At 42.2% G+C, this 62,526-nt stretch overlaps 1 long non-coding RNA gene across 1 annotated transcript; it reads left to right on the top strand.

Moving 5' to 3' along the window:
* Positions 1-2,438: 2,438 nt before the first annotated feature.
* Positions 2,439-33,172, top strand: LOC145723696 (uncharacterized). The gene is made up of 5 exons (XR_014148952.1): positions 2,439-2,560; positions 18,453-18,535; positions 19,469-19,575; positions 30,750-30,886; positions 33,082-33,172. It is a non-coding gene; the product is annotated as an uncharacterized LOC145723696 (long non-coding RNA).
* Positions 33,173-62,526: the final 29,354 nt, after the last annotated feature.

Here is a 62,526-nt window from a genome sequence, read left to right as displayed (position 1 = left end):
CTTCTTTCTCCATTCATCTGTTGAAGGGCATCTCAGCTCTTTCCACAGTTTGGCTATTGTGGACATTGCTGCTATGAACACTGGAGTTCATCAAGATAAAAAGCTTCTGCACGGCAAAGGAAACAGTCAACAAAACAAAGAGGCAACCCACAGAATGGGAGAAGATATTTGCAAATGACACTACAGATAAAGGGCTGGTATCCAAGATCTATAAAGAACTTCTCAAACTCAACACCCAAAAAACAAATAAGTCAAAAAGTGGGCAGAAGACATGAAAAGACACTTCTCTGAAGAAGACATACAAATGGCTAACAGACACATGAAAAAATGTTCATCATCATTAGCCATCAGGGAAATTCAAATCAAAACCACATTGAGATACCATCTTACACCAGTTAGATGAAATTTGAAACCACAGTAAGGAATAGTGACAATACCAAAAACTGGGTAGGAGGCAAAGAAACTGAATCCCTCTTGTATTTCTGGTGGGAAGGTAAAATGCCACAGCTAGTGTGGGAAACAATTCACTGTTTTTTTCAAAACAAAAGACGCTACTACCATATGACTCAGCAGGTGCACTCCTGAACATTATCCCATGGGGAGCAGTGAAGGCTTATGCTCACACAAAAATTTGTACACAAATACTTATGGAAACTGTTTTCATAACAGCCCCTGAAACAACTTTGATGTCCTTCAGTGAGTGAATTGTTAAATATAATGAAATAAATATAATTGTTAAATATAATTGTTAAATATAATGTGGTACATCCATGTCATGGAATACTACTCAGCAATAAAAAGGAGCAAAATATTGATACATGCAATAACCTGGATGAATTCCAGAGATTTATATTGAAGGGAAAAAATTAAATCTCCAAAAATTGCATAATGTGTCATTCCATTTATAAAACATTCTTGAAATGACAAAATATAGATTATAGAAGCAGAGGACAAATTAGCGGTTGCCAGGAGTGAAGGAAAGGGTAAGATGAGAAAGACGAGAGTTTGCCTCCTGTAAAAGGACAACATGAGGGAGCCTTATGGTGATGCAAATGTTTTAATCTTGGTGCTCTCAGTGTCAATATCCCAGTTGTGATATTATCCAATAATTTTACAAGGTGTTACCATTAGCTAAGGAATACATGGACTCTCTTTGTATTAATTCTTACAACCACATATGAATCTACAATTATTGCAAAATTAAAGGTAGAAAACAAACAAACAAAAAAAAACCTGTGCCAAGTTTTTAACAAAGGTGACTTTAAAATTTTTAAGCCAGAATATATCTGCAGAAAAACATGAAGAAGCAATTGTAACTAATGACCCTAATCATTGACTCTCCAGGAACTCATAGGTACAGCCCCCAAGCCTTCCTTCTATATCAGTTCCCTTAAAGGATAGACAGACCACCAAGATTCTCTCCAGAACCAAAATAGCAAAATAAGAAATTGTTAATGTCACAATAATTTGTGTGGAAAACAGTAGGTCAGGTTAGTCACAGTTTGTAACTAGTCATGAATTAACCCCTTTAAACTGTTTAACTAAAATATTCTTCTCAGGATGCATAATCATGGTTTTAAAATAGAGATGATTTAATTCACCAGTTAAATAGGCTCAAAAACCACATTATTAGCTACAGGAATTGGATATCAACAGAAAATCAGAAGATCAGAGAAGAGTTGGTGGTGAATCAATACATACTTATCCATCTATTTATAATTTATACTGCACAGACTTCTAGATAGGAACTGAGGCAGCCTCAAATATTAAAACACACTCAGACCATACCTACTCATTAATATGTTCTTTGTAAATTGCAAGTCAAGCCAATATTGTTGGTTTCTCTCTAGTTCTCCTTTCCATCGTTGGCAAAAATAGAAAAACAAAAACAAAAATACAAAAACAAAGCAGAACTTCAAAAAATGGAAGGTTTATTTGCAGCCTATTTTCCAGGCCATGAGTAATGTAGACATTTTCAGTAGGGATTCTGCACTTGGACAGTGTTACTTCCTACAACCTTTTTGTATCATACGGTGGATTCCGCATCTCACTCTGCAGCAACCATTTTGCTCGCTGATTGGCTCCCCCAGGGTCCTGGGATCGAGCCCCACGTCGGTCCCACACTTTCTTGTAGCCCACAGTGCTTCATAGCCACAGGAGCACGTGGGGTCTCTTGAGCTCCACAAAGGTTTGAGTTCCCAAGGGGAGCCTGCTCCCTTTGTGAAAGTGTAAGGAAGGAAGTGATATGGTGTTAATCAATACACCCAGTGATAAATGTTTGTCTTGAGCAGAAAGCAAATAAAGGCAGGTTAGCCAGCCCTTTATTGCCTGTGGAGTGGTCAGATCCACCGTCAGCAGCTGGAGCCTTTTCTAGGTCATGTGGCTTAAAAGTTTATCAACCATTTTTTTTTTTTTTTACTGGAGAACAGGTAGGGAAAGATTGGCCAAGTCTAGTATTTATGCCCTCTAAAATTTTCACAAATGTTTAGTTGTTTTTTTGTGTTTTTGTTTTTTTTCCCAAAGGCACAGGACCAACACTGGAAAACCCGCTTGTGTTAAGGTAAGCCTCCAAATGCTGACTGCATATGGGATAGGTGGGGGGATTTAAGACTAGGACCAAGATTCTCAAGGAAGGCTCTCCTATCCTTTGGGTTCCTCTTGAGCAGTGATTCTCAAATTTTACAGGACTCCTGTTGAGAGCTTGTTAAAGCAGATTGTTGAATTCTGTTCTCAGAGTTTATGATTCAGTACGTTTGTACTGGGGCCGAAGAATTTACATTTTTTTTTTAAGATTTTATTTATTTATTTGAGAGAGAGAATGAGAGAGAGCACGAGAGGGAAGAGGGTCAGAGGGAGAAGCAGACCCCCCCGCTGAGCAGGGAGCCCGATGTGGGACTCGATCCCAGGACTCCGGGATCATTACCTGAGCCGAAGGCAGTCGCTTAACCAACTGAGCCACCCAGGCGCCCAAGAATTTACATTTCTGACAAGTTTCCAGCTGACGCTGATGTTCCTGGTCCACAAACCCTACTTTGACAACCACTACTCTAACCTGCTATCCTCAGGTTTTCCATATTTTACATCAGTGATTCAACTGATGTTCTGAGAATAAGTACATTAAACCTCTGTTTTATTCTGAGTGGAGTAGAATTTCTGGGCCTGGAGGAAAAGATGGGAAAATGATCCAATACTTGGAAGCAATTGGAGTAGCCACCCTAGGTCAAAAACTAAACATAGTTAGTTGGCTATTAACTAAAGAAAAAAGTTGGCCACCACAAGAAAAATCAGAACCCTCAGTGTAATGAGGCTGTTTTGAATATTCCTGAGAATATTTGAGAATTCCCTGAACTTTGCAAAGTTCAATAAGAAAGCCAAAGCCATGTCCTTGACCATTTATTTGGGAGTAAATTCTACCTTAGCCTGGGGCATACATGAAGTAGGCAGAGGGGGGTTGAAAAGCTAGCAGTTTGCCCATATTAGTTTATTTAATTCAACAACCTTTGAATCAGGGGTTGTTACCTTGATGTTAGCAAGGAGGACATTGACTCAGCCAGCATCACACTGACTGGATATGGCAGAGCCAAGGTGGAGCTCAGGTAGCCAGATGCCCATTCTCCTCCATACAGCACATTCTCCCTAAAGTTTATAATCACCAAATGGGCATCTGCCCCTCATGGAAAGTCACTGCATGGGGGACTCCTGGAAGAAAAGACATAGCCTTGGGTGAGGAGGCTCTCTGACCCTGAAGCAATAAAATGATCCATTATAGAACTGGGTTCTGCCAAAGGGACCTGGTGTTGCCACAGATTGATTTCACATGTTCCAAAAAGACTTCATTCAACATGTCAATTAAGATTTGGCCTCAGGGGTGCCTGGGTGGCTCAGTCGGTTAAGCGTCTGCCTTCGGCTCAGGTCATGATCTCAGGGTCCTGGGATCGAGCCCCACGTCGGGCTCCCTGCTCAGCGGGGAGTCTGCTTCTCCCTCTCCCTCTGCCCCTGCCTCTGCTCTCTTTGTCTCTCTCTCTCAAATAAATAAAATCTTAAAAAAAAAAAAAGAGTTGGCCTCAGATTTAGGGGGGCCTGCGTGGCTCAGTCATTAAGTGTTTGCCTTCGGCTCAGGTCATGATCCCGGGGTCCTGGGATTGAGCCCCACATCGGGCTCCCTGCTCAGCCGGAAGACTGCTTCTCCCTCTGCCTCTCCCTCTGCTAGTGTTCCCTCTCTCGCTGTGTCTCTCTCTGTCAAAAAAAAAAAAAAAAAAAAGAGTTGGCCTTAGATTTAATTCTAACTCTGGAATAAGCAAGCTGAGGGATAAAAGCAATTCCTTCTGGGCATAAACAAAGAGGAAACAGAAATAGTCCTTATTGAAATTAGCCATACTCACATCTTTAGAAATTACCATAAATGCTTATGACAGAGACTGTTTTTACTCCCTGAGATCCATTCACCCCTTGTCCACAGTAATATACTCCCAGTTCTTAGGAGGGTTCTTGGCTACTCATATAAAAGACTACATTCCCAGCCTCGCATGGGGTTAGGCATGGCCATGTGACCAGGTCAGGCCAATAAGACACAAGCAGAAGTGTGGGAGCCACTTTGTGGATCCTTCCTTCAAACACAACTGACCCAGCTTCCTGCTTGAAAAGGGAATATGGTTTGCCATCGTGGATCATGAAGTTAGAGATAGCTGATTAGTGAGCTGTAAGGAATTTATGGAGCAGATTTGGATTTTACATCTGAGAAAAATGAATTTCTTTCTTGTTTCAGTCACCATTGTGGATCTCTGTTACTTGTGGTCAAACCTAGTCCTAAGTGAAGCAAACACATAAATGTTTGACAGGTTTGAACCGTGATTTTTGTGTTTGTTTATTTTTGGGCATGAAAATGACTTGTTCCAAACATACTTATAGTGCGCTCACAAGCACGTGCACACACACACACACAGAAAATTACAAGAGGTTGATGATCTTTAATCATCATTTGGATGACCTATTTCTTCTTTCAGACTTTTGATGCCTATATTAAATACTTCTTTTTTTTTGCTATGTCTAGCACAAATTTTGGAAACAACAATCTATCATCATTTATATGTTAATTTCATTTAAATAAATGATACTATGAACAAAGTACATCTCTGCAGTGCCTGGAAAACATATGGGTGTTAGTCTACAAGGGGTTATTAACTTTACACTTCCCATCTGGAGCCCATAAAGGATCTGTTCTCCGAGATAGTAAAGAGCCAAGGTCACACTATAACATCACATTTGCAGTGAATAAGAAGGCCTTCTGATGTTTGAAATTAGGAGTTACCACTCCTATAACAATTCCGAAAAGACACAATACTGCCTCCTAGGCTCCCATTTACACAAAGGCACTGGTGTAGCTACAGCCTGTGTGTATAAGAAAATTCTAACATGGGTTCTGATGCCTGAGAGCAATGTGAAAAAGCACTGAGATCCAGAGTTGTATTTAATCTTCATAATCTTATCAGTGATATGCTAATTAATTATCTGTTATTAGCAAGTCAAGTGTCAGAAGGAAACTGTAGTAAATTACCTATGGGTCACGCTGCTACGCCGACAGCTGATTTTGAATGGCAGCACACTTGGAGTTTTAATATTTTTGGCAACAATCCTGGTGAATAGAAGTATTCCTGCAAAAGAAAAAAATCTGAAAAAAAAACCCCCATAGATCTTAGGTTTTAAGAAAATTCATAAGAATGTGAAAGTAGATGGATTGGAAGAGAAGCTTAGCAACCTTGCTCTGGAACTTCACATTCTGCTTTACCACTTACTAGCTGAAGAGATGTGGATACTGCTGATACTCCACGCAGAACACCTTGGCTACCTTTTCTGTTTCTGTGTCCTCTCTCCCAGCCTTGGTGTGCTTCTGTTTTCAACAGCCCCAAGTATGTGACTCTTGTTTGGTGGCCAGTTCCTGAGCAGAAGCTGCTTTGCCCATATGGCAGAGAAAGCCAGAAATGCCTGGTAGTTTTACATGCTCCCAGAATGGTCCATAGCCAGCCACCTCAGGGTGTGGGAGAATGAACCCCACTTCCTTTTGGGAGAAACTGAGGGGTAACTTACACCTTGGAGTCCCCTTACCAGATCAAGAGAAAGCACCCTCTCTGGAATTTTCCCTAAATCTTGCTAGCTACTCATTTCTCCTGGGAGCATTTCCTTAATAAACTGCTTGCTCGTGATTCCTTGTGTCAGGGTCTGTTTCTGGGGAACCTGACCTAAAACAGTTTTGTGATGTTTGGACCAGTTATTTCTCTTGGTTTATTTCCTCTGCAAGCTGTAGGCAATAACCATCCTCACCGCATGGGGCTTTTGTGAGCTTTAAAGATCACGTGTATAGCACTTAGCCTGCTTCTGGCATGGGTTTGGGTACAATCAATGTCATCCAAAAGGGGTCCTCGCACAGGAAGCCTTGCCACCGGTTTTGTTCATTTCTATCTCACCCTTCCCTTTCCCCTTTAAAGCACATATGGTCACTGGGGAAGTATGCTCAATGGCATTTTGTTCCCGTCCTGCACTGGGTTATAAACTCTTCAGGGCAGAGACTGCACCTAGAGTGTGCCATGATTTCAGTTTGCCTGGGACTCTCTCAGTTTTAGCACCGAAGATCCTGTGTCCCCAGAAACCTTTGTCGTGGATAAATCAGGATAGTTGTCACCCTATACCTCTTTTGTTTCTAACTGTGTCTTACCATCTAAGCACACTGATGGGTGTAGAGTAAATGCTCAATAGATACTAATGAATGAAGTATCAGTCAAGTATTGATGTATGAGTACCCATCACATTTCATGATGTGTCTTTTGGTCTGTTTTCTCTAGGGTTTGGGGGCGCTCAATATAATCACAAGAGTCCTTTAAAGTGGAAGAGGAAGGCAGAAATGGGGAGTTCAGAAGATGTGACTATAGAGGACAGGAACAGGGGAAGGACTCAAAACCCCACTCCTGCCTTGCTGGCTTTGAAGATGGGCAAAGAGGCTGCCTCTCAAAGCTGGAAGGGGTAAAGAAACAGATTCTCCTCAGGCAGTGGTCCCCTGGAGCCTCCAGAGGGACAGCAACTCTGCCCATATCTCGATGTTAGTCCCGTGAAACCAATGTTGGACCTCTAACTTAGCAGAAATGTCAGAAAAGAAATCTGTGTTTTAAGCCACGGTGTGGTCACTGGTTGCAGTAGCCATAGAAAATGAACACAGGGGCGCCTGGGTGGCTCAGTCGTTAAGCATCTGCCTTCGGCTCAGGTCATGGTCCCAGGGTCCTGGGATCGAGCCCCGCATCGGGCTCCCTGCTCCGTGGGCAGCCTGCTTCTCCCTCTCCCGCTCCCCCTGCTTGTGTTCCCTCTCTCGCTGTGTCTCTCTCTGTCAAGTAAATAAATAAAATCTTAAAAAAAAAAAAGAAAAGAAAAGAAAATGAACACAGACCCCCTTTCAGAATCTGCTGAAAGTGACATGTATTTCTTGCAAGGGAAAAAAAAAAATGGATTCAATTTCAGGAATTTGCAGATGATGGACTCCAGGTAAAGGATTTCAGTTCTGATGTCGAGGGCTATACTGCAGATGGAAAACAACATGCAGTGAACTCCAAGGAAGACCAAACACTGCTGGCCTTGGTACACATGGTGAATGCATAGGTACTGCAGTTTTGAAAAGAGTCTGGGGTGAATGCCATGCGCCACGTCTTGAGGTGCCATGCTCTAGCAGCAGATCACTGGTACGGGGAGAGGGACCGGCTGTATAAGCTTCAGTTTCTCTCCTGTGTGATGTGGGGGCAGGACTTTCCCGTTCGGAATTTCAAGTTTCAACTCTGAGAAGGAGCCTGTGCTGGGCACAGTGGGGCTAACAAAGATGGAGCGGGTAGGGTTTTCTCGTGGTCTGGCACTCTGATAGGGGTCAGTGCAGCATGAGCTCTACATTCTGTCCAGACTGGGTAGATTCAGACTGGAGGGGTCTGAGAAGTCTTGACCGGGAATGGGATATTCCAGACACGGGCCAGAGTTGGAGCCGAGACCCAGAATAGAAAGGAAACAAAAATCGAAATCATATCCTGTGAATATATTCTGGAATTATTGAGACCACTACTTAGAAAAAATGAATGCAACAAAATAGAGATAGAAATCCGAGTAGATGATATCCTTTTAATGCTTCTGCGTGTGGAATGATCACTGGCCCTATGCGTGGTCCTTCCATGAGACACGGATGTCCTCCCTGCACAGGCTTCAGAGCATCCAAATCAGTAGTCTTCTTGCCACATTTCAATTTTAACTATAGAAACTTTTAACCATTTCTTCTCTGCTTTACCAAACAATTGGCTCTGATTGATTTTAAATATTTAAACATATGAAGAGTCCTGTCATTTTGGTGAAAAGAAGTATCATAGGTTCTAGGGTAAATTTTACAAACAACGATTTTTTTTAAAGACTTATTTATTTATTTGAGAGAGAGAGAGTGCACAAGCAGGGCCTGGGGTGGGGAGGGGGCAGAGGGAAAGGGAGAGAGAATCTCAAGCAGACTCCCCGCTGGATGTGGAGCTCAACATGGGGCTCTATCTCATGACTCTGACATCATGACCCGAGCCTGAAACCAAAAGTCAGATGCTTAACAGACTGAGCCACCCAGGCGCCCCTCCTCAAGACTGTTTTGAGTAATATTGACCCTATTTGAGTAGAGAGTAGTCCCCTAAATTCATTGCTTTACAGAGACTAACAACCCTCTTACTGCAAAAGTTCTCCCTGTTTATTTAAGAACAGAACAAGTGATTGTACCTGTGAAATACAATAAATGAAATGATTAAAACTACTTTGTAAATTACTTAATAGCCTCACAAATGCTAACTCTGTGGTTAGCGTTGATGATTAAATGAAAACAGATTATAAAAAAGTCTACTCTAATTTTTAAGTTAAATTTGCATATGTGTACATAGAAGTCTAAAAATGTATACCAAAATGTTAATAGCAGTCATTCCTGGTGTTGATATGATTTTTATTTTGTTGTTTTTCCTTGTAATTTCTTAGTTTCTTCAGTAAATATTTTTATACACCTGAAATTTTTTCCCCAAAAAATCCCTATCAGAGATTGGTGTTCCCCTGTAGTTTCTTCTCATGCTTTCTTCTGGGAAGATTTTGGGTGATCTTTAATGGTTTTGTGTCACCCCATGTGGTGACATTTTTTTCCAGGGCTGCCTGGCATGCAGTCCCTGCATAGCTCCTGGCATGTGGGGCAGATGATGGGTGTTCTCATCACCGCAGGAAACTTGCGCCCTGTTCTCTAGTACGGAGCCCTGGCAGGCACACGCTGTGGGAAGATGTCAAGCGGGGTCCCAGGAGCAGGTCTGGCCTACCTTAGAGTGACAAAACACGGGGAGGGTTTGCTGTGTCCCAGAGGACAGTTCATGTGCAAGTGATAATGTATTAAACAAGTATTCCCGGGGATGGTGAGCAGGTGGAAGAAGTAGGGCAGAAAGGAGGAAGTCACGCAGGTGTGTGATCTCAAAATTATGCAAAAGGTAGCTTTAGCCCGAGCCCATGGGGAATCTGGTGCATAATGTGTGCCTCAGAATTTTCCTGCCCCAAGGCAAGGTGGCTATTTTAACACTGTCGGTCGCTGGCCTGCCCCCGGTGAGGGGGCATAAACTCCGAGGCATTTCTACTGTGTGCATGAGGGGAGGGGGCAAAGGGTTTCTGGTAGCTGAAGGTGGAGCCCCAAAGAGAGTCTTGATGCTGCCATTCCTCCTTGGAAATGAACACACAGATCCTCCTTAATTCCATGCACCGTCTAGTCTAGACATCACCTGGGGCCTGTGCACACACAGTATCAGCTCTGGGGAATTAAAATCAATGCAGACTGTGAGGCTCTTGTCTACTTAACTTGATTGTAAACAACAATGCAGAGTAAAATAACACATAAGTGTTATTTTATGATGTTCAAAAAGATGGTGCCCTCATAACATCGTGGCCAATCATTCTCCTTGTTCTAATGGAGTGTCATAGACTTGAAATAGGGACACCCTGAACCTCTTGCAAACAGAAGCATCAGGAAGTTTAAAGTCAACTCCGACTGCTTGACTGGATGGTTTTCTTGCCAAGGATTCTGAGGCCAGGTGTGAATTTGGAGGGCAAGATGGGTGTGATCGTTTAGCAATGTCTGCCAGGTATGAGTTCAGAGAAAATGGGTGTGATCAATTAGGGATGTCTGCCAGGAGCTTGAGAAAAGGAAGGGTGGGCCCTTGGACCCCTTAGATTCCAACCTTGCTTTCAGCTGGTCAAAGCTCCCCAGGGCAAATACACCTTATAGTCTGTACCTTTAGCTTAATGTGTTGGTCAAGAAGACATTTCCTTTTCCTTTAAAAAAAAAAAAAACACACAAAAACCTCTCTTTCCCGCTTACTCTCTCCCCTCCCCGTTTTATCTCATTTTGGTGCTTATAGGTTTTTATTCTATAAACACTTTGCAGTCTTTGTGACATGGACTCATTCAGGACATGTTTACAGTACTTAATGACATCTCCCTGAGAAATAATGAGAATGCCTTTAAAGGTTGTCTCCTCCCGTGCATGCAGAGGGATGGCTCGCCAGGCCTGCAAGATGAGAGCTGAGGGTCTGGCAGGGGGAAAATTGACTTAATTTCTTTTCACCACATGAAATGGAGTGTCTGGGTGATCTGACCTAAATGCATGGCCTAAAAACCAATTAATTCTGAATTGTGAATTTGTGAGCGCATCAAGCTGTGTGTGGAATTCTCGATGAGGCAGACAACGCATACCTGGCTTATTTGCAAAATGTGAAGATTTTTCCACATAAATATACCTAATGATCAGTTATTAAAGTGCAGCCTCAGTCACATTGCACCTCAGCTCCAAGTCCTGAAGCAGCTCCGCACGATCTTCTGATAGAAATCCAAGTCCCGACCTGGTTTGACCAGCCCTCAGTAGCCCCAGCCTCCCTTCCGTTTGGTTGAACATCCCCTCTGGGTCCTTCATTGCTGCCAACAGAGGGGACCTTTGAGTCACCGGCCCCACGTGCAGAGGTTCGTTTCCTGCCGTCATGGTTCCGAGGTCAGGATGTGCCTCACGGTGAGTATTCAGTGGGAAAGGTGACGAGTCCTTGCCATTGTAGACTTAAGAAAATGCCCAGCTCACCTTCCCTCCAGGGCCTGTGGAGTCCCCACCGCTGTGCATTTACTTGTTCTATGTCCTCCACTTGTTAAATTAGCTCCAATTTTATCATATTCAGTTTAATTCACCCAATATTCACCGAGGCCGCTGTGCCTGTGATGCTGATTTGTTTTGGGGAATAAAAATTAACCTGACATAGAATCTGCTTCTATGGACCAAATAAAAAAAAGCTGGGACGGGATATAAATAACCCTAACAGGAAGTCAAGTGTGGTGACCAGTAATGGAGCTGTAACTAAAACGGCACAAGAACACATGGGGCGGGGGTTGGTGGCATGCGTGTGTGTGTGTGTGTGCACATGCGTGTGTGTGCGTACTATGGTATATGTATGCATAGGTTGTGGTGGTGTGTGTGATGTGTGTGTGTTTGGTGTATATTATATTGTGTGGGGGGATGGGAGGTGTGTATATGCAGTATGTGTGTGGTGTGTGTGTTTTTGTGTGTTTTTTGGGGGTGGGAGGCAGTCTTAGAAGGCTTCATGGGAGAGGAGGAGCCTGCCAAATAGGTAGGATTTCTCAGTGACAGAGGTGGTGGGGAAAGGCTGTGCAGGACCTTTTTGCTGGAGGCCTCAAACCTGGAAGGCACCCACGGGATGCCAGGGGAGCTGGGGAGTCAGTGAGAAGAGCTGGCCCCACATGGGGAAGGGCTCCAGCTGATAGGCCAGAGTTGGGGGTCGTCCTGGGGGAAGTATGGCACTGGGCTGTCTGAGAATCTGAGCAGAGGGGCTGTTCAGGCACGGGTAAGGAGAGGGGCTGCAGGGGCAGGAAGGGAGTGTGGAGGAATGGGGGAGGCGGTCACAGCCATCCCCCAGAGATGTCCAATTTTGAACCAGGGCTGTGGGAGTGCAGTAACTACTCAGTGGGGCACTCTGTCCTGCTTTTCCTCCTTTTCTGTCTCACTCACCCCTGCACTCCAGCTTCCTGGGATCACCTCTCCAATAACTATAGGCACCAAGTCCTTGTCTCTGGCTCAGCTTTGGAGAAGTGTCCAGTCACTCCTGAATGCAGAGCCTGGAAGAGGGAGAGGTGACAGTTAACACAGGTGTGGAACAGCTCTTGGCCAACGGAGGGGAGCACCAGGGGGCGAACACCCCACTCCTGTCCCTATGTAGCACTCTGGAGGGTCCTGAGGGGACTGAGCCTCAGTTGGCCTCAGTGGAGAGTTCGAACCCAAGTTTTCTAACTCCAGGGTTCAAGTTGTTCAGTCTAGGTAAATTAGACTCCGGTGTTCTGAACGAGCCTGTGAATGCACTCACTCGTTCATTCATTCCTCCACTTATTCAGTTATTCAGTCTGTGACAACACATGTGAACATGAAGGCAGGGATTGCAGTGATGTCTCTACAAGAAAGGACAAAGGTTGCCAGCAAACCACCAGAAGCTAGGAGGGAGACATGGAGCAAATCCTTGCCCCATGGCCCTCAGAGGGAACCAACCCTGCCCGCACCTTGATTTAGACTTCTAGCCTCCAAATAGTGAGACATTAAATTTATATTGTTTAAACCACCCAGTTTGTGTCACTTGTCACAGCAGCCCTAGCAAATGAATATACCCAATTTCCAAGAGTCCTTTGGTCCACATCTTGTAGCATTACCCTTTGTAAATTCCCAGAAAAAAAAATGCAAATTCCAAGACTCCTGGGGGTTGAGATTAAGACCTCTTTCATATATTTCAAGCATTAAAATATCACCCTTCTTGTTAAAACAATCAAGCAAAACTGTCACAGATCCAGCTGCCTTCTGCAGACATTATTCTGTGCAAAATCTTTTCACGGAGCTGGAAATGCAGAACTGGGGACAGAGGCTGGGAGCAGGGATAGTAGGAGAGGGAACAGAAGTGAAACCAGAAGCAGCAGGCTTTGCTTCTTCTGACACACTCTCCTTGTCTCCCATCCAACTCACGAAGCACTTCTCACTTGCTCTCAACAGCGCACGAAGGAGAGGAGAGTTGGCTGAATCTCAGCTCATGGGCTGCCCTTGGGGGAGCTGCCAGGCTGTGATGTGGCCTTGACCAAGGCATGTAGAAAGGGCAAAAAGAAGGAAGAACCAGAGCAAGCTGCCAGAGCACAACTGTGAGTGTCAAACTATGGTGTGGGTTTGTTTGGTTTGTAGCTGCTGTTGAAATCCCAAGCACCTTCATTTGCAACAGCTAAGCTCAGTGGCAGCCCCTTTGCCCCCACCTGACCTACACCCCAGAGTCAAGCTGGCAAAAGGTCAGCCGGACTTTCATCTATTCTCTTGTGCCAGGAAAACACTTTCCTTTGTGGGGTGGGGGTTGGGGATTGGTTTTCTGGTTTGAGCCCCACTGACCCTTCTCTGCCTCCTCCCTGCTGTTTCTTTTCGGAGGAAAAACCATTTCAGAGCTTTGCTGAATTTACCCATGAAGACTCAACCAATAAATTCCTAACTCAAAAGATTAGAGACATTTATGTACAGCATACAAAAAGAAAAGTCTTCCTTACATCAGAGTCCTGGTGTTTGTATAGCTTAACCAAACAGAGAATAATGTTTGAAAGACAAGGACTGACACAGACATTTCTTGTTTTCTGAAACTAGGCTCAATTACTAAAAAAATGTTGCCTGCTTTGTTGTTTTTAAATGCTTTTATCTCTTTCTGATTTATGGTTGTTCTCTCTATAGAAATAGATCTCTCCTTAACCACCTTAGGCAGGTGTATCCCTTGAAGCACAGTCCCCAAGAGCTAAGATTCATCCATCAACTGCGCTCACTCAGAGCCAGAAGTGTTCATGATCTTTTTCCTCCGTGACCGAGTCAGTGGGTCTATTTCATCACATTCAATTCAAGGTGATGACCAAGGACAGAGAAAAAAAAGGAAATTTGGTAGAAAGTAACTGGGATCAGAATTCAGAGAAAAGGGAAAGAAGCTAATATTTTTAAAATATCTATTTGGGGACCAGCAGTGAAGGAGAAATCTCCCAATGTTTTCCTGATTCTTGAAAAAATTAAGTGTGACTTTGGGCAAATTACTGAATATCTTTTTAAAAAAATCTGTGAGGGGTGGATGCACTAAAAAAGGCCCCAAACAGCTAGTTATCTCACATAGCATTATTTTATTTTTAAAATTTGTTTATTTTTTGCATTATTTCATATTTATTAGGTGATTGTGACTTTTTGGGGGTCATATTTCCCATGATTTGCATTTTGAAATATTTGTTTGAAATTCTTCAACCCCACTACTTAGAATATACTTGGAATTTTGTTGAACAAATAAATAAATGCATGAATAAATTACAAAAAACTAAATTATGATGAGTGAGGCATTATGTTAACCCCAGGATATGAAACTGGACACATAGTCTCCTGCTTCTCGTGAAGAATGGAAATAGCTTTAAAAAAAACCTGCTATTTTTTTAATCAACAAATCATGTGCATCATTTTACATATAATTTAAATGCTTTATAAACCTGCAATAATAAAACATCACATAGATAGTGGTACATAGGCTTTGGGTTGAAAATAAAAGTAACAAAATGCTCTAAACATATTTTTTTATCATCTGATGCCAAAGAGACAACAGGGTATTCTTCAGGAATTATAAGAGAAGGTGGGTGTCCTCTTGTACTCTGCATAGTCTGTGTTAGCTATTTTCCTGGTGAGTGTTCTGAAGCAAGACTGCCTAAGGGAAGCAGCTTCTTGGCATTTTCAAGTTTGAGAAGTTTGTTTAACAGTTGACCAACACCAAAGCCCACCATCGACAGCACTGCGTTTTTGGATTGTGATTATTAACTGCTCTGGAATTTCTAAGTTTGAGGTTCTCTTCCACAGTTGGGGATCTCTCAAGAGCCTTTGAGCCTGACCCACATTATTTTAAGAAAATGATATATAGGAGTAAGCAGGAGGGGTGCTCCTACCTGCAGGGCCCAACAGTGGGGTGCATGTGGCATCTTGCCAGCACATCTTTCATCTCCAACTCATTCACCTCAAGGAATCTGAAGAGATGCAGAAGTGTCTAAGACGTATCTCCTGGCATGGTTTTGTTTCTTCATTATTTCCTGCAGAGCAGGACTGGGGACTTTCACTTGCTTTGTGTCTGCTCTCTTCGGAAGCTCCAAGCTGTATGTGGTGATCGAGAAATGCTGTGTGAGGAGATGGACCCCAAAAGAAGCATGTCCTTGGGACTTGACATGTGTCTGCCCCTCCCTGATGCAATCACTTAATCTTAGAAGTCCCTTCCTTGAAAGAGCAAGGGGCTCTTAGGAGAAGAGTTAGTAAGACTAAGTCGTTGCCCTGTGATACAGACTTGGTGGAGTCAGTGGAAGAGCTTTTGGTCAAGGGATTAAGCTTGGAGCTTGATTGACACACAGGTGTGGAAACCCTTCCAGAATTCCTGAAAGATTCCTTCAACATCTTGACTTTCTTGTAATTGAAATTGATGAATAGATCTAGGTAGACCAAAGGTTCCACCTTTCACTATAAAACTAAGTTGATGAGAACTTAGATAGAACTTCGCAAACTTTTTGGTCCTAGAGACTCATCATATTCTTAAATATTACTGAAGACCCCAAAGAGTCTTAATTTATGTGGGCTACATCTATTGATGTCAATATTCACCATATTAGAATTGAAAGAGAAAAATAAAAATATTCATTAGTGCACCTTGAAAGAACAATAGTAAAGCCATTGAATGTTAACATGGCTAATATAATTTTAATAAAAATAACTATATATTCATAAACAAAAACAGAGAGAAAAGTGGTATTTTTTTTTACATTTTTGTGGATCTCCTTAATGTCTGGGTTGATAAAGACAACTGGATTCTCATATCTGCTACTGCATTTCATCTGTTGTGTTATGTTACTTGGGTTGAAGTATATAAAAAAAGCTATCTTTATACAAATGGTTGTTGGGAAAGGAAGAGGTATTTTAATAGCCTTTTCAGATAACTGGGGATATTTATGCTTTCTTGATGCCACAGCAAAGCCCAATAAAAGGTAGTTTCTGAGAAGCTAGTTGCAATGTAACTTCCTAAACACTTGTCCTATTTTGACTTGTCCTGATTAAATAAAGGAGGGGGGCTTATTCCACTGTGATTAATTTTAAGGGGTGGGAGTTAGTTGGATTGGCACCATGTAACATGAAGACCCTGTCTACTGCCGCTTGGCTCAGTCTCTCTCTCCTTCTGCCTCACCAAAAGTGAATTCTGTTAAGTGCTTTATTGACTAAAATGTGATGTGGAATCAGATGTGAAAGAACCCAAACCTTGCCAGCCTTCTCACCTCATTTATACAACAGTTTATAAAATGTCAGGGCAAAGTCTTTCAGAGTCGACCAGAGACTGCACTGGCTTCCCTAATTCTGAAAGAGGTTACTGATGCTCGGTCGGGACAGAATGAAGAATCAACCCCTTGTTATGTCAAATAAAATGTTCACTGGGTAAAAATGGAGCATGTGAATAATGGTCAGAAGACATTAAAGGTACATGTAATTGTACAGTAAACACAGTGGTTTTAATATGAGCTTTCTTTGTGTGTGAGACAGCTGTCCTCTGAGCACCTGCCCCGGACTCTCATTTACAACAGTCTCCAGGTTTGCCTGGACACTGCTTCACACAATGGGGACTGGCACTGTCTTTCCACTCCCTTCCTTTATGTTCCCTCTCCCTCTTGTCTTTGGACTATTGTTTCCCAACCTTTGTGACTGTGTGTAGACCTGTGTACTCACTAGGGCTGTGAGCTCAATTATCGGCCACACTACTGAGATTGTCTGAAGCAGCATCATGAAGCTGAAAAGAAAAGAAATTCATGAGTGGCCCATCCATCCTTCCTCAGAACACTGGTGTCTCATTTCACGCATCCACATGTCCTAGAAAACAAGCAAACCTCAGCACACTCAGGCTCCCATTGGCTTGATCTCATGTTTTCATCTGTGTGAGAAGCCTCGTGTAGAGGCTTGGCAAATGAGTTTTCCAGTTCTTTTCCCACCTCCAGTGCCTGAACCCCCTTCGACATTTAGTAGAGCTCTTACAGTGCTTTTTCCTATGGTCTTGATCAATATGGCTTATCAGGACATCTTTCTTTTTTCAAGGACCCCAGAAGCTATACTTTGATTTTTCATTGCAGAGTATTTTTTCTTGTTCTGGTTTGTTTTCAGGGAATTCGTGTCTGTTTATCTGGTTTTAGTTCCTGGGGAACATGCTTGCACTGCTCAGTAGGTGGACCTCCTGGTGGAGAGGCCTGCTAAAAATGACTAATGAACCCCTGAAGGGCTTATCAGCTCTTTGCTACCGCTGAACTAGTACAGATTTGCAAGAGACACATTTACCTTAAAATGCAATGAACACAAGCCCATTTACTTTGGGTTCAGGCCAAGAAATTAATCTGACTTATTTGCAGGTGAAATAACTTCAAGTTCAGACAAATGAAGACCTATTTTAAGGACTTTTGTTCTTTGAACTATAGAGATGTGACTTAGTGCTGCTTTGCTTGGATACTTTAAGCTTGAGGAGGCCAGTGGAAGTCCCTGAGGGAAAGGAAAAACTCCCTGGTGGACAGGGCCAAATGGTGAATTATTTAAGAGTCTTGACTCTTAAAGGTTAGAGTTCACTGTCCATTGTATGCTGGGGTTCACCTGTCCACTGTTGTTTGGGAAATGATCCCTGTTGGTAATTAACATCCCCTCCCCAACAGATATTTACAGGAAAAACAGGTAATATTGAGCAATGGAGGCTGGCCTAAATCTGAAAGGTTGTTTTTTGCTGTACTTTTCTGAGAAGAGCCAAATGGTCAATAGAACTGTCCCCAGAGGACACTAATCAATATGTCCACCAAAGGAGGGACCGTCCTGATCAGACGTTGAGCCCAGGGCAGATCGGAGCTGGAAAGATGCTTCCACAGGGGGCTCTGGGGGAACGTAGGGAGTCTCAGGTCTCCCTCCTTGCATTTGCCTGTTATCTAGAGATGCATCATTTTAATTTGTTAATGAGCAACCTTGAGCATCTTCTATGTGTTAAGAGAGGCTGGGAAAAGACTCCTGACCCAAACTCCTGTGTTATGAGGAAGCGGTGGGGGTGAGGAGATCAAGGAAAGATTCAGGAAGAGGTAACTTCTAAGTTGAGTTCTAAAGAATGAATGTTGGATAGCACTTTCAGAGGTGCCTGGGGTTTGGTTTCCCCAAAAGCAGACTCTGAAACAATGAAATGAGGACACAGTGTTTTTATTTGGGAGGTGATCCTGGGAAGGATGATGGGGGTGGCGAGGGTGGGGAAATGAGACAGTGAAAGGAAGGGAAAGCAGCCAACAGTGTTTGTCTTCATCAGGTTTGGACGGCACCATCTTGCTGAAAGCCTCTGGGAGAGCGTGGGGAACATGCTTCAGAGTCATCCCACCTGGGGAGATGGAGGTGGGTGCTTATCTGCCCGCAGCCATTAGCCATCCTTGAGACGATTTCCGAGGCACTAATTTCCGGGGACTCAGACCTGCCCTATGGGTGGGCCTGAGCTCTGAGCACCTGAGCCTCTCAGGTTGATGGTGTTGGAAGATGTCACACAAGCACACGCAGGAATGACCACTGGCTGGTCCAGGACAGATGGGCATCTCTAGAAGGGACTCAGAGGACAAGGCCACAGACCATTCCTTGCAGAGAAAGCAGCCCAGAGACGGTGGGTTTAAGGAACTCAGATGGCTAGCTGAGCTAGCAACAGCCATGCTAGCTTGGATCCCTGCTTGGAGAGCTGAGTGCCAGCCGGCAGTCGTCCTGAACGCGGGTTTCCTGCTGCAGCTCTCCCAAGTCCCTGGGGAAATCTCTGTAACCGATTTTAGGAAAGACCTTAGCCCAGGATTTCTTCAGCACCTCCCATCAGTGTATTTGTCTCTGCCTTGGGGTTTATAGATCTATGTCAGATTCCTGGAAAAAGTGATGGGATTTTAGGAGCAGCAGGAACTTGGCTTCAAAATCAGCTGTCTCTTCTAGAGCAAAGCAGTACTCTGGCTTCAGATGAAGGGTTGGCATTCCTGACCACTGGATGCTCCTGCTCACTAGATTTTCATGGGGTAGAATTCCATAGGCAGGTCAGCCCCCTGGACTCCAACCTGCCTTTTGAATGTGCCAAGTGGTGATCCACCCCAGGGCCTTTGCCTCCTTTGTCCTTTCCTCCAGAACATCCAGCCCCAGATCATTCAGTGAGGGCTCCTGCTTTCTGCCCGTTGTAAAGGCCACCACAAAAAAAGGCCACCTCTTGCCTGATTTTGGTTTTATCTTCCTATTGATAATTGCACCCCTTCATTTAATTTCCTTCCTGAGCTTGCAACATAAAGATTTCCTTTTCTCTTGCAGTTTTCCTTTCTTTCTCTCTTCGCCTTTGTTCCGGAGTGCTCAGGGCTCCCTCCCTCCAGTAAACTGTCAAGACGAGACACACATTGGGCAGTGTTGATTGATGCCAGGTGAGCAACTCCCAGTGATTTTGTGTGCCTGTGTTTATTTAGTTGGTTGAAATTTCATTTAATCCTGAGGAAAGGTCCTGGATTTGGACTGGAGATTCACAGACCCGAAAAGGGCCTGGAGGCCTGGTTTGCTTTTGATAAGTACTGAGACGTTGGATTCTTATTTAATCTGGTCACCGCCCCCCCACCCCGTTCCTTTCTCTCTTTTTTTAATTAATTAATTAATTAATTAATTAATTAATTAATTTTTGATGTAGTGTTCAATGATTCATTGTTTGCGTATAACACCCAGTGCTCCATGCAGAACGTGCCCTCCTTAATACCCATCACCAGGCTAACCCATCCCCCCACCCCCGTCCCCTCTAGAACCCTCCATTTGTTTCTCAGAGTCCACAGTCTCTCATGGTTTGTCTCCCCCACCGATTTCCCCCCTTCCTACTATCTTCTTCTAAGATTGTTCCTTTCTCTTCTAAGAGATGTGGTAAAGCTCTCTTCCTGTCCGTTCACCTCTCGCTAGACAGGCCAGCAACTCCCTGCAAACCACCTCCTGCCCACTGGAAAACACTTGCACGTGGCAGGTCCACTGTGAGCTTCTCCCCTCGCTTCCCACCTGGGGTGTCTTATAAAGGGGTGGTATGGTCCTCTGCCCTGAGGAAGTAGATGATCAAATGGACCCCCACCCCCACAGCCTTTGTTAAGTAACTGAAATGCCCCCATGCAGGGTACCTGGGCTGTGGTGACAGACCTCACAGGAGTTTTCAAGAGAAACAGACATGTAAGCTTCATGGGCAAACTATCTTGATTGCTAAATGCAACAATTAATTCAAGTTTTAAAAGTCTTGCACAGGCTCATTGACATGTCAGCAGGCCTCTGGCCCCTGACCTTGGAAAGCCTGCCATGTGACCTCTCAATGGAGTCTTGCTTCTAGTGTAACTTACGGTTTCATTTTCTTTCTGATCAAGAAAAGTGATGTTCTCGTAGAAAATTTTCCTTGTAGAAAGTGCAGACAAAAATAAAATAAAACAAAATCTCCCATAGATCTTCTACTTAGAGGAAAACCATCTTAGAGTCAGTGGCTTCAATCTCACGTGGAAACATTGCTATGCATCCCTTGTGGATTCTCATTTGATTGCTGCAGAAGGTGTCAAGGGGGGGCAGGGACAGTCATCAGTTTTGTACATTTGCAGAACAAATCACCCTAAGCTGTGTCAAGGGTGGATGGCAAAGTGAAGGAGGGTATAGAAGGACAAGCTGGCTTCAGTGGTAAAGAGGAAGGGGCAGGTGACGAAGTCCTCTGTACATGAGGAGTAGAGGGGAGCGTGGACAGGACACACTTGAGCAGAGATGGGCCACTGTACTTCATCCTTGTCCACCTGCTTGTGGGCATTCTGTGACCATGGGTTCCATCAGGCTTCCTTTGGCCCTGGGAGTGTGGGAGTGGGTATTTGGTAATCCAAAGAGCCCCTTGCATGATAGCACAAAGGTGTGCAATTCCAACCTCCAGGTCTAGGAAAGCATCCATGGGTGCTTTTAAACACTGTCAGATATCAAATTATTTTCTCAAATGTTGATACTCTTCCATCACTGGCACTTAAACACATGCTGAATTTGCATATTACCTAACTCTGCCTGAGGGTGGTGTAGGATGGGGTATATTTCAGGGCAAGAAGAGCTTTCGAGTCAAATCGTGTGGTTATCTATGCTATATACTCATGTTATTAGAAAAATGGTCATTTCTCCCACCTTCTACCTTCTATTAAATCCATTGGATCCTTGGGAAATTCTACTGGTTCTGCTCTACTGAATTGGATGGTGTGTGCAGGTTCAGAGCTGGAAACCACTGAATTTCCTTATTCAATAGAATGGAGAGAATGTGGATTTCTGGGACAATATACAAGAGAAGAAAAAATGAACTAAGATGGCAGAAAGCTGGCTGCCACATGGGGGGACAGGACCATGAGAATCAGTGATACTAGGAGAGGAACAGTAAAAAAATACTTTCACCTTCTTAGTTTTGGGGCACAGTATGACACCCCCCAGTTTGGTGTCCAAATAGTCACTGAAGTCTAAGGCATTATGAAGTGCTTCATGTAGTGGGTTTTTAAAAAATGGACACGGACAAAGGGGATGTGTCACAGTATTGGGATGAAATTTGGAAACACGCATGAAGAATCAGAGCTGGAGCCTGGGGACAGAGTCGCCCTTGGGAACAGAAGTCCTTCAGGAATGTACAGAAATATCAGGAAGGCTTTGGATTTCCCTGAGGTCTGAGATAAAGACTTAGGGTGATTTGGCCTGTGTTCCAGAGACACTACCTGACGTTAGCCTGTGTGATAACTGCAGCTCATAGAGTAGGTAGCAGGTAATCGATGAAGAGTGAAATGTGCTCCTCCTCGGTATCAAAACCAATATCCATGCCTCATCCAAACTGGTGTTATTTGTGCAGGGAAAGCAGAGATGGGGAGAAACCCAAATGCACACAGAGTGGAGCGAAAGTCAGCTTTGATTATATCAAGCTGGTGATTTAAGACTAGCCTTGCACTTTGCAAAGCAGCGGCACTATTTGCCTCTTTTCAAAGTCCAAATCTGAGAATCACTGAGTTTGGGCATAAGTGAGTGATGAGAATTTGCATCTGGAGGAGGTCTTTGGTATGGTGGTTGTCTCAAACATTTTTTGGCCAAATCCCCATAGGTTATAAGAAGGGCACATACCCTAACACATGCAAATATATTTGTTTACCTGTTGTGTATTATTATATCACGAATAGTATAAGGCATATACAAATTTGATTTAAAAAAATGATGAAATAAACATCCTCATGTATATAAATTTAAATATTTTCTTCCCACACCTGTGGATCTGCTGCTGCTCCCTGGGGAGAGTGCACCACTTGGAATATTCCAAGGTACCCCAGGATCTGTCATTGGAACAGACACATAGGTCATCCTATGGGATATTTGGGCTGGGCCAGGAGGATGCAGGTAGGGTTGAAGGGATAGGTGAGTATCAGGGAGAGGGAGAATTCTTTTTTGTACCATTTGCATATTGTCATGAAATGCCCCAGTAAAGTGCCTTGAGGTATGTGTATCTATGCGCTGAAATATGAGGTTATTTCTTCTACAGAATCGAGTCTCCTAGTTGGGTATGTACTACTCAGCCAGGCTAGTCCTAGATGTGGGTGACTGTTTCTCTGGTGCATAGGGGACTGGTTTACTGTCTTCCATCACTTTTGTTAATAAAGAAGGACAAGGATGCTTTGCAGACTTCTAGCTCTAGATGTCTCATGATGTTCCCCTACAGCACTCTGCTGAGTTATTTAGGAAAGAAAGGTCCTCCATAGCATAACTGGACTGATTTTAACTTTGCTTTTAAGAAGATGAGAAGGAACATTGGTAACTGTTATTCTTGTTTCCTTACAACATCTATCTGGGGTAGACTCATGAGGGCTATGAGCAGCTTCCACCCCTCCTGCTCAGCCACAGGTTTTGAGGAAATTACAGCCTGTATGGGATTTGAGCATCATTATGATCAATAACGTATGAAGCTCTTCCTAGTACTGCCAGCTACCAAGCGACATATAAGAACAGTGACAGAAAGAACTGCCTATTGTTCAAGGAGCCCAGATATGGGAAAGGGCCCGTATCTGTGAGCCTGGTCTCTTTAGGAACACTCTGTAAGACTTTGGTTAAGCGCTTTCTGTTGTAATGTGCCCATAATTACTATGGAGATTCCGAGAATGGGAAGTGAGGCCTCCAGGGTCTCCTGGGCACAGAGTGCTCTCCATATGCTGTCTTATTTCACTCTCTGAAGCATTCTGAGAGGGGGTGTTCACAGGCTCATGTCACAGAAGAGAAATGGAGGCTCAGAGCATTTCCACCACATCCCTAAGGGCCAGCTCATAAGCAGCGGGGCGGGAAGAAGAAGCCACATCTCAGCCGCAGAGCCCATGCGCTGCGACAGAAGTTACCGAGACACACCACAGACAGAATATGCCGAGAAGGGGTTGTGTTTCTTTGGGTGTTGGTACATCCAAGATTGAGCTAAATTTAGTGCAGTGGTTGGTGTATGGTGTATGGTGAGGATGCGGACATCACTGCGTGACTGCTGGAAGGGGTTGGGTAAGATGGGAAAAGCAACACAAAAGGCAGAACTGACTGGACCAGAAAATATATTCAAATAAAAAAAGAATTACTGTGCAGAAGATTTTATTTTAACAGAGTCCCAATAGTTTATTTTTACTTTTGTTTCTCTTGCCTCAGGAGACATATCTAGAAAGATGTTGCTATGGCCGATGTCAGAGAAATGACTGCCTGTCCTCTCTTCCAGGATTTTTATGGTTTCAGGTCTCCCATTTAGGTCAGTATGACTAAAATAAAAAATACAAGTAACAACAGGTGTTGGTGAGGATGTGGAGGTAAAGGAACCCTTGTGCACTGTTGGTGAGAATGCAAACTGAGGCAGCCATTGTGGAAAACAGTATGGAGGTTCCTCAAAAAATTAGAAATAGATCTACCATATGATCTAGTAATCACATTACTGAGTCTTTACTCCAAGAATAGGAAAACACCAATTCAAAAGGATATATGCACCCCAAAGTTTATACAGCAGCATCATTTACAATAGCCAAGATATGGAAGCAGTCCAAGTGTCCATTGACTGATGAATGGATAAAGAAGATGTGGTATATATATACAGTGGAATATGACTCAGCAATAAAAAGAATGAAATCTTTCCATTTGCAATGACATGGACAGAACTAGAGAGTATTATGTTAAGCAAAGTAAGTTAGTCAAAGACAAATACTATATGATTTCACTCCTATGTGGAATTTAAGAAACAAAACAGTGAACAAAGAAAAAAAGAGAGAGAGAGAGAGAGGGAGAAACCAAAAAAACGGACTCTTAACTATAGAGAACAAGCTGCTGGTTACCAGAGAAGAGGAGGATGGCGGGATGGAGGAAATAGGTGAAGGGGATTAAGAGTGCACATAACTTGATGAGGACTGAGTAATGTATAGAACTGTGGAATTACTATATTGCACACTTGAAACTAATATAACACTGTATGTTAACTACACTGGAATTAATAAAATAAAATGAAATAAAATAATCATATCACAATTAAAAAAAAACCCCAAAACTAGATGATTCCCCAAAATGATAGATATCTATAACCGTATCTAAATATCAATGTTTTGTATCTCCATACTTCCAAAAGAACACTTATGGATGCTAAATGTAAAATATAAGGAATAAAATAGTTAAACACAAGTTCAAAAATATGCAGAATAAAGATGCCATGGACACTCTTTATCAATAACTAGGCTAAACTTGGAAACAGTTCTGGCTTCAGCAATCATTAGATACACACCTACAATATTAAAAGCATAAACATTTGAAAAACAACAAACTAGGCTAAAATTCCCTGTAGTTCCCTGACTCCTGGCAGCCACCATGAAAGGAAAAACTGTATAATGTATTACATACTTCTCACGTGGTAAAAAGGAATCATGACAGTTTTTCAAGAGTTCATCAGTTTATCTGATCCAATTCTTTAAAAATGTTCTATTGTGCACATCTTTGTACACAGAACAGTGAAAACATCCTAATGGACCAAGTTCTCAGCACAAGTTCTTTTCCAGAGACTCTGGGCATCTCATGGGGCAATGAAGGGGCTGGGGCGGTCAGTCAGTGCACCAGGTACTGAGATGCGGGGCTCAACTTCCCCTTCGAGTGAGGGCCCTCTGTCCAGCTAAAGACAGCTTCTGAGCCCTTTAAGGGTGGCCCAGTGGTACAAAGGCCTGGCAACTTCTGCTCACTGTGCCGTTCTTCAAACAAGCATAGACTTTGCCAGGTCCTGCTGTGGTTGGATGGCTCCCAATCTTGCTGCCTCCCCTTTCCTTATTCATGGTTATCCCCCAATAGCTGTTTTGCACCCCTGACTTCCACTGGATGTCTGCTTCCCAAAGAGCCCAACCTGCAAGAGTGACACTAATTCCTAATATTATTTACGAGGAATGGGTGGAAGGTGGTCCCTATGACCCTAAGTTTTAGGGACTCACCTATTTATAAACTGCAGTAAGCACCAGAACTTATGTCAGGTCACAGGGTGACACTTGTCACTTACAGACTCCCTAATAAGACTCAATAAAACTTTGGGGGAAAATGACTTGTATCCTTTTTACCTTGTTCCTTCTCTTGACCGAGCATTTTCCTTTGAACTCTTTCCAATTGCAGATAACATATTTGATATCCTGTCTTCTTTCCTAAATATCCCATTTTTATACGTTTTCCTATCTTGGCTTTCCCACTCATGAGTTCACTGATCCCTTGTAAGTTCGCAGGAGGAGATTCACAGAGCTCAAGAGACTTACCCAAGTCCTTGCTCATAGGTGCTTGAAGATGGGGATCTGAACGTAGCTCTTTCGATGCCAAACCCTGAACCCCAAAGTCCTTGTCCACATGAGTCCTTTGGATCTTGCTCGGAATACTGTAAAGTTAAGCTGAGGCCTGATAAGGGTGGCCTATATGCAGCCTCTGGTTAAAATGGAGCTGCACCACCTCTGGAAAATGCAACTTAGCCTCTTCATTATTATGAAGAAAAGAGGGCCTGGTGATGGCCTTGGGTTTCCCTTCTTCCTGGGGAGACTGCTCTTGGATGCCACTCAGACTGACTCCCACACCACGCGCGTGTGCTCTAATTGGCCTCATCCCAGGGCAAGAGGACCCTTCTCCATTTATTAGTGGGGCGTGCCTCCCTCCATCCTCCAGAGTAACCATTGCTTTGCCAGACGTACTTCTGCATGGAGAGAGTCAGGACAGTCTGGTTTCAAACTGAACCTCCGCAGCCCCACCCTGAGAGACACACACTCTCACACACAAAACCAAGGTTGACGTGCACTGGGACCTTGTTCCAGAATAGGAAGAGGAATGGGAATAGGCTGACTTGCTTGGCCTTTTAACTGAGACAATAAGGGGCTTGTGGGAGTCTCCGCAGGAGCCCTGAGAGAGAGGGTGCTCCTTAAGCTGACAGGCCACCACGAGGGCACTGCGTTTAATTTAACCTGACAATGTAGTCATTACAAGCCTTCTCTAACTTGCTGGCCTGCAGGAACAAAAGGAAATTCTCCCACCAAGAATGTCAAGGAGCCAGATGGAAAGATCCCCCTGTCCCTGTGCTTTCGCCACCCCCATCCTAAGCAAAAGAAATAGAGATGTGTGTTCATACCTTCATGCACAAAGACTGGGAATGACGTGGCTGGAATAAAGTGATTTTCCTTTTCCCCTGAGAAGAAAATTGCAAATGCGTCACTGTGGCTCAAACGAAAGCAAAATGCAGTGTGACTTTTAGGAGTTTTGTTCAAGTTACAGAAAATACAGTGCACAGGCACATTCATACAAATGCAGAGGGGTTCTATTTCTTATACTTATTTCTTTCTTTGCAACAATTTATCAACCCAAAAACCAGAGCCTTGTGTTAATTACTAGAAATACACTCTTACAAACACATCTTGTGCTCTGTGTTTTCCTTCTAGTATCTGATTTGGCTTTAACGAAGGATTGGGAGGGCTGCACAATGTGTGGGAATAATTGCCCCAAAGCTCCAAATATTTATTACCAGGGCAAGCTTGCAAGCCACAGTCTCCGACGCGCCCTTGGCGGTCTGGCCCCCATTCTTCTTGACAATGGGGTGGACGGAGGGAGAACTGTTGGATTGTTTACTACTTCAAGACATTTTAAAAGGTAATGAATGTACAAACAGCAAGGAAAAAAGAGCCCTCTGTAAGGTGGCTTAGAGTCGGGATAGAAAATTCAAACAATTTTAGCCTCAAAAAGTCAACATTAGACACCCTTCTACTAAGGACCTACAAACAAACAGAGTTACTCTGTACACACATTAACACACACAACTCTGTGCCGCCATGACTTTCACCTTGCAGAGCCTCGGGTTCATGCAGGCATTTGCAAAGGACTCCACAGGTTTCAGAACCCGATGCTTCAAGTCCTGAGAGCTTTTGGTGTCAGAACTTTCACGCCTGGCTTGTCGGGGCAGACGAGGGCAGGGGGAGAAACTCCCATCCAGGCTGGGGCCGCATTTGGCCCTGAGACCAAACCATACTGGGGTGTGGAGCATTCTTGCCATCTCCTTGCAGTTCAGAGGGACAGATGGCTCTTGTGCCCCGACGTCCCACATCCCACATAATTAAAAGGCAGAGGGTTACCCTTTTAAAAAGTAAATAATTAATAATGGGAAAGGAATCTACCATCTTATCCTTGCACTCACACGGGCTAGAAAAGTCAGCTATTCGCTTTCCTTCCAAGCATTGACTAATATGATTGAGAAAATAATTCTCATAGTTTCATTCCTTTCTGTTTTGTGAGAGATTTAGTCCAATGCTACTTAAAGATTGCCCTGTTTAAGCAGCCAAGTCTTTGTTTATGATAAATGAGGCTGCCCGGTTACTCAGACGTTTAGCTAGAAATAGGAGATTGAACGATTTCAGAGAATATTCTGTTTTCCACACCGACATTAGGAGTCATCCACACACTAGTGTGTCTGGTGCTCACTGTGCCTTCCAGTTCCTTCCAAATAGAACCAAACAAGGACTACACACAAGAAATACGTGCTCGAAAAAATTGTGCTCCCCTTACCTTTTTCCATGTGTTCATCCTACATACTTTATCATTCTGAAATAGCGCGAACTCTGAGTTTCCCTATTTTTGTAAAATGAAGTCATTTATTGCATCACATATCAAGAGGAGGTAAAACAAGAAATAGAAAGAAAATTCTTCAAAAATACATTGGCCACGGGGTTCTTTGTAACCCATCCCCTTAAATGTGATTATGCAAAAAGAGAAAATTTAATATTGCAATCAATAGAGTCCCGCCCTTTTATAATACAGGGTCTTAGCGCCCATTGATTTTTTGGCTAGCCGCACAAACTTAGTTATGCACATAAGAATCTTATGCCACAAAGAAGAGAAAATGACTCCTTTCCACAGTGAGCAGTAAGAGGACAACTGTGGGCTCACAAAATGGAAGACTCATTCCCCACCTTCAGAAGGCAGTGTACGTCTCTGGGATTATTTTAGCAGATTCAAAAACAGACAACTTGTAAAATGTGGAGAAAGAAAACGCAGTGCCTTAGATTTTGCAATGACAACATGTATGATCAGTGTCCCTGCAAGGGTGTTTTTCAAGGATGTTTTGTACTCTGGCACACATTTCTCCAGAAAATTATTTCTGGGGGAAAGAACTGCTTAAAAAAAAAAAAGGAATGAAAGAAAGAAAAGAAAAAGAAAGCCTCCTAATTGTGGTTGGCTTAATGCCTCTGCAGAGCAAGTCAATAGCACGCTCGCCCAGAGCAGGTGGCCTCGGGCCGCTCCCCTCTGAGGGTCTGATGAATCCAGCCTCTTCCCCGGATCAAGGTATTAAGGTATGGGTTATTTGTATTGATTTTACGTGCCGCTACGCTGTGCTGGTCATGCTCATATCTGTGGTTCACAAATTCCCCTTCAAAATGTCACCGCAGCTTCATTTCCTCTGCCATCCATCAATACTGCGGCCAGAGAGGCTGGTCGTTAACCCCGAGGGCGGTCGTCTTGTCCAGTGCATCCTGGGCACTGCAGATTCCCAAAGTTTTCACAGATACCAGCAACGGGGAGGGTGTGGGTGGGGCGCGTGGTCAGTAAGCTTCTTCACCAAAAACAAAAACAAGACAAAAACAAAAAAACTTTCAGAGATTTTTCTCTGATATTTAGAAGGATTTCTTCTCCTCGCCCAGAGAACCTTGCAAATGGATAGGCCCTCTAGTGGTTTACAAGGGTGCTCAGATGGAAGGGGAGGTCTCATCGGACATTATTTGACATCATTTGAAAGCACAGCCACACCCACAAACAGGTGTATGCATAGGAATTTCAGTACCTGAACAAAGCTATAACAGGCAACTCTCACACCTTCAATTCTAATTGAGATCAGTCTTAACGAAACTTTGTCCCATGCTGATAATTTGGGGACAATACAGATTTTCCCTGGAAATTCTACAGTCAGTCTTTCTCAGCAAAATATGTAAACTAAGCCGCGAAATAATTGTAAACAGATGCTTTTCCTTCTCAGAGTGAAATAAAACTCGCCTTCACTGGGAGCCAAACAGAAATCTACACACAGGCACAGCCACGACTGTATTTATCAGTCTACGATGATCCTTTAACAAACATGCAATGGGGTAAAAATAAAACACATGTTTTCCCTTATTTCTCTGCAAGAGCTTACTTAAGGTTTTATTATATTTGGCCATGGGACATTCAGTAAACTTACTGATGATATCAAAGAATGATTTTACAAACAGTAAAACTTACACTATTGACACCTCCAAATTCTGGAGTATTTACATTGTGTTAGGTGCACACTTGCTCAGGGAGATTAACAAACATTACTAGAAAGGCTGTGGCCAAATCCACCCTGGTTGTTTATAAAACCTTTACAACTCATCAGCCTCCACTAACACACTGGCACTGTTCAATTACCATCAGTTTTAGAGAGCCTTAGCAAAACATCCAGTGCCCATGTAAATAGACAAATCTGAAAACTAGCTGCTCTGTTGGCTTACATACTGTAGGTAATGTTTTCTTTTGCTCAAATTTGTTCTGGAAACTAATCATGCTCTGATAAAGCCATCTGCAAATATGAGAAAGATTGACACCCACATGTCAAAGTTTACACAGCCTGACCAAGTGTACATATAGTGCAGATGATGTAAGGGCTCTGCCGTGCAGAGCTTCTCCGGGGCCATGTTGGAATGGAGCTCGCTGGATCAGAATGCAGGCACCACTGTCCATGTTAAAGCAAAACTTACCTGTTTCCTTGCCAAGCTAAAACTCTTGCAGAAGTGGTGGGCACTTTGCTCAATGTTGATCAGAGAATTTTAACTTCCTTCCCCTGGTCATATCAGTCTAGGACCATAGGATGATTATCATTTAGCTAACCCCAAATACAATTGCTTTTCTACAAATCACTAAAGCTTCACTTTTACCCAGAAGATGAGAATAACTTAGTGTCCACCTGCCAGAAAGGATAGCATTAAAAATTAAGAAGAATTATGATATAATTGTCCAACAATTCACAGGTTACCACAGTTTACCAACTCTTCACTGTGCATTATCTAATTTGTAGGAAGAACTTTATATGTGGATTTCTCTACCCACACTCAAAGAAAGTCCAGGATGACAACCTGAATCCAAAGCAGATGGAGTGTCCAGTGAGGAATTCATCTTCATTTTACATCAGCAATGGACATTTCTGATTTAGAGGTATCTAGCATAATTGTCTTTTACTAATTTTTTGTCCATGTCCTCAAGAAATAAACCCAGGTGGCTCTATCGTGTGGTCCCAATCTCCCTCTTTGGTAACACAACGAGAAACAAAATCAAAGTCATATGGAAAGACGTGTTGTGGTAAACTTAGTTTGGTTCCTGATGCTCACTCCTTATGAAGAGCTCAGAAATCATGTTTAAATTTTCATTTTAGAGTTTTTCTAAGGATCAACCACAAATTCCCTTGTTTATCATGCCCAGAATACAGCCTAAAGAGTCTTTGAAAAACATAGCAACCATTGCTTCTCTCCAGACTTCTAACAATTCTCTTGGTTGGCGTTTGGGATTTTTTGTTTGTTTGTTTTGGGTCTTTTTTTTTTTTTTTTTTTTAATTACCAAGGATAGCTCTGTGATTTAATCTGCCAGTTCTTGCAGTTTCCATTTTAAAATCTGGCACTTAGCATTTCCTCAATGCTGGATTTTGATTCTCTCTTTCAAATTTTCAGTTGTAAGATCATTCTTCTTGATGGATTATTAAATCTATACCCAGTAATGGGTTCATCCCTTCCTTGTTCTTCTTGATCTAAATATAGCAAAATAAAGCCTTCTGGAGGTTCTTAGAATTTTTGTTTTTGAAAGCATCATTAGTATTAGTCTTCTGGTTTCCTTAAAACTTTTGATGGTGACACAGCTCAGTGTTTGTCTCTGTCCATCTTTTGTGTATTTTAAGGATATGAGCTCAACAGAAATCCTTTCATTCAGTCACATTCAATTGTTTAGATGTCTTTACCTTTGCAAATCTCTATATTCCAACATTTTCCAAGCTAAAGTCTTATAATCAACAATTTTTATCTCTTACCTAATTACAAAATTTTATGAATAATAGCTATACCTAATTAACTGCCCTTGTTCTTTCAAATACTTATTCTATTTGCCAAAAATGGATTTAACAAACTTGCCAAGAACTTTTGAAGGATGCATGCCTGATGTTTATGAAGGCATATCTCTTTCACTCTTACCCAACCATTTGAGCTGTCTTTGATCATATAATGACTTCCAGAATTCCATAACCTCATTTGTGCCTCACTACATGCATTGATATGAAATGTGTAACAATTTTATGATGATTCTTGTCCAACAGAAACCTTTTCTGTGTTGGCTCATAAAATTTAATTCCCAATTTCCTCCTCTCAAAGAATAAATGATCTTTGCCCCCATGGGGTAATTGGATCATGGAGGTAGGTGACGGCTTAACAGTTACCAGGTAATACCGCCTTAGAGGGGGTGGTTAAGGGCAGGCTGATAGCTCTTGCTTCTGAGGGAAAGGGGTAGAGCAGAGCAGCAAGAATTTCCATTTCTTTCTTTCTTTTTTTTTTTTAAGATTTTATTTATTTATTTGACAGAGAGAGAGATAGCTAGAGCAGGAACACAAGCAGGGGGAGTGGGAGAGGGAGAAGCAGCCTTCCTGCCAAGCAGGGAGCCTGATGTGGGACTCGATCCCAGGACCCTGGGATCATGACCTGAGCCGAAGGCAGACGCTTAACGACTGAGCCACCCAGGCGCCCAAGAATTTCCATTTCTTGACTGCCTGTGTTGCACCAGACCCTGGTCTAGGTGACTCATGCTATAATTTCTTACCTCATTCATTTTTTTCTTGCCCTTTATCTTATTTCCATGCCACTCATTCCCTTGCTTAAGGCCCTTTAATGGTTTTCCATGGCTCTTTGCACAAACTTCTCATCACAGCCTTTGAGGCCTGGTGTGCTTTGCCTCACACTAACATTCCCAGCCTCATTTTTTGTCTGTCTCTTTGTTTTTGCTGCTTCATTGCCGCTGACCTTCCTTCCATTGGCCCACCTGTGTATCCCCAAGCCTGGCCCAGCTCTGGCACAGAGTAAATGCTCAATAAATATTTCTTGGTTGAAGGAGCAGACAAGTGAATGCATTTCATCTTTTCAGTATTCCTAAGATGAAGAAACAGAAGGTTAGATGGCTACGGTCCGATGCTCAAGCCTCAGTTGATAACAAGAAGTTAGCAATGTCTTACAATGCTATTTAGGTTCCTCTTATATCTTGTGTAAAAAGTAGATGAGGACGCACACACTGATGAACTGTGTTGCCCAAATGTGATATAGAGATAAGTGGAAATATGCCCAGCAACTACATCCTGAAGCAATTTTCTTTCTCCTCAGATGGATTTGCCGCCATGGTGTTCCTTTGGAGGTTTTATTTATCTGCGGATTTTCTTTGAAAGAAGGCAGCCAGAGGATGTTTTTTAGAAGCCAAGGTGAGAATTAGTAAGATGCTTTGACATGGCACCTTTTATAACATTGAAAAATGGTCATTAGACTCACTCTCAAGGATAAGAGATTTGCATTTGGCTTGCGTTGTGCAAACAGGGCTTTTGTTGATTTATCAACAGGACTTCGCTTGGGTTTTGGATTGGATTCCAGAGGTTGGCACCTACGCTCTAAAAAATCTAAACAGAAGGAGAAAATAAATCACCAACTGGCACTTTAAAGGCAAAGATTTATACCAAATTTAATGAACTTCCTGTCTTGCTGAGCATGAGGAAAATGTCATGTTTACACCAATGCTCTCTGCTCCTGGCAGTGGATGTGCTGAGTTGGAAGGGATGCAGAAGTGGGTTGCATTCACCCAACTGGAACTTGGAAAACGCATTAGCAAGGGAGCAATCAGCAAGATGTTGGCCTTCATGGTACACCTCCACCCTTGCTTCTAACCCTTCTCAGAGCTAATCTAAGGAGGAATGTGAATCAAGTCATATTGTCTGAGTCGCATACCCCTAGAAGCAGACCAAAACCAAGGATTCAAGTGCAAGGAGTGTATTTAGGGGGTGGTCCCAGGAAACATTGGTTAAGGAGTAGGAAAGTGAGACAGGAAGGCAGTTAATAGAGGCTGGATCATCAAGCCAGTTACCTCTGTGAGCAACAGGAGCTGAATCCTCAAGGGAACCTCTGGGAGCCAGTATATAAGACTAGTCTCAGTCATCCCAACCAAGGGGCTAGGGGACTGGGGCATTTGCCTACTAACTGTCTCAGTGATTGGTCAAGGTCTGTTCCCAGGAGTATTAGTTTTCCAGAAATCTCAGCCAGTAGCACCTTCAGGAAGAACAGACTCCAGCAACCAAAGTCCTCAGCAAAGAGATGCAGGGATTGGCAGTTGGGAGTGGAGGGACATTCACTGAATTGGTAAGGATTGGCAGCAACATGGTCTTCAACTAGACACAAAGCAAGCTCTATTATAACCCTATTTTTTCTGTGACTTCTCATTTCAACCTTTATGTGGTTTATACATGTTTACTGGAAGTACAAATACCTTACCATACTTTCTTTCACACACAAAGAATTTTCTTTGAGGCAATCATCATATTCATCCAAAAATCATTTTGATCCCACCAATGGCACTGTAAACCATTCTAAAACTACAACTATAGTTCTATGTAACAAAGAGTGCATTTTCTGACTGTCTTCATATCAATAAGTGAGGAACACCTAGATGCAAATCTATGTAAATAATCTACCTGCCATTGGAATTTGGAGTCTAAAATGTACCTGATTTATTTCCAAGTCAGTAATAAATCCTTTTGCCAAAATAAATGTATAGTCAGGTACTGAAGAAAAAATGAGAAACAGGGTGCATGGTTAAATAGCCCAATCATAATGATGCGATGATCTGTACGCCTGTGGCATCATGGAGATTTAGTTGTGCATACTGGGTTCAGCTCAGGTAACTTCACCCTCCCTTCCATTTACTTGTGGCCAAATCTTATGAGCTTTATAGTCATTCATTCCCTTTTTTGCCCTCAAGACTGCCTTTGAAGTCAGGTTCACTGCTTTGTCTTGATACCAAAACCTTTGTTTTTGAACCAGGGTCACCTTTACTCAAACTACAAAGGAGGAAGGTCTTCGCGTGGGAAGAACAGTGAGCTAGACATTAGGACCCTTGGGTTCCAGTCTCAGGAATGCCACTTGCTAGTTTTGTTTGCTCTCACCCTTGGCTCCCTCATCTTTAAAGTGAGAGTTAGATGAGATTGCTAAAAAATTGCATTATTTGGGGTAATTTATTTTTTTATTATTTTTTTAAAAATTAAAGTATAATTAACATACAATGTTATATTAGTTCAGGTGTGTAATACAATAATTCAACAATTCTATATATAATTCAGTGCTCATCAAGATAAATATACTTTTAATCTGCTTCACCTCTTTCACCCATCCCGGCACCCACCTCCTCTCTGGTAACCATCTGTTTGTTTTTGTCTGTCATTTTTGTTTGTTTGTTCATTTGTTTTGTTTCTTAAAGTCCACATATGAATGAAACCATATGGTATTTGTCTTTCTCTGATGGTCTTATCTCACTTAGCATTATACCAAGTAAATCCATCCATGTTGTTGCAAGTGGCAAGATCTCATTCCTTTTTATGGCTGAGGAATATTCCATTGTGTGTATATACTGCATCTTCTTTATCCATTCATCTATCAGTGAACATATGGGTTACTTCCATATCGTGGCTATTATAAATCATGCTGCAATAAATATATGGGTGCATATATTTTTTAAAGTTAGTGTTTTTGTTTTCTTTGGGTAAATACTCAATAGTAGAATTACTGGGTCATCTAGTAATTCTATCTTTAATTTTTTGAGAAACCTCCTATACTGTTTTCCACAGAGGCCACACCAATTTGCGTTCTCACCAACAGTGCATGAGGTTTTCTCTACATCCTCACCAACACTTGCTATATCTTTTGTTTTTGATTTTAGCCATTTTGACATGTATAAGGTGATATCTCATTGTGATTTTGATTTGCATTTCCCTGATGATTAGTCATGCTGAGCATCTTTTCCTGTGTCTGTTGAGCATCTGGATGTCTTCTTAGGAGAAATGTCTGTTCATGTCCTCTGCCCATTTTTAATCAGATAAAAAATTTGTATTATTCTGGATAATTTATCTTTAATATGCTTATTCTTATTAACTTGCCCTTCCTAATATATGTCTTCATTACTGTGATAGGAAGGCAGGTTTGACTATGCTGGAGTGCTCTGGCTACTAATTTCCTTTTTTCAGAAAATGGTTCTACTTCTCTCCTTGCCTTATCTCAGGAGATATAGGCATGAGCATCAGTGAACTTCAGGGACACATTTTTTTCCTTTTTTTTTTAAAAGATTTTATTTATTTACTTATTTATTTGAGAGAGAGAATGAGATAGAGAGCATGAGAGGAGGGAGGTTCAGAGAGAGAAGCAGACTCCCTGCCGAGCAGGGAGCCCGATGCGGGACTCGATCCTGGGACTCCAGGATCATGACCTGAGCCGAAGGCAGTCGCTTAACCAACTGAGCCACCCAGGCACCCCAGGGACACATTTTTAAGAAATTTGTGTCTGTCTGTATCTTTTGATGTATCTATTGATTAATTACTGATTCTTACATTTTAGAAAGCAAAATGAGTCAAATTATAACCTTTTTAAAAGTCAGTCATGTTTAATACAGAGATAGCTATTCCTTATCTAGATCTCATTCATGTTGGTAAAAGTGTGCTTCCCAGGATGTGTCAGCTATGAGAGAAAAAAATATATACCGGTCACATGAAATTCTTGGTTAAAACATGCAACACACTTGGGAAATGCTATAACCAATAATTTTAAATATCAGAGAAGCAAAGAAACAGCACTTTTTTTAGGAGCTGGAAAGTCCTGCAGAAAACATATCAGCAATCCAGGTAATTCTGGCGTATCTTATCTTTAATAAAACATGGAGAAACACTGTTGTGTAAATCCTCTCATACCCACAAGGTGTAGAAAGTAGGAATGTAAGTTCAAGAAATAATACAACTCCTTTAAACCTCTCTAGGAATGAAAGAAAGCCACACTAGCAGTGTTTGGGCATCTGGTCAACCATCTCTCTGGGATTTTTAGGACACTCTGGATTATGCGGTATATCACTAAGAATTGTAATATCCAATTTTTAGTGTAATCAGAGTACAAATTAGAGTGGAAATAGAGTATCATATAACTAATGCTTCTTGAATACAAAGAGGGAAAGAATATTTATTAGTGGTAGATAGTAAAACACATTTCTCCAGCTGAGGTGTAAGAGAAACATGAGGTATTACAGACCAGATTAACCAGTGCTCACTATTTCCGTGTCCATCTGTACCATCACACAAATCATAATGTATAATGATCACAAGGCTGGGATTTTAATCCCTGGTTGGTATTTCCTTATCTTGCTATTGAAACACCCAAAAGTTGAAGAACAAAAGTCAATATTTAGATGCATTATGAAATCACTTCAGTTCTTGATTGGAAGTTTATTTGAAATTGTTGAATTAATAATTTTTAAAGTTGGTATTCAACATTGTGTAAGCATGACTTTTTGAAATATTTCTCAGCCATCTGTAATGAATAATTACTAGTGAGAAATGACCGTTAATCTGAGTTACATTCATCCAGTTGCTAGAGTAAAAGGAAATTAAGTAGTTCCCTAGATAATTTTGGATAAGAACTGTAAAAAAAAAAAAAAAAAAAAATCTGTCCATTGAAAATATTCTTTTAGCAATGCTGAAAAAGAAGGAAAATAAATATAAAATTGGATTCAATTCAGGAATTAGTTGAATACCTTTGTGCTTGAATATGCTCAATTCATACTCTTTGTAAATCATGTTATTTTAATGTTATTGACAAATAACTAGGCTTAATTGACTGGGACTCACCTATGGGTCTTCAAGCCAGTGCTGAGGATGGGCTGTCTGTAAAGAAGCCCTCTTTTATCTTCTGATCAAGCAACTTGCCCACTTCTCTATTCATCATCCTTCACAACCCTAAACAGTTCTTTGAAAAGTTGCCCATATTTTCATAATATTGTTTATGAATAAAAGTAAAGCAATTCTCCTGCCCTACTTATTCTCCCATCCTACACTTTGATACACAGTGTATCAAATATCTTTGTTACTGTTTCTCAAGGAGCAAGTAGCAATGTTGTAGTAAGTTAATCAAGTTTATTATCAGGGAATGATAATGAAACCAGTGGTTTCAATGTTCCTGTTGTGACCATTGTTGTTGTATTAATCTGTCCATTTCAACCCACCACCATTTGGGCCTGGGCCCAATCCTTGAGAAATGTACAGCTTTATCCAGAGAAAGACATTTGTTCTCCATTATTTTTAACCTTTTTATTTGTTGGATGATACCCTTTTCGCATCTTTACTCAGGCCAAAAATCTGGGAGTCCTCATGGTTACTTTATCTTTCTGGCTTCCTCCCCAACCATCCAACAGACTTTTATGTTCTACCTTATTCATTTCTCTGGAAACTGTCTTCTCTTTTCCACTGTTCTCATGACCTTGGTTTTGAGTCTTACTATTGAGTCCCTTAAGCTGTTGCAAGAACCCCTATATTCACTTCTTGGTAATCCCTAGGATCATTACCCTTCCCTAAATCATTCTTCAAAAATGGCCAAACTGATTATTTCCTTTTGCTGCTGATGTTTTCAGTGGTTCCTATTAGCCAGCAGTCTTGAAACTACTCCAAGGACCTCTGCTTCCTCTCATCTCCTTTTATTTTAGTCGATGGCACCAACATTCACCCAGGTGCCCAAGACAAAACCTGGAGTCATCTTTTGTTCCTCCTTTTCTCTTTTTAATTATCCAGTCTGCTGGCAAGACCTGAGACTCTACCTGCTTATTCTCTCCTCTTCAGCTCCAAACTGTTCTCCCTGCTTCCATTCTTCTATCCTCAATACTTTCTCCACCTAGTCCCAGAATAAACTTAAAAAAAAAAAAGTCAGATCACATCTCTCCTCTATCTCAAAGTTTTCAGGGATTCTCACAGCATTTTAAGTCACATCCAAACTTTTTGAAGTGGTCATTTTGATCCTTCCTTGATATTGTCTCATTCTACATTTGGAATTTCACATCTCACCCTGCTCATGACAAATGGTTATATTATGTAAATTCTGACATGATATAATAGGACACATACTACACCAGCCACAATGCTCTGGACACACTGACCTCTTATGCCTCCAAAATGGCAGACTCATTCCCATCTTTGGATATTTGCCCAGCTCTTCATTCTGGAAAGCTCTGTCCACTCCACCTCCACCCCAACACCATCCCCACCTCCAGATACTCATATGGGCAGAAACATCTCAATCACTCACCTTTTATCCTGTGAGGCTTTCCCTGTACAGCTCATCCAACCCCCGACTCCCGTCTACAAAGTGATGCTGTTCATTTATTGGTAGAGATGCAATTATATGAACTTAAGTTGTTCTTTGTTTATTTATTTATTGACTATTGCTTGTTCAGTAATGCAAGTTTCTCAAGGATAGGGCACCTACTTGGTTTTCAGCTATGCCTAGCATTAGGCCTGGCACAGGTTTGGTATGCAAAAATATTTGTTGAATAAGTGAATGAATGTTTATTTTCAAACTATTAAAATTTACCAATAAGATAAAGGCAGTATCTTAATATTTTAATTTGATCCCTAATTATTACTGTGATGGAGCCCTTTTTGTGCTTTTATTGATGATCACCTTCCTTTTCTAGGAATTCCCTGATGGCATCCTTTGCTTACTTTCCTACTAGTTGCTTTTCTTTCTTTTTAGTTGTTATTCATCAGCTGTGTTTCTTTCTTTGCAATTATTTATGTTTAGAAAATTATTTTCTTTTATAGTTTGAAAACATTTTCTGCCTGTATGTCATCTCTCTTACTTTTATTCAGGGGGATGTGTGTGCTACAAAATTTCAAAGGTTGATGTGATAAACTTCATCTTTCTTAAAATTCAAGAAATTTTCTGTCTTAAAAATACATAAAATAGAAAAGCAGCAGAGGCCTCCCATATCTCTAAACATAAACTCTCATTTGAACACACTGATCAATATTAAGATGTATGAAAGTGTCACAAGTGGATATTATATAAGTTCTACATGTTTTAATAAGAAACACACCGCACAATGTATGAAGTATTCTTGCAAAAAAAAAAAAGAGTATTATACATTTAAGGATCTGTTTGCATTCAATCTCAAGTCTATGGGCTGAATGGGTGAATGGAGGATGGGGGAGCAGGTTGAAGGACATCGGGTGGGCAAGGTCAGGTGAGCTCAGAATGGGACACGCTATAGGCCCAGTGATTTTAACAAGACAGTAATGTGAGAGAAAAGGGGACAATTTAAAATGAAAAGAAACTTAAGAGACATAACAAATACTTAAAATTAATAGACTTTTAAAAATCCTGCTGTGAAATGGCATATATGGATAATTAAGAAACTTGGAAATGTCTAGATATTAGATGTTATCAGGACATATTATTTTTGTTTTGTTTTTTAAAAAAAATAATTTATTTTTTTATTTGATTAAGGATCATATGGCATGGTGATTATATCAAAAGAATTCTGCCCCCCCCTTTTTTTTCAGATTTGAGATGCCTTTTAATTAATTAGGAGTGAAAAAAGTACCTGGGATTTTCTTTAAAACAGTCCCTCTCCCCAAATAAAAGTGTATGTGCCTTGGAGTTGGGAGCAGATGAATCAAAAATGGCAAAATGCTGATGACATTAGTCAAGTTTGCTCAAGAGATGGCAACAGCCCTAGGCTTGGAGGGGATAGAGGAGGGGCAGTTTTCTGGCCCCAGAGGCAGAGAGCTCTGTAAGAAGGCAAGTTGACAGAAGCTGTAAGAGAGTGTGGGGGAAGAACCCTGACTTCACTCTCCTCCTCACCCCTGTGGTCCCCTGCCAGGTCTCTCCAGGGGCAGATCCATCCAGAAGCCAAAGCAGGGAAGCCATGGTCCATGAGGATCCACCTCACAGTGAGGATCCACCTCACTGGAGAGTCCCTGTGGAGGGACAAACAGCTGGAGGTAATGGTGGACCTGGCAGGCTGGTACATTGCTGGTTTGTGTTTTATAATTAATCATTTGCTTAAGAAAAAGGAATGCTCATTTTCTACTTTTAGATATGAAAGATTAATACATAGTTTTTAGATCAAACATATTAATGGTGTAATTTAAATCTCCTTTATTTTTACTTATTTCTGCATATTTGATATGTTGAATTCCAAGAAAAATGTGTTAAAATCTCTCACCTATATTTTTAGAATTACAAATTTTCTTTTATTCTTCATAGTTTTTGTTTTATATTGCATGGATCTATAAAGTTTTTTAAATAATATATCTTCTTGGTACATTTTTCTTTTTATCAAATACTTAGTATCATTTCCTCTTTAAAGTCTTTTTGCTTGAATTTTGTCTGGCATTAGCTATACCTGCCCTTTTTTTTGTTGTTGTTAGTATTTGTTTTGCACATTTTTCTGTTTCTTTATTTTCAACATTTCTCTTCATTTTGTTTCAAGTGTGTTTGTCATAGAACATAATTTTTTTGTTTTGCTTTGTTTTTTAAATCCAATCTGAGGATCTCTTGTCTTTTAACAGGTTAATCTTATCACTTCATATTAGTTGGCATTACAGATTTATTTGGACATGGTCATGCCATCTAACTTTTACATTTTTTTTTTTTAAGATTTTATTTATTTGTTTGACAGAGAGAGACACAGCGAGAGAGGGAACACAACCAGGGGGAGTGGGAGAGGGAGAAGCAGGCTTCCCACGGAGCACGGAGCCCGATGCGGGGCTTGATCCCAGGACCCTGGGATCATGACCTGAGCCGAAGGCAGACGCTTAATGACTGAGCCACCCAGGCGCTCCCTAACTTTTAAATTTTCTTTTCACAGGGCTTACTTACTGTAGCTTTCACACTTTCATGGGATTTACCAACTTTTCTTTGTTTTATGTTTTTTTTGCAATGTTTTAGAAGTATATCTTTTATTTCTATTCTATGATGATTATTTTTATAATCACTTATAATGTGTTTAAGTGTATTACAATTTATTTTTACCAATATTGAGAATTAGTTTTCCCTGCCAACTTTACTTGGGATTTAAGTCTTATTCAGACTTTATTTTCTACCCAATCCTTCTCCTGTCTCCTAGCATGGCGAGATCATCTAGGACTGCTAATCAGTACAGTAGCCACTGGCTACATGTGGCTACTGAGCCCCGGAAAAATGCCTGCTTAGAATGAAGAAGTGCTAAAATCCATGCTATATTTGAAGACTTAAAAAAAAGAATGTAAAATATCTCATTAACATCTTTGAACATCAATTCCATGCTGAAATGGTAAAATTTTCAATATACTGGTTTAAATAAAATATATTGTGAAATTTCACTTCATCTTTTCTTTTTACTCTTTTTGACATGTGGCTTTACTAGAAAATTTGGAATTCCAGATATGGCCCACAGTATATTGCCCTTATATTTTTATTGGGCAGTGCTGTTATAGGATTTTAGTTCTGGATTGTTATTTTTAAACAGTAAAGAGATTTTTCTCCTTATTTTTCTCTTTCTTACCCCCCTTTACCCCCTCTTTCTCTCTTATTCCTTGTTTCACTGTCCAGCCCTTAGATTACAGTAGATAGAATTCTACGCAAGTATGGAATTCTGGAACTCAGGTGCAGCTGCTGCATTGTCTTCAGTTTCTTGCTCTCTCTGTAGGCCCTTCATTTTTCTTTAAAAAGAAAAGATCTTAGGAATTACTCTTCCCTCTTGGTGTTCCCCAATTTCGCTCAAAGTGTAGGTGTTTCTTCTTGTCCATCCTTATGTCTCATGCTCATGAAACTCTTGAAGTGTTATTATTTTTTTTTTTTTTTTGGTCTTCTTAAGCTCTGGAGAAACTTCTTGCACTATTTCTTTGCCTGTCTTATGCCTTCCACAATGTCTATTTTTTGTTTGCATCTCCCCCTTAAAGGAATTGCATCTTTTGGATCCATTAACCACATTTAAACTTTATTTTATGCCTTCCATTTGTGCATCTTTCCCCCCCTTCTAACTCATTAATTTGTGGGGTTTCTTGCATCCTTCTATTCAGCCCATTCTCTTTGGGGAAGAACTGGATTCTTATTTCAAATATCTCTAGTTTCTTCCCCATAATAGCTCACTCTTGTGTTGCAGGAGTGATCTCCTCACTAGTCCTGAGAGGATTTTAAATTTCCTTTTTGTAAACAAGCCAACTTTTACTTACAGATTCACTCTGCTAAATTTTGTGTCTCTCTTGTGAGAAATGAGACCAAAACCACATGACTCTCAAAATGATAAACTGTGCCATGTCATATTCCACAACACAGATTCTCAAATTGTTTGATCCCAGCTTGTGAGATGCATATGCTCATAGGACCACAGACCAATTATTTTTACTCATAGCACAACTGGGATTTGTGTGCTCCAGAGACAAAACCACTTATTCTTTGCAAATCACTTATTCCACATATTCTGATTAATCTCTGCCTAGACCACACAGGGACTTATGTTAATCCTTAAATTCTCATACCTTTCTTTCCTTAACTCCACTCTTTTAGACAATACTGAGTTCGTTTTTTTTTTTTTTTTTTGTAAGTTTCTGGAGCAGAGTTTCGTGATTCATTAGTTGCATATAACAGCCGGTGCTCATTACATCATGTGCCTTCCTTAATGCTCATCACCCAGTTACCCCATCCCCCCAACCCACCTCCCCTCCAGAAATCCTCAGTTTGTTCCCTGGAGTTAAGAGTCTCTTATGGTTTGCCTCCCTCTCTGTTTTCGTCTTATTTTATTTTTCCTTCCCTTCCCCTATGTTCATCCGCTTTGTTTCTTAAATTCCACATAGGAATGAAATCATATGGTATTTATCTTTCTCTGACTGACTTATTTCACTTAGCACGATACCCTCCGGTTTCATCCATGTCATTGCAAATGGCAAGATTTCATTCTTTTTGATGGCTGAGTAATATTCCATTGTGTATATATACCACATCTTCTTTATCCACTCATCCATCAATGGACATCTGGACTCTTTTCATATTTTGGCTATTGTAGACATGGCTGCTATAAATATTGGGGTGTGTGTGGCCCTTCGAATCACTATGCTTGTATCCTTTAGATAAACACCTAGTAGTGCAACTGCTGAGTCATAGGGTAGCTCTATTTTTAACTTTTTGAGGAACCTCCACACTGTTTTCCAGACTGACTGCACCAGTTTGCATTCCCACCAATAGTGTAAGAGGGTCCCCTTTCTCTGCATCCTCACCAACATCTGTCCTTATCTGAGTTGTTAATTTTAGCCATTCTGACTGGTGTGAGGTGATATCTTATTGAGGTTTTGGTTTGGATTTCCCTGGGATGCCGAGCGATGTTGAGCATTTTCTCATGTGTCTGTGGGCCATGACAGTGCTGAGTTCTTTAGGCAGTGTGCAAGTGTTGCAGAGTCAACACATTTCCAAGCAAGTTTTTTTTTTTTTTAATAAGGGCTTCATATTTACTCTATTATATACCCTTACATGTTGGATAATTCTTGGTTGCACATTTTTCTCATATTTGATATTCCCTATTAACCCATGTTTAAGGAGCCATCTGCCCCATCCTTTTTTAGTGCTGGAGTGGGGGGAACACCCTACTGGCCAGACTGTGGGATGGAGCTATCCTCAGGCTGGGGGACTTGGTCTCCCCCGTGTATCAGCACCTCCCCACTCCTTGCCCATACTTTGAACCAGGGCTCTGTCCTCACTGCTCCCACCTCTGAGTGGCCATTTTACTGCCTGTTGTGCAAACAACTAGACCATGAGTTGTGGGGCCACTGTTACTCCGTTTTCCAAACTACCCCCATCCTTGGGTGGACTTGGGACTATTTCAATCTCCTCTGTCAGCAGCCTCAGAGCTAGGAATCCTAAAAAGAGCGTGGTCTCTGTTTTATAGCACAGCCTTTCTGCCCTCACTTGGGGTAGGGTTATCCCCCTCTCATCCAATTTTATTTGTCATCTATCTTACTAAGTTCCCTCAAAGTTTCAGGTCACTGAGAGTTACCTCTTGTTTCCCAGCACTGTTATGGATTTTCCAAAACACTGTGTATACTGTCATTTTTAGGTTTGGGGGCAGAACTTGACTGCTGTAACATGTTCTCCGTCAGCCATCCTAATGTAGTTCCTACATTGCACTGCTCTTTTGCACACGCCGTTCCTCAGCCTGAAATGCCCTTCCCCACTTTCTTCACTCTTATCATCCTCCAAAACCCATCTCAGGAGAGGCTGTCTAGAAAACCTTCCCTAGGGGTGCCTGGGTGGCTCAGTTGGTTAAGCGACTGCCTTCGGCTCAGGTCATGATCCTGGAGTCCCGGGATCGAGTCCCACATCGGGCTCCCTGCTCAGCAGGGAGTCTGCTTCTCCCTCTGACCCTCCTCCCTCTCATGCTCTCTGTCTCTCATTCTCTCTCTCACAAATAAATAAAATCTTAAAAAAAAAATTAAAAAAAAAAGAAAACCTTCCCTAATTTCTTAATTTCTCCAGGCTGATTCAACCTCTTGACTCTGCTACCTTGATATATAACATACATATTTCTTTATGTATGTTCACTCCATCCTATTCTAACACATTTATTTGCACATGTTTGATTTTTTTGGGGGGGGTATTAGATCATGTGTTTCTCGAGTAAGAATATAATGTCCTAATCATCTTTGTTTTCTTTATGCTAGCACAGAGGGGATATTCAATATGTATTTATTAAATTTAAATCTGGGGGTTTGACACTTTCTGTTCCTATGCCCCAGGCTAGGGGCAAGCAGGCATTTGCTTGGTGGCATGAATGGCCACATCTAGAGACTGCTTAGCAGTCTGACTTCATGGGAATTTGTCAGTTTATTTTAAGTATACAATTCAGCCCTATATCTTCTCCCTCCTATTCCATTCAATTTTCATTATCTAAAATAAAGCGCAAGGATGCTTTACTGTCTTTTAAGAAAAGAAACCAAATTGTTTTTCTTATATAATATAACAGCTTCCTTTTAAAGGTAAAAATATCTGCTGAAAATTTAAATAACATATTCCTCCTGCCTTTGTCTCTCTGCTCTGCTTCCCTCCCAGCCATGGAAATATTAAGAACAAGAAACCATCTAAAGAGAAAGCATTCTGAGTAGTATCCTGATTTGTCCTTATCTGCAATATATATGCAAGCCAGACCAAGTTGATAAACACAGACAACCCACCTGACTTCAAAAAACAAACAAATAAATATACAGACAGACGTCGTTGATTTCCCTGTGGAAATTTTACAGGGGAGTTAAGTTATGGAGTGTACACAGACCTGAAATTGTCATGCAAACTGGATTGTCAGGGATTTCAGTGTCTATACGTGGGTTGAGTACACCAGTTCACATAAGGAGACCCTGAGACTTTGGTTAGATATTTGAATGAAAGCAGCTGGAAAGTTACAGGTGAGCTGTTCCCCCTTCACTTTCTATGCAGCCGTAGTGTTTGGTTGCTTTTGCTTTAAAAGAGAGAAATTTACAAGCCACTATGAAAGTGATCACTAAGGGTGTCTGGGTCTGACTGAGGAGAAAATATCCTGAGATGAGGATTCCAGGCAAGTAGTTCATTCGGGAGGTGGCTCCAGGCAGCATTCAGAGTTGAGTGGGGAAAGAAAAGCAGCCAATTCAGGGAGCGTTAGGATGCAAATTACCACAGTGGCCCACCTGGCCTCATTCCATGGGGGACCTCTGGGGACAGCATGGAACACATACTTCTGAGCTATTCCAAGTGAGGAGTGAGGGAGTCGGGGTATTTATTCACCAAACCCTGTCAGTCATTGGCTGGGGACTGCTCCAAGTTGGTGTCAAATTCCAGGAATTTGGTCTGCTGCGCCATGCTGGAGGCAGGCTCCAGGGCCAGGGACAGACCTCATGCAAAGCGACATGGGGGCTGTCCCTAAAGTCAGGCCGGTAAAAAAACTCATGGGAATGGCTCTAACAACATATGGCTTTTTCTTTTTCTCCATTCAGACTAATTTTTACCATTTGGAGAATGGTAGGAAAAACAAAACCAAATAATCATCCATCGCTTATGGATTTGTCCTCCGGAAATGTTAATGCCCAACCGATGAGAGGCAGAGTCACATGTTTCAACTATTAAATTTAAATCATCCATCCACTCATTCCATAAACTCTGTAACTGTTTAAAAATTCTCTTTTAAAAATAAACTTTAGGAGCAGAGAAAGATGAGGATGTTTGATCTGTGGAGAGGTGTGAGAAAGTAGCAGAAAGGACAGGGAGTGAGGTGCCAGGTGCGGTGCTCCCTGGGTTACTGTGGGGATGGCCCGGCCCAGCCTCTGCCTTCTCATAGGCGCTGCATGGCTTCCACATTCTCTCAGCTGTCTTTCAGCTCTGACCTGCTATACGGTGCCCACTAAAGATGGTGGCCCAGGGGAAGAGAGTCATGTAGGCTGGAGCAGAGTGGAAAAGGGCTTATTTATTGGTATCCAAGAATGGGCTTTGAGTAGCCCTTCTTATTCCAAAACTCTCCCCTGATGCGGTTATTGGAATGGTTATCACTGTTCTTCCATGCTTATTGCTCCATTCACATTTATGTTTTGCCCACCCGATGGTAGTCTTATCCTCTGGGTTCAGCATATAGTGGTACTTAGTAACTGCTTGGTTTTTCGTTAGTGTTGGTTTTCTTTTTCTTTTCTTTTTTTTTTTTTTTTTACCTTTTGGAAAAAGGTCAGTATGAAAATACATGAAAGTATTTTTATTTCTCTTTAATTCCTGCTTCCAACTGTGCTCTGCCTTATGAGCCTTCCCATTTTCTTAATAACAACTTGGGCGTATTCCATAACTTTCTGTCATTTAGAAAAAATTTAATTGTGGGTCTATTACAAATAACAACATAAAATTTACCATCTTAATCATTTTAAGTTCAGTAGTGTTAAGTACATTCACCTTATTGTGCACCAACTTCCAGAACATCTTCATCTTGCAAAACTGAAATGATACCCATTAGACACTAACTCCTTTTCCACCCCGCCCCCAGCCCCTGGCAGGTATGACTCCACTTTCTGTCCCTGTGAGTTTGACTACACTAAGTACCTCATGTAAGTAGAATCATGTAGTAGTTTTTTCTTTTGTGTTTGGCTTCTTTCACTCAGCATAATAACGTCCTCAGGTTTCATTCACATTACAGCATGTGTCAGAATTTCCTTCTTTTTTAAGGCTGAATGATATTCCATTGTGTGTATGTTTTGCATTTTGTTTATCAGTTCATTCATTGATGGATATGTGGGTTGCAAATGCAAGTGTTTTTATTTTTATCTTTTTTTTTTTTGAAGATCTTATTTATTTATTTGAGAGAAAGAGAGAGAGAGAGAACACAAGCAGCAGTAGCGGCAGGCAGAGGGAGAAACAGACTGCCCACTGAGCAGGGACCCTGACCTGGGGCTCAATCCCAGAACCCTGGGATCATGACCTGAGCCGAAGGCAGAGGCTTAACTGACTGAGCCACCCAGGCGCCCTGCAAGTGTTTTTAAATGAATGAAAAGATGAATGAAAATCAGATCTTGCCCATTAATGGCTGGCTTTAAAGCTACGTATTAGGATATGTCAAACAAGTACTGTTCCATATATAAGACCCTCTTTTTTTAAACTTTTGCTATTTTGCAACTTTAGAAAGGGGTTTTCCACTCTCAAGTGAAAAGTCAAAAGGAGAGACTAACCATTATTGAATGTAGTCTTGCAAATGCTGCCACATTTTACAAGCGAGAAAAAAGCACTGTCTTAATCTGATCAGGGCCATTGTTAGTGCTATCAAGACCTGCCGCTGCCAGGCATCATGTGAAACTTGGGCCCAAAGAAAACATCCCACCCATGGGACACCACTTTACATCACTGACACCTTTTCATTTTGATTTTATTCCTATTTTTATCATACCATGGTTAGACTCCCCAGACAGGTGAATGATACATTATGAGAATTTTCCAGCAGATGGCAATAAGATGTCATGATCTAATGAAGTTTGAATATCACAACACTTTGGCAATGGAAGTAAAGCAACTCTTCTTTTTCACTTAAGGAATCAGGATAATAACCAAATGGTTGTGTTACTCTAATACCTGAAGTAATTAATGTTTCTAAATAAAGATTCTGTGAGTAATGAGCTCATTAGTGAGGATCTTTAAATGTAAATTTTTTTGAAAACCTTATCATCAGTGGCTTCATGCCAACATTTATTATTCTTATAATGTCCAGAGAATCTGTTGTTTTTGAAGGTACCAAGACAAGATTGCTGAGTCTCCAGTTTAAATCAACAATTACCCTCATTACAACATGAATTATTGTGTGATCACTAATATCTGCTTATCATTAACAATCCATAATGTAATTAAGACATGAATGTCTGATCAAAATTTCATATGCTCTTATGGAAAATTCACCCAGTAGAAAAATAATTGATATTTAAATTTAGTGAAATGTAAATTTAGAAATTATTTTAAAATGTTAAAAATTCCATGGTAAAATGTTACACTATTACAAAATGTATCCCAAGAGATGAAAAAAATCATTTAGAAAGTATTGGAGTCAGAAAAATAAATCTACTAGACATTAGAAGGAAAAGTGAAAGAAAAGTATTTAATTATTGAATCAAGTTTTGAAGAAAAAATGGCAGGCAAGAAGGAAAGACATCAGAACTACTGTTTCGGGCCAATTCTAGCCCAGGTTCTTCACCTGCAGAGCAGGGTGTGCATTTCTCTTTCAATTTCTATGCCAGCCAGGCCGATGAATTTCCAGAAAACTTAGAAGAGAAAAGACCCAAGGAATGCATTAAGTCAAATTTGCATTTTGCCAAATCAGGTGGTGGCTGTGTGATGTAAACATCCAACAGAGGGACGGACGTGCCACTCTTGTTGGAAATATCCTACCTCTGAAGGACTTAGCTGCTTCCCCGAAGACAGTACAGGGAGGAGGATGCCATCAGAAATTCATTGCATATGACCTGTTCCAAGAGGCAGGAAAAAATCACTACAACTTGGGTTCTTCATCATGCACAAATGATTTAAATATTTGTCTTTTTTGTAAATAACGGGAAAAAGAAGAAATAACCAAAGAATATGAACATGGACAAAGTCTGACAAAAGCCAGGTGTCGCTCTGAAGCTGGGTCATCCTGAGTCTCAGAGACGGTTAGGCTTTTATCTACACACAACCACCAGTCCTGGGATGTGGGCAGGGCATGGCCCATGACCAGGGGCTCTGGGCAGCTGTGGCATCCCTGGAGGGCCCTCCTAGCAGCCAGATCCACAGTCCTACTTTGAAGGGGGATGAAGACAGAGCATCATAGCATCCCCCATAGACTCTCTCCACATTACAACCTGATCTGATGGACCCTAAAATGGAGCCAGAACGGGAGCTAAGAGATGACGTTTTATGAAAAAGAGGCTGGATTTTCCTTAGAGGTAACAGAGATGAGAGATGAAAGAAAAATGAAGCCAGTGAAGATAGTTGATAATCCATGCAAGTCTCTGATTCAGGCTACTTCAGTTTGTAATCAGAAATGCGGAGTATAATTTGTATTTTCACTTAGTAATAATTATTTTATTTTTTTTTAAGATTTATTTATTTATTTTAGAAAGAGACAGCGTGGGGGTGGGAGGGGCAGAGGGAGAGGTAATCTCAAGCAGACTCCCTACTGAGTGTGGAGCCGGACTCTGGGCCACTTGATCTTATGCCCTGAGCTCATGACCTGAGCTGAAATCAAGAGTTGGACGCTTAATCGACTGAGCCACCCAGGTGCCCCAGTAGCAATATTTTTAAAGAAAAAAGGCAATTAGTTAAGATTGGTCTATTTGATTTTAAATATAAGAATGATAGCAATCCTGTGTAAATTCACCTAAGTTGCCTCTAAATTAATATATATGCTTCTATTGTGGCAGAAAGCAAATGGCAGGCAAGAAGGAAAGACATCAGAACTACTGTTTTGGGCCAATTCTAGCCCAGGTGTTGTCACGTTAGGGTGTGGGCTGGAGAAATGTGCTCTATAATCCAGCAAACTCATCCCTACCCCTTCACCAGAATTCCAGGCTTTCTCTCGTGAAGCAGTTACACAGCTCTTGGTACTTTTGGGAAACAACTTCGGGCCATTTTAACTTTTTTCCCCACTAACTTTATTGCCCTGGGGATGAGAAGACAATTGCCAAGACCACAATGACTATGGTTTAGCCAGGGAGGTGACCCAATTCCCCCAGTGGAGGTTGCCAAATGACTAAAACCAATTTGTTTTCCCTGAACTCTCATGGGTCTCCTGAGAAGTTAGATGTGGTGAAGGTTAGCTGCCAGGTTATCCTGAAAACGAGTCTCAGAGCAAATTCTCTGGTGCAGGCATTTGCTACCATTTGTTTTTTCTGATTAGTGAGCAGCCACAAGACAATTCCCACTGCGTCCCCTGCAGGTGCTCCGTGACATCACAGCTCACGGACCTCATGGGCGCTTCCACTTCCATGTTTCACAGGAGGGGACTCGAGGCAGACATCATAGTGCTCTCAGAGGCTTCCTAGAGTCAGCCCAGCTCCCTGGAAATCCTCCCCTCGATGCCCGGACACCAACCCAGCTAGAGGGCGCCCCTCACAGCATGGGGATGAGTTCGGCTGGACTTGGGTCCTGCCCTTGATGGGAGGGTGGGAGGCAACTCCAAATTCATTTTACCCACCCCATATATCTTGAGTACCACTGATGTTACCAACAGTAGGTGCTGAAGCTCCAGAGCCCCGTGTATGACTACACTGCCCAAACTGAAGTAGAGTCAATTCCCGTCATTTGTAGGTATGTTCTATAAAGTTGTGGCAAATACTGAATGAGAGAAAACTGAGCCCTTGCTCCTGGAGAAACACAGAGCTAGGTTCCTGCCAGGATCTAGTCATAATTCCAACAACTGATCAACACATAGCTTCACTTTATGAGCATTTCTATTTAATTAAATAAGAAGACACCTTCTTTTATATGTATTGTTGACTCATTAACATTGAGTTCATATATAACTCATGCCTGAACAAAGCTTAGCTAACCTACATAGTTTCTCCATGAGGCATATCACAGCTTTTGTGTGGAGGGGCAGTAAGGCATCACTCTGGCATTATGCATGGGGGTCATTTAAAAAGGGAAATCACCAACAAAAGCACAAAATGCCAACAAGAGAACACGCTAAACAGACTCTGAAAAAGACACTTGTTTATAGCTGGGAGCTGAGACAAGAAAGCAAAACATTGCCTCATTTGACGTTAGCGGGGGATGTGCACATGGGGTAACTTAAAAATGCCTACTATGCATGTCTGCAAATGGCCCCAAGGCTCTGGGAGTACTGATCCGGGGATGACAAATAAATTTAGCTTGTAGGTCAATTCACAAATATGAAATCTGCGAATCATGAGAATTGATTTCATTAATGTAATTGCAGACCTCAAAGCAGTAGGGAAAGGGGGTTTAGAAACCACATGAGAACACATAGTAACAGATATAATTACCTCTGGAGTAATGAAATATTCTATTTTTTTTTATAAGAGAGAAAAAGGGTGTGTGAGTGCAGGTGGGGGAGGGGAAGAGAGAGAGAGAGAATCCCAAGCAGGCTCCGTGGCCAGTGTGGAGCCAATGCAGGGCTCCATCTCATGACCCTGAGATCATGACCTGAGCCGAAACCAAGAGTCGGACACTTAACCAACTGAGCCACCCAGGTGCCCCTGAAATATTCTAATTTTTAAGAGGAACTAGCTTAGGTGATTTCACAGTGCAGATGTTTTAAAATAGAATTGCTGGATGACGGTGGTAATCACTGAGTATTTTCTGAAAAACACAGTAACTTTTGGAATCTCTTCTTTTCCGGTTAAAATATGCATTAAAAATATACATTAAAAAATAGAGATTTCAAGAATCCATGTCACCACAGCATAGACAGTGGGCATCCTTTCTGATCTCAACCTCAGAGGTAACTAACTCCTAACTGATTGGAGAATTTGATTCCAGAACATTTTCCACAGATATCTCTGTGTGGTTATATTTTCATAAACAGTTATTTAATAAAAGGGGGATGTTTCTGTTTATGTACTTCTTTATTCACTTAGTAAAATATCTAGGGTAACTTTCCATTGTAGATTATACAGCTGCAACTTACTGCTTTAGCAGAGGTGTACTAATAAAATGTAGTTTATTTCAATAGTTTTCACTGGAAGGACATTTCTAATGTTTGGAACTCAGTTATTTCAGAAAAAGCCACAGTGACCATTCTTGGATGGATCTTTGCAAAACTCTGTTTTTCTACTGAACAAACATACAGAAGCAGAATTACTAAGTAAAAAGGATATGTCCATTTGCATTTTAATAAAGTCTGAAAAAGGTTTTACCAATTTGTATCATGATAGCTAACTGCTTGAGGCTGCTTGAAAAGCAGTCACGTTAGCAGCCAGAAATGCCCCCACTCTCATGGAATGTAGAAAAGTGACTTGTCACTTGCAGGCCTGAATCTCGTCTTTGTTACACATTGCCTCATACCCCAAGAAAGCAAGGGGCCTTCTGGACAATCCCAGCATGGCTTGTAATCTGCCATATTACAGTTCTGCTAGTCATTAAATGCTCCCTGTCTTGCATGCTGTTCAAGTCTGAGAGATAAATGTTGCTCAGAAACTCCAAACACATATCCCTGGGTTCGGGGTGCAGAATGCTCCTGTTAGGGCTGAGTCCAGGGGCTGCTGTGGGTGGACGGTTAGAAGGCAGATCTGGGTCAGACTACCCACGTTGACCTGGCCTGTGCAAAGTGGGAAGAATAACATCTACTTCCTAGATTAGCAGGAGGATTCGAATGGACTTGGAATATAGGAAGTACTCAGTACACAGCACACTGGAAGCATAATAGATTCAAGTGCCATTCCTTCTCTATAGTTTCAAGTAATTAATGAGATTGTCTTTCACAGACAATACATCTTCCTATTTCTAACTGGGTTTCACCTGCCAGACCATTAAGAGTTGCAAGAGAAACCCTGCCTTTGCTGACAGCCTAACAGGTGTAGCAAAGCCAGGTTGTCCCAGCCACAGTGCCCCCTAATTTCCATTCTGCCTTCTCTTTCAGTCATTCTCTTCTCTCCTTTTGGAAACCTTTGCTGTCCTCCCTGTAGCTCTCCCCTATACCCTGACCACCTTCTCCTTAAATAACCCTTCGAGCCATATTTTATCAGGGTGGAGGAACAGTGGTGCATGGCTGACATCTAGATCTGAAGTGTGAGGTGTAATAGGGCAGTGTCGGGGTGATGAAGGAACTGCTAGGTGGTCCCACTCAAAGCCCCTCGAGCATCAGGAACCACTCGCCTACGAGCATTTGAGCCAAAGGGAGTGCGGTTACCAGGGTTTGGACAGGGTCTTGGGCCCAGGCGGGTTGTCTTTGGCAGGCTTTCTAGAAATTAGATCAGTTTCTGCTATCTTTCATAATAAATTCTCTGCTTCATAACAAAGGGAAGAACCGGCTTCCTGGCAAGGGTTTGGAATATTTATTTTCTAAATACGAATTGCAGGGGTAAATGCTCCTCCTTACCCATCCTTTCCCCTCACTTGTGGAGCTGCTAAGCCAGCTCTGTCTCTTTTGTTTGGTATTCAAAGCACAAGAACAGTGGCCATGAATATCAGCTAAGAAAGAGTGAAGGGATTCTAGGTGGAATATCTTAACCCCAGGAGTGTGGCCTACGCCAGGGTGGTCATACTGTTTGTTTACTAGGTTGGGCTGGGGATTGGAAACCAGGGACTAAAATGGTCTGGATTTGAGGGATTGAAAATATTTCATGTTTGGCACAGCCCCGGGAAACTACCATTTTCCTCGACTGTCTTCTCGTCTGTTTGGTCAAGTGGGGTTAGGGAACAGGATATACTGGAAAGATCATTTTTTTTTTCTGCATAGATTCACAATTACTTGAAGCAGACTGGCTGTGTGAAACAGTCTGCACCCTACTCTTGCCCGAGCTAGAAACTTCTCCCTGAGCACACCTGCCAGAAATTCCTCTCCTGGTTTTATTTTATTCACCAAGATAAATAAATACAGATAGATAGATGATAGATAGATAGATAGATAGATAGATAGATAGATAGATAGATATAGATAAATGAAATAAAATAGTTTAGAAGTTATTTCTATGAAGTCAGAGTGGGTAGAGAGGGTCTCATTCTTAAATAGGAAAATACGGCTAGGAAGCTCATGTGCAATAAATAGACTATTAGTAGTGATAGGTATGTCTATTTCTTTTTTAAATTTTTAATGAGCAACTTTATCCTTACCCAGACCATTTGGGCCCAGTTCTTTTGCTGCAGAGGTGCATGCACATAGAAATGAGTTTGGCTACATTAAAAAAATAAGTGATAATTCATCTCAAACCACCTAGATTTCTTTTGTTTCTATAATCCTATATCAGCCTAATATTCACAGCAATTTTAGAAAATCAACCGTTTTTAAAGCACAGTAAGCTGATGAAAAAACTAATAAGGAAGTGTTTTGGGGGGGGATTTAAGATGTTGAGATTTTGGATCTCAGACAAGCACTGATCCCTGGGCCTCCCCACCAGTGCGGGTCCAATGGGCCAGACGAGGGGAGCAGGCGAAGGCAAGCCCCTTGCCAGCCAGCCTCGTCACCGAGAACAGCCAGGGCAGCACACACAGCTCTCACGAAAAGGTGCCAATCTGGGGCTTGGCCCGGCTAAACCCAACAGACACGGAAACCAGTGACCCTGTAATTGGACGACTTCCACCGTGTCTAGACCACCAGAGAGACTGGTGGGCAGTGTAAGCTTCCCGATCGCAGTTCACCAGGGGTCAGCTTCTTGCTGTGAGAACAAAGTCCGACTGAGCCCAGGGTCCCAGCTGCACGGTTCTGCTGTGTAAACACAGCGCAGACAACCAGGACGGCCAAATGTTAGGGTCCCCGTGTGATCCATTGTTAGAATATAGACACGGCCATAGACTCTGTCTTCCACGGCTCCCTCTCTCTCTTGTCTTCTGCCTCCCCTCTATCTCATGTGTGAGCATCAAAACATCCTCTTAAGGAACAAATCGTTGGTTGTTTTGTCCATTTTGTTTCCCGGTGGGGGCTGCCATTGCACCCCAACCCAGCCAAATACTTTCAATGGGCCTGGCTTCCACAGAGGCCGCCCCACCGTACCCTGCGTGGTCACCAGGCTGATACATCCTCATTCATCCCCACCACCACGGGACTCACTTAAAATCAGGTGAGAAATAGGAGATTGGGGACCGGTCTGTCCCCCTCTGCCTTGTAATTATCAAGCCCGTCTTTGACTCTTGACATTCACCTCCTCCCTGGGAGGCCCTGGTTAATAGAAACTCAGAATGCAGGTTCATACCCCTGCTCTTAGGTGTTCAAGGATGCTCATTGTGAAGCTCGAAGCTCAGCGGCATCAATCACTGTCCAGGGCTACTTGAGAAGCTGCGTTGATGGACTGGTGGGGGGGCGAGTAGCCCCCTCACCGCAGAGCATGCTGCAATTCAATTAGTCCTGGTCACAGGGAGGCATTATTATTCATACATCAGCGATTGTTCCCAAAGTAAACAGAGCTGGGATGAGGTCTCTGATCCTCCCAGTGCCTTTAGCTGGGACACAAAAGAAAAAAAACTCTGAGACACCAGGGTGGAACATTTGGTCTGAATTCTGATCCCCTTTGCAAGCTTCCCATCAGAGCTTGTTGATTTCTTTCTTTCTTTCCTTTTCTCTCTCTCATTCTCTCTCTCTCTTTCTCTCTCCCTCTCTCTTTTACTCCATGACCCTTACAGACAAGTGTGCTGTGTGTGCATATGCAAACCCAGCAGGGCTATTATATTCCTTTATTGCCAACAATGCCAGCAAGCTCCTTTCTAATCTGGACACTTCCCCCCGCCCCCCACACACTTTATAATGGATGGTACCTCCCCCAAATTGGGAAGTAGATCCTTTAAATGGTGTGAATGATCCTGTTAGAATATAACAGACCAATAACTTCCCAGTTAGCCACAAATAATCCCAGCAGAAATAAAGGGTGACATTGGTATTTTGTAAAGTGCTAACCAAATTAACCATGGCCTGGCGAGCCCCCATCTGTTTATCAGTTTTGCCGGGTGCAAGTGAACCCAAGATAAATGCCAGTTTTCCTTGGATAAATTTTACAGCCACGCTGAAACTGCCAAAGCACACAGGAGAAGTAAAAGCAGAGCTGTGTTCTCACTGACAGAAAAGTCAATTTTGCAGGATGGATTTAGGCAAGAGGCTCTAACTGCTCCTCCCGCTCCAACTCAAGTTTTGTGTGTTTATAATAGGGCTGTTTTCTCCGGCTGGGGAATGAGCCAATTTGGGGAGCTGAAAGTTCAATTCAGTGGGCCCTCCTTGAGAGCTTGCTGTCGGGAATGATAAGGCGGGCGGGAACGTGCCAGCCGTAGGAGGCAAGAATCGGGATCCTCTGCCAATTCTCGGTTTTGTGGGAGTTGCACACCTCCTGGCTCAGACAATTCACTGGAGGACATGGGGGCATCTGGATAATCCAAGTGCTGATTTTCACCTTTGCTGCATGTGACTTCCTGATGCCCACTGCATTCTGACACCCAAACCAGGGAACACCTTCGGACTCGGCATCCTGGTACCTCTGTCGGCCTCAGCACCATTGGGCCAGTGCACGGGGAAACCCGGCTGTGAGTAAGAAGTCTCAGGAAGCCTGTTCGAAATGAGGATTCCCAGGCCCCTCCCCAGACCTACTGAATCAGAACCTCCAAGGACAAGGGCCCCATCATTTGTGATTCACAATAAATCAGTATGATAAGCTGTCTGACACCCCTTTAAGGAAGGAATCCCAGCTGCTGGGAATGTCACCAACAGACTGTCCTTGCTGTGTGACCCATCGAGAGCCCAGCTCATGCCCCTTTCAGGCCAGCACACACAAGTCTGCAAAAGCATTTTCAGGACCACTCTGAAGAGGCACTCCATTTCAGAACACCCTGTGGACTCTATCACGGGTTCCTTCCACAGGTCCTGGTCCCAAAGCTTCTCCTTAGTAAATATCCTGTACATGGATTTCCATCACAGAGGGAAAGCCCTACCTACAATAGCAGTTTGGGGAATGCTGGATGGTCTGGAAACCACCATTCTCCTCCAACACTCAACCCACCATCAACTCTCCATAATATCGCTAATGTCACAAACAAGTGGGCCTCAGCCTCAGCATGGCTGTGCCAGAGGCAGGAACCCCGTCAGTGCCCGACCCAGTCCCTCTGAGCCACGACGGCAATAGTAGTGTGGTTCACTGAATTCTTTGGTTTTCCATAGGAAATCAAAGAATTCTGGGCTCCTACTGCTGGCTGTGTAAAGAAGGGTTGGATGATTTAGACTCCGCAGCCTCAGTGCTTCCTCTGTAAAAATGCAGCAGTGGTGGGAGGCATTTCCAAGATTGAATGGGACTACAATGATCTCCCAGCTTTTTTTCTGGTTCTACCTTCTGTGACCCATGGTAAGAAGAGGGAGGATGAAAAGGAAGGGATGTGTCAGAGGCGTGGTAAGAGGTCCAATTTTAACTTGTGTGATGGTTTACACATGTCCCCACATTCTTTGAAACCCTTATCAAGAAGTGGCACGGAAATCTCCTCCCCTCGAATAGGACTGACCTTAGTGACTCACTTCTAATGAATAGGATGGGGCAGAGTGATGTGTGTACCATCCAGGGCTAGTGGAAAAAGGTGGGACAGCTTCCACCTGGTGCTCTTTTTTTTTTAAAGATTTTATTTATTTTTGCAAGAGAGAGAGAAAGAGCATGGGGGTGGGGGGAGAGGGAGAAGCAGACTCCCCAAGGAGCAGGGAGCTCGACGCGAGACTCGATCCCAGAACTCTGGGATCATGACCTGAGCTGAAGGCAGACGCTTAAGTGACTGAGTCCCCGAGGTGTCCCGTACTTGGTGCTCTTTCTCAGGATACCCACCTCAGAAGCCCTGAGCCCCTAGGTAAAAACCACAAGGGGAGACCACCTAGGGACAGAGAGAGAGGCCTGAGGATCCCCAGCTGTTTGAGTCTGATTCCAGCCCCAGCTGCTGCCTGAGTGCTACTACACGAGAGATCCCAAGCGGGACCTGCCAGGTAGTGCCTGGCCATGCTGCAGAACCATGAAAGATTACAACAAACAACTCCTGTGGCTTTATACTCACTTTGGGGTGTTTGTTACACAACAGTGGATAAACCTGGGTGGTTAAGAGATCTTAAATCAGAGACTCATCCTCATTCATGACACTGATTTTAACCTGATAAATAAAGATCATTTAGAAGAAGACAAAAGAATTCTAAAACCAGCCAGACAGAGCAAAGCCCAGTAGTATTCATGAGATTTCCCTCACAGTCCCCACTGAGGACAAGCAAGCATATAGGAAGCCAGGACCAGGCCTCTGTCCATGTACACCCCTGTTCCCTGAAGACCTGTCTTGTCTGCCAGAGAATATTCAAGAACTGCAACACCATGCAGAAAGTTCTCCAGTAGCTAAAATGATGGCCCATCCAGGGGCACCTGGATGGCACGGTCCATTAAGCGTCCGACTCTTGGTTTCACCTCAGTCCATCATCTCAGAGTCCTGGGACCAAGCCACAGGTCAGCCTCTGCACTCAGGGCAGACTCAGCTTGAATTTCTCTCTCCCTCTCCCTCTGCCCCTCCCCAGCCTGCATGCTCACTCTCTGAAATAAATAAATCTTAAAAAAAAAAAAAAAGAAAGAAAGAAAGAAAGATGGTCCATCCACAGGCTCAGCACGTGCACTCAATTCATTGAGGATGCTGATGGGCACTGGCTAGAGCCTGCTTTTTCTATTTTACACATAGTTGTCCTAATTGAGGTTGCTGAGGTTTGGGACCTTGTTGGAAATAGCAAACTTCCAAATGTAGGCAGAGGCTGCTGCACATAAGCACCGGAAAATATTTACTAACACTCTGTCTTAGTATGCTCGGGCTACTAGAGCAGAATGCCATAGATTGGCAGGCTTAGCCAACCGACCTCTATGGCTCATGGTTCTGGAGGCTGGAAGTCCAAGATCCATGTACCAGCATGGTCGGGTTCTGAGGATGGCTTGCCTTCCCACCACATCTCTCACCTGGTGGAGGGAAGAAGCCCTGATGTCTCTTCTTCCTCTTACAAGGGCACTAATCCAGTCATGGGGGCCCCACCTTCATGACCCCATCTCAACCTAATCACCTCCCAAAGGTACTATCACGTTGTGGATTAGGGGTTTCAACATATGGATTTTAAGTGGACAGAAACATTCAGTCCATAACATGCCTGAGCATAATTACACATTTTTCATAGAAATGGTCCTGAGGTGCCATTAAAAATTAATCCAGGTGGGGCGCCTGGGTGGCTCAGTTGGTTAAGCGACTGCCTCCGTCTCAGGTCATGATCCTGGAGTCCCAGGATCGAGTCCCGCATCGGGCTCCCTGCTCAGCGGGGAGTCTGCTTCTCCCTCTGACCCTCTCCCCGCTCGTGTGCTCTCTCTCTCTCTCTCATTCTCTCTCTCAAATAAATAAATAAAATCTTTAAAAAAAAAAAAGGTGGCTAAATCAGGAATTAATTAAAAAAAAAAATTAATCCAGGTGGCTCAGTCAGTTACTCATCTGGCTTCAGCTCAGGTCATGATCCCAGGTTCTGGGATCGAGTCCCACATCCAGCTCCTTGCTCAGTGGGGAGCCTGCTTCTCCCTCTGCCTGCTGCTCCCCCTGCTTGTGCTCCCTCTGTTTCTCTCTCTCTGACAAATAAATAAATAAAATCTTTAAAAAACTAATCCAGATTGATTCATATATACAATGGAATATTACTCAGCAATCAGAAAGGATGAATACCCACTATTTACATGGACACAGATGGAATTAGAGGAGATTATGCTAAGTGAAATAGTCAAGCAGAGAAAGACAATTATCATATGGTTTCACTCATATGTGGAACATAAGGAACAGTGCAGAAGACCATAGGGGAAGGGAGGGAAAACTGAATGAGAAGAAATCAGAGAGGGAGACAAACCATGAGAGACTCTTGACTCTGGGAAATAAACTAAGGTTGTGGAAAGGGAGATGGGTGGGGGGATAGGGGCTTCAACATATGGATTTTAAGTGGACAGAAACATTCAGTCCATAACATGCCTGAGCATAATTACACATTTTTCATGGAAATGGTTCTGAGGCGCCATTAAAAATCAATCCAGATTTGAGGTACTCTGTTTAAAAAGGCATAGTAGAGATTAAGCCTTCAGAATGATTTCCACCCAAAATTGTTATAAGTTAACTTCCTACAGCCTAAAAGGGGAAACGGGCGATACCTCCAGAGACTAGTAAGGAAGAGTCACCAGAGTTCTTGTTACCATGTGAATTGTTTCCCAACATCTGTCAGTACTTTCTGTTTGGTGATGCTTCTCTTGGGCTCAAAACGAGAAGACATCCAAACCCCGAGAGCCCAAGAAACATTAGGTTTCCTTCTTTCTGGATGGTACAACTGAGGGAAGAGGTTGGGGGAAGGCCATAGGGTAAAGCTTTTAAAGCAGACGGGGCTTAGGTATTCTTCAGCCGTCTAGTCATCCCATACCAGAAAGGAAAGCCAAGATACATAGAAATTCAGGGACTGGAGCAAGGTCACAGAGCTAGTTCCTCTCAGGGAAGAGCTAGAACTGTGGATGCAAGGCTCCCAGTCCAGTGCTCTTTCTCTTTTGTGAGTCTCAGGGCCAGTGAAAGAAATAAAATGTTTTCTCTGCATACTTATGGCAGATTGAGCTAAGAACAAAAGCTAGAAGTTATGGAGATAAAGGGAATGCATGAAATGGCTCTTCCTTTTTTGAAGAGTATTGTTTGTTATCTGCCTTGTGCTATCTACCCATTTTTCACCTGAGTGGGCTATGCGTCCTCAGCCTGCTCTTTTATCACTAGTGGTAGACATTCAGAGCAGGCTGGAGGGGCTGTGCTCCCTGTCACTGAGGGAGGGATTTGAAGGCAATTCACAGAGGCTTTGTGAGTATCTCAAGCTCTGTCAGTGATTAACTTATGAATGCCCATTTTAGACCAACAGTCAACTTAAATACATTTCCTAAATTCTTCAAACAGCATGATGTTCCCAGATCTCAAAGCTGACTTGGACTTACCTCCAGGGCCCTAGTTTTGTTTTTGGTTTTGCTTTGCTTTGCATTATTTACTTATTTGAGAAAATGAAGAAATGCATTCTAGAATTTTGTTTTTTCCTCTCACTACTGCAAGAGGTCGTTGGGTCCCTCACTGGATGTATGGGCAGATTTGTAACCACAGCAAAATTTAGACGTCCTTTGGTATTATTAGAGTGAGTTAGTAGAACAGTCTAGTTGCTTTGTGCTTCTGATTTGCTTCAGTAGAAAACACGGTGTGATCTTCAGAGAAGCAACTAGTATTTGATCTATAAAAGGAGAAGAGTTCATTATTAGGTCTATTAGCAAATAGGCGGATTTAACTGGACTTATCATGGTGATCATTTTTCAATATATAAAAATATTGACTCATTATGTTGTACACTTGAAAATGATATAATGTTATATGTGATTACACCTCAATAAAAAAAGTGATAATAAAGTAGGACTTTTTGCTATAAAATGTAATTTGGGGATGAACGTGTGAATATTTATAAGGGGAAATGTGTGGGGGGGTTGGGTGTGGTGGATGTGCTTGTACATCTATAGATTTAGGTGTTTTTACTTTTTGTACAAAATATATATTATATACATATATATGTATGAAATA

Source organism: Leptonychotes weddellii, chromosome 10 (genome assembly GCF_054177405.1).
Source record: "Leptonychotes weddellii isolate Sample4059 chromosome 10, ASM5417740v2, whole genome shotgun sequence".
Lineage (NCBI taxonomy): Eukaryota > Metazoa > Chordata > Mammalia > Carnivora > Phocidae > Leptonychotes > Leptonychotes weddellii.
The sequence above is the reverse complement of the archived record's forward strand: the minus strand, read 5'-3'. Positions and strand labels throughout refer to the sequence as shown.